This window comes from Humulus lupulus, chromosome X (genome assembly GCF_963169125.1).
Source record: "Humulus lupulus chromosome X, drHumLupu1.1, whole genome shotgun sequence".
Classification (NCBI taxonomy): Eukaryota; Viridiplantae; Streptophyta; class Magnoliopsida; order Rosales; family Cannabaceae; genus Humulus; species Humulus lupulus.
The window spans coordinates 156,654,946-156,727,034 of NC_084802.1; the positions used below are offsets into that span (position 1 = coordinate 156,654,946).

A 72,089-nucleotide genomic window follows, 5' to 3' on the forward strand; every position below is an offset into this window, starting at 1 on the left:
ACGTAATTAAATCAATTATTGCCCTCCTGGCACGCTAATCAAGGTCCTAAACCTTATTAGCAAATTCGGGATGCTACAACTATCCCCTCCTTACAAAAAATTCATCCTCGAAATTTATTCAAACCTTTCAGGATAATAATTCCATAACCCTGGCTATAAACCTAGAGCCAGGTTCTCCAACTTATCATTACTTGTAATACTAACACAAGAAGGGTAGTCTAAGTTTTATGTTTCTATCTCTTGTGTCCAGGGTTTTACCACCTTTCTTTTGTACAACAAGTTCCTCTGAACCTCCAGGACCTCTTTGCCCGATTAGGGGTAGTACTCACACCTCTCCCCTTAATATTGGCACCGATAATATCTCATGAACCTTTACCCACCCATGTTGGAGTAAGGCCAGATGTAGTCTCCCAGCCCAATCCTTATTAGGATCTTGCGGATCTATCCAAACCTAGGATCAAAATTTCTTCCTCCTTTCCCCAAACTCTTTTACCCAACTTAACCCACAATATTCGGTGAAGTACATAGTACTTAGTCTTGGAATCCCACGTTTCCGTACTCAAATTTGCGAACTCCACACCCTTTAGTAAGGTAAACACTCAATCCCTGAGCTATTCTTCCAAGTGAGCCACGTATAATTGTAATAGTTAATTCTAGGTTTCATCCACATGGGACTAAGTGGAGCTTGTCTCTGGCAATGAGCGCGTACATGTTCAGTTAATTTTCCACGAACCATAAACCTTGGCATGCTCTGATACCAAGTTGTAACACCCTACTTCGTTAGAGTCGTTACTAAGTGAGTTTGAAACGTGCTAATCACTCGCTAATTGAGGTTTTAGGTTAAAATCTGTTGTTAATTAAAATATAAACTTGTTTAAATAAGATTTCGGTGTGAAAAGTCAGTTGTTCATTTAGATCATGAAAAGAGTTACAATGAGATCCCAAAAAATATCATTTAAAAACATATTTACAACTCAAAAAGTTACTTTACAGTCGACCTAGGTGACAAAATCAATGTTCATGACCACCTCCACAAAATACCCCAGCTGTGGCGGCCAGATAGGCCAAACATGTACGCACCGCTCCATGCCCTCTAACTCATGGTTGTTTGGTCTTTTCCTTGCCCTTACCTGCACCACAGAGCACCCGTTAGCCGAGGCCCAGCAAGAGAACCTTAAAGCACAACATACTATAATTTATCCTGAAAAATAAACACTTAATTCAAGGCAATAAACCACGTATAAACTGTTATTAGAATATGCAATGGCACAATACCACAACAGCATCGCATCATAGCAATATTGTGGCACATAGGTACATCAACATAGCATCATAACAACATTTCAACACATAAGCACAATAGCATAACATCTTAGCAGTATAATATCACAACAGTTCAGTGTGTCAACAGTATATAACAAAGCAGCCAACAAGCTAAACACATAGCGGCCATGCCGTCACAAGTGCTTTTCCGAGCCCTAGGTTTGCGGTCTGCACTGAGAGGAGGACTTCAGCATCCTAGGAGGGTCTTGCCCTAATGGCTTGCACTCCACGTGCTCAACACCGTTCTCGGCCCCTTGCTGCTCCCGACTCTTGCCGATCCCGATTCTTGCCTCTCCCGGCTTCTGCCACTCCTGGCTCTTGCCTCCCCCGGATTTTGCCGCTCCCAGCTCTTGTCGATCAGTCACATTCACATATATGACATAGAAAACCATAAACAATACACACAGTACAATACACCACATAGCTCTACAGGTACAAACAGTTATCTTACATGTGTCCCAAGCTTCCTGAGCACCACAGTCCCGAGCACAGTCTCCTAACCCGAGCCTCGTTGAAAACTTAGTCACAAAGAATTAATAATAGCCATGCATCAAGTTATAATCCAATGAATAACTTCGGGATATAATTCTAATCTCCGAAACCTTGGATTCTATCAATCGGGGTGATAAAATCCACTCCAGCCCTAGCTTTTGGATTCCCGAACCAAGAACTAGCAAAAGGACTAAACATTGAGTTAGGGCCGCGACCTAGCCCCTTAAGCGTCGTGGCACACCCCAAAACAGAGGCACAAGGCCTCCCTGCTAGGAGACACGGGCCGCGGCATGCCCTGGGTAGGGCCGCGGTGCACCATAAGAACAGAGGCCTTCCCAGGCCTTCACACACAAACGAGTTGCGGCATGCCCAACATTGGGCCGCGCCTTGAACCCCCAAACCAAAAAACCTCCATTCTTCCTGAATTATCCTTAGACCGAAACATCAATTCCCACATTCAAACATCAATTGAACCCACAATTAAGCTTGGATTCCTCATCTACACATCCTAGGCATCACATCCACCTAAGAATAGCTCCCTAATCCTTACCCATACCATAAATCACATTCAAACATAGTTAATTAAATTTAACATGCTTGAGCTCTCAAGAAAACTAGTAGAATTCAACAGTTTAATTCAATTTAAAAGCTTACCTCTACACTTAGGTCAGATCCTGAACTGGTTCCCTAAGCTTAAAGCTTCCCAATCCTCAAGGAACTCAGACAAAATCTTCCAGCTAGTCCAAAGTTTTCAAACACCAAGAAAAGAAAGGAGAACCGAAGTTGAGAGATTCTAGAGAGCTTTTATTGTTTATCTTCTTCTGAATTCCAGCAATTTCCTAAGCTTCTAAGTGTATATCTCATTTGCTAAAAAGACCAATCTGCCCCTAAGCTTATCTTAAATCCTCAAGTAACCCTAAGGGTAATTTATTCATTTACCCACTCTTGTTAAGTTCCCAAGTATTCCTATAAATCCCCATTTAATCCCAACATAACCAAATGATTACCAAACTACTAGTCGTTACCCGATAATTCCCGATCACATATTATATCCCCAAAGTACCCCAGGCTCCTCCCGAGCCGGGCATTTAACCCCGTTGTGACATTCTAACTAAATTTCCACCTAGGATTGTCTCAGATTGCGCATCCCAGATATATCACCACTCGTACGTGGTAAAGATCACAATATTCACAAGTATTACATTTATTCCCTCAACGGGTTAAAATTATAATTATGCCCCTAGAAGCCATATGGGGCCCACATGCATAATTAATTCACATAAACATGCATTTCTGATCACATTATCATTAAATTCACATATTAACGTAATTAAATCAATTATTTCCCTCCCGGCACGCTAATCAAGGCCTTAAACCTTATTAGCAAATTCAGCAGAGCGGGCTTTGCCCTATGACTTGTAGCGGGCCGCGACTCAAAATGAGAAAAAAGGGGAAATGAAGGTTTAAAGATCGGGAACCAAACTGTTAAGGCTTGGGAATGATTCTACTACAAAGTTTAGTAGAATTCAAGGTCCCGGAGGCTAGATAAATTTTCCAAAGTTCCTATTTGGTTTAGGGCTTGATGGATGGTTTTAATGAATGCGTTGTGACTAGGTTTTCATCAAAGCTCGGACTAGGGGATCATGGTTGAGATTGCAGTAACCAATCAACTCAGGACATAGGTAAGAAAAATATTGTACCCATAGAGTACGACACGACCCTATTGTTTGTGTTACAGGTCATGGCACTATTGTTTATGTTTTATAGATGTGTGAATATCTTTGATTATTATGATGTGTTATGCATGTTGATGAGTGAACAATGAAGGCCAGGAACGACGAAGGCTAAGAACGAAAAGAAGCCGAGTACGGAAAGGGGCCAGGATTGGCATTGAGCACGCTTAGTGCAGGCCGCTAGGGCAAGACCCTCCAAGGGTGCTGTATCCTCCCGCTCGGTGAAGACCGCAAACCCAGGGCCTAGTAAAGCACCTGGGTCAGCATAAGCACTATGTGTTTAGTCTGTTGACTATTTTGCTGTTTATTATTGATTGATATATGTGTCAATTGTTATGCATGGTCCCCTTGAGAGGTGGTTTTTGATGTTATTATCATGCTTGATGTGTGGCGTCATAGATTGCAGGCATATTGCAGTAATGCATCGGCAGTCAATCACACTCCGCAATAATAGGGCCGAAGATGATAACGAGGGTCAGGACTCTCCACCTGCCCCACTGAATTGGCAATAGTTATTTGCCGAAAAGGAAGATATACTTCATATAACAGAAGATGAGCTTCGACAATTGAGGCAACAGGCCCCTCCTTGGGGTATTGGGTTACAAGTTCCACAGGCTGTGGCACCAGTGCTAGCCCAGCCAGCGATGGAAAATAGGTGGGAACCCTTGTACGAAATGTTCAGGAAGTAGCATCCTCCCACATTTGACGGTGGTCCAGACCCACTGTGGCCAGAGTAGTGGATGAACATGATTTCTTCCATCCTGGACTTCATGAGGGTGGAAGGGAATGAGAGAGTGGCCTGTGCTAACTATATGTTAAGAGAAGATGCCCGAATCTAGTGGGATGTTGTGTCCCAGAGGAGGAATGTGGCAATTATGACTTGGGAAGAATTCAGAAACATCTCCAACGAGAAATATTATAGTGTTGTAGTCTGAGCTGCAAAAGTTGACAAGGTCATTAATTTGACTTAGAATCGGATGACGGTTATAGAGTATGCTTTGAAGTTTGACTGGCTAGCGATGTTCGCACCGAACTTGGTGCCTACTGATATGGCATGGAGGGATCGGTTTGTGCGAGGATTGAACGTTATGACCGCCTGTGACGTCAAGATAACTCTGGATCTAGGAACTACCATCCATGCACAGGTAGTGGAGAAGTCCTTTATAGCTGAGGGGGCCAAGGATCAGATATGGAGAGAGGATGCCACTAGGCGCGATGCTCGGAGAACGGTACCTCCTTTTACTGCATCTAGTCAGGGTAGTGGCCCTAGTGAATAGAAGAGGAAGGCCCTAGATTCTTTTGTTCCTACTGGCTCAAATAGGAGGGCACATGATTCTTTCAGCGGCCGTCAGGGTGAGGGAGACAACTGGAGGAGTTTCCCAGTGTGTCCTCGATGTAGGCGACGACATCAGGGAGATTGCAAAATCAGAACCTGCTTTACTTGTGGGAGCATTAGTCATTTGAGGAACTACTAACCACAGGCCAGGAAAGAAGAATCGAAACTGAGCGACAACCTCACTCCTACCAGAGTATTTACCTTGATGCATATTGAGGCTGAGGCTAGCCCCTCGATCGTGACAGGTCAGATTTCTAGTGATGGTTCTTCATTTATTGCACTGATTGATTCTGGGGCTACTGATTCATTTTTTATTTTTTTTTGCTAGAGTGATAGATCAATTGTGTAGACATAGTTATTAGTATGCTAGGGGATTCAAGACTTTGTTGGCGATTAGGGAACTGAAGGCGAGTGCCTATGATTTCAACACTAAAGGCTAGAGACCCAATGGAAGAGGGTTGCATAGGATTCCTAGCGAGCATTGTGGATACTTCCAGAGTTGTTTTTGTTGGGCCGGGTTAGACCATATTAGTATGTGAATTTTCTGATGTGTTCCCAGCAAACTTGCCAGGGTTGCCAGCACACTGAGAGATCGAGTTCGTCATAGAGTTGGCGCCAAGGGCGGAGTCAGTATCTAGGACAACTTATAGGATGGCTCTGGCAGAGTTGAAGGAATTGAAGATTCAGTTGCAGGAGTAACTGGATTTGGGATTCATCAGACCGAAGGTTTTGCCGTGGGGTGCTCCAGTGTTGTTTGTTAAGAAGAAGGATGTGCACTAATTACAGAGAGTTAAACAAGTTGACCATTAAGAATAAGTACCCACTACCCATGATCGACGACTTGTTTGACCATTTACAAGGGAAGACAATGTTCTCCAAGATCGACCTTTGGTCAGGCTACATCCAGTTAAGGATTAAAGAGGAGGACATACCAAAGACCGCGTTTTGCGCAAGGTATGGACACTATGAATTCCTGGTCATGTCTTTTGGATTAACCAATGCCCCAGCAACCTTTATGGACTTGATGAATATGGTCTTCAAGGATTATCTAGACAAGTTTGTGATCTTATTCATTGATGACATACTGGTGCACTCTCAGTTAGAGGCAAAGCACGAGCAGCATCTTTTCCTAGTACTACAGCGGTTGAGAGAGCACAAGTTATATCCCGAGTTCAGCAACTGTGAGTTTTGGTTACCCCAAATAACATTTCTAGGCCATATTGTCTGTAAGCAGGGGATTCTGCTTTACCTAAGTAAGATTGAGGCAGTGAGGGATTAGCAAGGTACTATCGGCGGTTCGTTAAAGGATTCTCCATAATAGCGAGAGGTTAGGAGCTTCTTAGGATTAGCAAGATGCTATCGGTGGTTCGTTGAGAGATTCTCTAGAATAGCCATACCGTTGACTGAACTGACACATAAGAAGACTAAGTATGTGTGGACAGACAGGTGTGAGAATTGTTTCAACGATTTGAAGCGGCGACTGATCACTATTTCAGTACTGAGTCTACCGCCAGAAAATGAGAAGTTTGTAGTCTATTGCGATGCGTCTAGATAGGGTTTGGGGTGTGTATTGATGCAAGCTGGAAAGGTGATATCCTACACGTCGAGACAGTTGAAGGAGTATGAGCAGAGGTATCCCACTCATGATCTTGAATTGGCAGCGGTGGTATTTGCACTAAAGGTTTGGATGCATTATTTGTAAGGCGAGAAGTGTGAAATATACACCAACCATAAGAGTTTGAAGTACTTATTTACTCAGAAGGATGGGAATATGTGCCCGAGGCGCTGGCTGGAATTGGTAAAGGATTATGACTGTGACATTCTATACCATCCTAGGAAGGCCAATGTGGTTGTCCACGCATTAAATCGAAAGGGCCCAGGTTCATTTCGAGGCAGATATTGGATAGGTTAGCTAAAGATATGACTAGAGTAGGTATTGAATTGGTAGTTGGTCAGCTTGCCAACATTACTCTTCAGTCCATGCTCTTTGAGAGGATCAAGGAAGGACAGGGGGGATCCCTAGTTGAGGGAACATTTGTAGGGCATCTTAGCTAGAGCGACTAAGGAATTTTCTATTTCAGAGATGGGTTTACCGAGGCACAAAGTTCTAATTTGCATTCTGATTGATTCCAGTATTCAGAAAGAGATTCTAGATTCGGGTTCCTTACATTCGGGTACGACGAAGATGTACCAAGATTTGAGAACCTTGTATTGGAGGTCGGGAATGAAAAGGGAAGTGTTGGATTATGTGGCCAAGTATTTGACTTGCCAGCAGGTAAATGCTGAACATGAGAGGCCAATAGGTTTGCAGCAGCCTTTAGGGATTCTGGAGTGGAAATGGGAGGATATCACCATGGGCTTCGTGGTTGGATTACCAAAGATTGTGGGACAACGTGATTCAGTGTGGGTGATTGTATATAGGTACACCAAATCATCTTACTCATTGCCTGTTAAGACAACTTATATAGTGGAGCAGTATACTGAATTGTATGTGAAGGAAATTGAGCGACTACATGGGGCTCCGAGGTCGATAGTATCTAACAGGGACCCCACCTTCACCTCCAAGTTTTGGGAGAGCCTTCAAAAGGCTATGGGTACATAGTTGCAGTTTAGTATCGCCTATCATCCTCAGACGGATGGACAGTCTGAGAGGACGATTCAGACACTGGAGGATATGTTACAAGCCTGCGTGCTATATTTTGGGGGATCTTGGACTAAGTATCTTCCTTTGATTGAGTTTTCATACAATAACAATTATCAATTGATGATCGAAGTGGCTCCGTATGAGATGCTTTATGGGAAAAAGTGCAGATCACCCATCCATTGAGATGAGAAGGGTGAGAGGTGGCATTTAGGTCCTGAGGTTCTCCAGAGGACTAATGAGGTGATGGAGAAGATTAGAACTCAAATGCTTGCCTCCCAGAGTCAGCAAAAGAGTTATTCAGATTTGAGACGCAGGAGCATAGAGTTTCAAGTCGGCGATCACGTGTTTCTGAGAGTTTCTCCTTTGAGAAAGGTGAAACGATTTGGGGTGAGGGGCAAGTTGAGCCCTAGGTTTGTTGGCCCCTTTGACATTCTGGAATGGGTTGGAGAGGTAGCCTACAGATTGGCGATGCCTCCAGCTCTATCAGGGCTTCACAATGTATTTCATGTGTCCATGCTCCGGAAGTATGTATCAGATTCTACACACGTGTTGAGTTATGAGAACCTGGAGCTGGATCAAGATTTATCTTATGAAGAGAAGCCAATTCATATTCTCGAACAAAATGATAAATTCTTACAGAGTAAGACCATCACCTCAGTGAAAGTGCTATGGAGGAATAACAGAATGGAAGAGGCAACTTGGGAGCTTGAGATTGATATGCTGGATCGATATCCCGAGTTCTTCAGGTAAATTTCGAGGACAAAATTTTTGTAAGGAGGGGATAGTTGTAGCGTCCCAAATTTGCTAATAAGGCTTAGGGCCTTAATTAGTGTGCCGGGAGGGAAATAATTGATTTAATTATGTTAATATGTGAATTAAGTGATTATGTGATTAGAAATGCATGTTTACGTGAATTAAATATGAATGTGGGCCACATTTCGTTATTAGGGGCATATTTGTAATTTTGGCCCATTGAGGGCATAAATGTGATATATATTTGTATGTTGTGCTTGATACCACAAGAGTGTGGTGATATATTGGTAATGTGTTATCCAAGACGGTCCAAGGGAGCAGATTAGCTAAATAGTCATAATGGGGTAGAATACCTGGCTCAGGAGGAGCCTAGGGGTATTTTTTGGAACATGGATAGTGATCGGGAATTACAGGGTAATATGTGGTGATTTAACGTTGTTTAGATATATCGGGGAGTAAATGGGGATTTATTGGAACACTCTAGTATTTAGCAGGATGTTGCAATTGATGGGTTTTCCCTTGGTCACACTAGAGGATTTAGGATAGTCTTGAGGGCATTTTGGACTTTTCAGCTAGGGGATAAACTTAAACCTTAGGCAGATGAGACTCTAGAGTCACTTGGAAGGAAACAAAACTCTCTCTAAACTCTCAACATTCTCTCTCTCGGTTCTCTCTCCCTCTCTTTGGTGCTTGGAAGCTTGAAGAATTTTTTAGGACTTTAAGCTAAGGAATTGAAGGATTGGAGGCTTGAGGAGTTTGGGAGTTAGCTTAGGTCGAAATTATCACAGAGGTAAGAATTCAATGTTGAGTTTTCTACATTTTTGCTGTAATTTCTGGTATGATGGCCTAGGTTCAAGTTTTGTTGGATTTTTAGTGTTTGATGCTGTTAAGGAATTTTTTTATGGATTGTTATGATGCCTAGGCTGTGTGGAAAGGAAATATAGACTCAATTCTGGGTTTAGATGATGTTTTGGATGTGAATTATGGAGTTAGGCTCGGGGAAAACATTTACAAATGCATGGAATTTCTGGGTTTTGAGGCTAGAGTCGTGACCTTGTTCATCAGACGCCGCGGACTGTTAGAATGCAAAGGACAGGGGGCCTCAAAAATTTTCCCAAGCGCCACGTCCCATGTCCTTCAATAGAGAGGGCTTTGCCCTTTGACTTGTAGCGAGCCACGGCCCTAGGTGGTGGATCGCGACTCAAAATGGGAAAAAAAGGGAAATGAAGGTTTAAAGCTCGGGAACCCAAATGTTAAGGCTTAGGAAGGATTCTACTACTCGGTTTAATAGAACTCAAGGTCTCGGGGGCTAGATTAATATTCTGAAGTTCTTATTTAGTTTAGGGCTTGATGGATGGTTATTATGAATGTGTTGTGACTAGGTTTTCATCAAAGCTTGGACTAGGGTATCGTGCTTCGAATCGCGCTAACCAATCAGCTTGGGACACAGGTAAGAAAACTTTTGTACCTGTAGAGCAGGACATGGCCCTATTGTTTGTGTTATAGGGCGTGGCCCCATTGTTTTTGTTTCATATATATGTGAATATCTGTGATTATGATGCTGCAAAGGCAAGGAATGACGATGGCCGAGAACTGCGAAAGCCAAGAATAGGGAAGGCCGGGAATGGTGAAGGTCGAGAACGGCAAGAAGATAGGTATGGAAAGGGGCCAGGATTGGTGTTGAGCATGCTGAGTACAAGTTGGTAGGGCGAGACCCTCCAAGGGTGTTGTATCCACCCGTTAAGTGAAGATTGCGAACCCAGGGCTTAGTAAAGCAGTTGGGTCGGCGTAGGCCGCTATGTGTTTAGTCTGTTGACTGTTTTGCAGTTTATTGTGGATTGATATATGTGTAAATTCTTATGCATTGAGTTTTCTTGCTGGGTTTGACTCACGAGTACCCTATGGTGCAGGTAACGACAAAGGATTGGTCGACGAACCATGAGTATGGAGAGCGTGGAGCAATGGGTACATGTTTAGCCTACCTGGCTGTCACAGCTAGAGTTATTTTAGGAAATGTACTGTAATGAATTGCTTTGTCACTTAGGTCGACCGTATTTATATTTTTGAATTGTAATACATTTTCTAAACAATATTTTTGGGATCCCAAATGTATAACTTTTTATCATTTCAATGAATATCCAAATCTTTATCATTAATGTCGTTAAACAAGTTTTATTTCAATTTTGTCACACTTTTAACCTAAAACCTCGATTAGCGAGCTAATGACACATTTATAACTCACATGGTAACGACTCTAAGGTAGTATGGCATTACATAGGTGCTCTCCCTCTGACACCCTACGACGTCTCCTAGGGGAGACGTTGAAAGTCTACCACGTCTCCCCTTAGGGGACGTCATAGAACCACATATAATGACTCTTGTTTTAACTTCTCCTCTCATGGGAGACATTGTAGACTTTCAATGACTCCCATACGGGTCATAAAATCCCCATTTTGTTGTAGTGCATTAGTCAATTACATGCTGATGGGTGTTGTATGTCACATCAAATTTAAATATTTATTTTATCAACCACTTATACTAGCTACTTCAGTATAGCGATAAATAAGGGTCAAAACCTCGATGACTATGATCAAATTATTATTCAAAATAAGAACTAAACAAAAATTAGATAGGAGGTTTAGTTTTAAAAACTTAAAACATAAATATAAAATGTTGATTAAAGATTCAATAACTAAGGATAAAACAAATATTAAAGAAATAGTCAAGAATTACTCTCCACCTTCGACAATCGATCTATCAACAATGACAAATAATATTCTCGATTCCAAATTAAACTATTAACCCCGAATATAACACTTAAGCAGTCAATTATTGCAGTTTCCCGATTATAATTAATTAAAGCTGAGTGTTCTTAATTAATCCTTTTTACCAAGCTATAAACGCATTAAGCATGCGATCTGTTTAACCAAGTGAAAGGATTACACTCTATGGAAATAGGTTAATCTAGGCAACAAATTCATTAAGCATGTAATTCATTTAACCTACGTTCTATTTTTCATCACAACCAAGATACCCATCACAATACCCTAATTGCAATTTATCACTCCACTTAGAATCCTAAACTATTACGTGAATAGTAATCCTAAGATGATAGTAGAATAATGTGAAACCCTAATTAGTTGGCCACATAACAAGATCTAACAATATTCATAGCATTAAATTAGAAAAATATAAACAATTTACTATAAGGGAATAGAAGGAATAAAATTTATCAATGCATTCAAGATCTCATGTCCAGGGTTATTAAATAAACCTCAACTGCAAAGAAAACTACTCCATGATCACATTCATATTCACAAACATAAATATTCAATGAAAATAAAGGTGTTTTGAGAAGAAAGAAAAACTAGATTGAAGAATGTAGATGATGATGTCTTTTTCTCCTCCTCTGTTGCTCTAGCCTCTAAAATTCGCAATCCAAAGTTATTCTAAAAGTTAACCCTAATCCCCTTTATAGCCCATTAGAAATTACATTGAAAAATAAAAAATTTAAGAAAAATTATGTCACAGGCCACGACTAGTGATTCTTGGTGGCCATTGCCACAGGACTTTTCTGGCAAAAATACGCGCGCTGGCCACAGCCAGGCGTTTATGGTGGTTGCAGCCATTAGTCTTTGACTCCCAGGCTGCGATTAGCCGCGACCACAGGCCCTTTCAGCAAGCAACAATTTTGGCCTTTTCCACTCCAATCCCTTTTTCAGGAATAACATGCCCCAACACAATACCTTGTTTCCCTATAAAGTGACACTTCTCCCAATTCAATAGAAGATTAGTCTCAATACATCGTTTAAGATCTAGAGTTAAGTTGTGGAGGCACTTATCAAAAGAATCACCATAAACACTAAAATCATCCATGCACACTTCTATGATGTTCTCTATGTAATATGAGAAAATATTAACCATACATCGCTGAAAAGTGGCGGGAGCATTGCATAATCCAAATGGCATTCGACGAAAAGCAAAGGTGCCAAATGGGCATGTAAATGTGGTCTTCTCTTAGTCTTTAGGAGAAATAAAAATCTGATTATAACCTAAATAACCATCAAGAAAGCAGTAATAAGAGTGTCTCGATAATCTTTCAAGCATTTGATCTATAAATGGCAAAAGGAAGTGGTCTTTTTGAGTTGCTATGTTCAACTTTCTATAATCAATACAAACTCGCCATCCTGTTTGGACTCTAGTGGGCACTAACTCATCCTCATCATTTTTTACCACAATGATGCCTGATTTCTTAGGAACTACTTGAACTGGACTCACCCATTTGCTATCTGAAATAGGGTAAATCACACCCACATTTAAGAGCTTCAGTATCTCCTTTTTAACTACTTCCATCATAGGTGGATTTAACCTTTGCATAGATTCTCTAGAAGGCTTTGACCCCTCTTCAAGGAGAATATGTTGCATGCACATAGTTGGGCTTATTACCTAGATATCTTTTATGGTCCACCCTATGGTTGTTTTATATTCTTTCAGTATCCTTATCAAATGATCTTCTTGTACTTCGTTAATGTGTGTGGTGATAATGACCGGTAATGTCTCTTTCTCACCCAAGTAATTATATTTAAGATGCTCTAGTAGTGATTTTAATTCAAGCTTGGGTGGTGATTTAACAGATGGTTGAAGCTGTACAAGAGAAATAGGAAACTCTAAGAACGATACCTCTATAGAAACCTCTCCACCATTATTAAGTGCAGCCACTGTCTCCGTTACTTTAGTAGTGACATCCTATTTCTTCAAGTCTATTGGTTCCCTCAAAACAACATCTAACCCATCCTCTCCATGTAAATCAAGAATTCTTTGCCACAGTGAGTCCATAATATCAATTGAAGAAACTAAATGAACATCACTTGGATACCTCATAGCTTCAAAAATATTAAAACGAATCACTTCACCGTCAAACTCCATGGTCAAAGTACCCTCATGAACATCTATCTTGGTTCTAGTTATCTTTTAAAAATGGTGTTCCAATAAAACTGGTGTAGAGTATGGAAACCCACAGGAAGCACTAATTCATTTACTTTAACCAATACATCCTCTACTATGCCCCTTGGATAAGCATTAGAACGATCCACTAATTGAATGATCACCCCCGTTTCTTCAAGAGTTCCCAAATTAAAAGAAGTATAGATAGTGTAAGGCATTACATTGATTGGAGCACCCAAATCTAACTTACATCTTTCAATCCTTTTACTTCCAATAGTGCATAGAATAGTGAAGGTTCTAGGATCCTTACACTTTGGTGGTAGTTTCTTTTGAAGTACTGCCGAAACATTTTCCCCCACACTCACCTTTTCATTCCTTTTTAGCTTCCTCTTACTTGTGGATAGCTCCTTTAAAAACTTTGCATATCAAGGTACTTTTTTAATGGCATCAAGTAAGGGAATGTTTACCTAAACCTTACGAAAAGTCTCTAGTATTTCTTGTCCAGCTTCATCTTGCTTTGTCTTTCTCAGACGACTAAGAAATGGACGAGTAGTGACATAAGTGGGAATAGTTGGTTTAGGTTTTGGTGTTGTGGTTGGGGTTTCATCTTTGTCTTGTTGGGCGGATTGAGTAGGAGGCAATGTCACATCGTTTCAACTTGATGGAATAGTAGGTGGATCATAAGTCCTGCCATCTCTTAATGTGATGGTATTAGCATTTCCCCTTTGATTCCTAAGAGGTAGTGAAGATAACTTTCCTTGATTCTGTGGATCACTTTGACTTAATAAAGTGGCTATTTGACCCATAGTATTCTCTATAGTTTTCAGGGATGCTTGAGCGCTTTAAAGAATTACTTGAGTCTGCATATTGGAGGCCACTAGCGTTTTTAGCATATCTGCCATTGATGGATCGTGAGCTTATGAGATAGAGGGTTGTTGAGGCTGAGGTGCATACGATTGTTGAGGCCTTTGTTGGTAAGGAAACCCTGGTGATCTTGTAGGTATGGTTTGTTGTTGATTCCCATATCAAAGATTAGGATGTTCCTTCCACCCTTAATTATAAGTTATAGCATAAGGGTCATACCTTTTCCTAGGTTGCCCTGGGAACGCCCCCCCACACATTGTATTTACTTGCTCATTGATGTCCTCTTGAAGTGTGGGACATGCATCAGGAGGATGTCCCACCAACTGACATATGCCACAAGGTCTCACTTGCTGACCTAAAGCCATTTGTTTAACAATACTAGTAAACTACGCAAGCTACTACTCTACTTTAGAGTTTATCTCATTTACACCCAAACTAAACCCTCATGATGAACTCCAAACTATTGGAAATTGGCTTCCATATTAGAAATTAAACTCCTAGCTGCAGTAGGAGTCCACCAGTGCTCCCCCACTTGCTGCATCAATCATGCTCCTGTCCAATGGAAATAGTCCTTAATAAAAGGATTGGATCATCAGTTGTTCACTTATTTAGTGGTCGAGGAAGCTAGCACATATCCTCTTAAATCTTTCCCAATACTCATATAATGACACTCCAGTCTATTGGCGAATGCCACAGATTTCTTCCTTCTACTACCAACCTTGGACGCTGGGAAGTAGCTCTCCAAGAACAACATCTTCATTTTCTTCCAAGTATTAATAGTTCTAGGAGGAAGGTAATAGAGCCATTCATTTGCACCATCCTTCAAAGAAAATGGAAAGACTCTCAATTTTATCTTCTCTTCAGCTGCTAACGCTGGCTTCATACTAGAGCAGACTATGTGAAACTTTGTCAGAAGCTTATTCAGGACCTCTCCTGGTAGTCCATTGAAAGAGGGTAGTAAATGTATGAGGCTCTACTTTAAGCTCAAATCTCAGGTTTAAGGACTTCTAAACACTCCAAACTTGTCCCAAACTCCATTTTCTCAAGTCTTATAGTTGTACGTCAAATCCTAACCACAAAAATACATCAAATTCATCAATAATACCTTATAAAATATTTTATCGCTTAAAAATCAAAGACTCGTAAAAAACAACTACGAACACCTAAAAAACTAGAAATTAACATTTTCTAAATGTGAAAGGATAACAAATATAATATCCAAAATACCCTTATTACAAGCCATAGATGAAACCCCACACAGTTTTTATTAATCATACATCTCATTTTTAGAAACATTATTATCTAGGATTGTCCTATAGTTTTATGTGAATTTTTTTATTGAAACCTGCTTGTAAACTACTAAGTCTTAATATAGTTTAAAATTTGTAATTCACACTGATAGAAGTGTTTCATTATTAGGTCACGGCGCTTGAGGCGGTCAGAGAAAGAATCAGGGCATTCTACGTACGGAAAAGTGGAATTTCACATTAAAAACACAAACAACAATCTAAGTAATATGATGACGATTTTTAAAGGGGAACCCTAAGAAAAGACTGGAGGAAACACTCCGTGGAAGCAAAAGCTTGGAGACCAACTAGTTCTATCATTCTTTTTTCTTCTTCTTCTTCTTCTCTTACTTTTTCTTGTAGTGATGTTTATATTAAGTTTGATGGCATGAAATAATTTTCGTATTTAGGGTGTTAATGGATTCTCTTGAAACCTTGTGATGATTTAATGAGGTTTTTATGAATTCCCTTTCAATATTATGGATTATTTAACTTGTGTTTAATGCTTGATCACCATTTACATTAGTTGTATGATTTTAACCTGAGATATGGGAAGTGAAGGATAAATATGCTATAGTCAAATAATCATATATTTATATTGGACAATAATGCTTTATGAAAATGTGTAGTGTAGGGATTACATGTTTAATTCCTACAAAATGTTAGTTTACCACAGAGATGTAGGAGATTGCTGTTTACTGAGTTTTTCGGAAACGAATACAAACAAAATAATAAAAAGATAAGAACTGTAGAAGTGCGGAAGTATAAATAAACAAACAGGTTTTTTACGTGGTTCAGGCGTTAACGAGCCCTAGTCCACGAGTCGATGTTATTATACTTGTAGTGGATTACAGTGAACTGGCTGGTGTATAAGACCCTCACAAACTCACAATGTTTCTCTCGGGTTCTCTTGAAGAAGATGAAGCTAGAGAGATTTCAGCAGAGTTCTTGCTATGTAATCTTTTTGGCCGTCCCTTCTATCGTAAAATGAGGGGGTCTTTATAGCTAGGGTTTTGGATTAGGGTTTCACTCTGCCCCCCTGAGCCTTAATTACACCAGCTATAAATAGGGGATACAATTATCGTAGTCGCCTGGCTACCAGGCTCTATGTGGGTATATTTACATGAAAGTATGGGGAATGCACAAAGGCAGCTGTCTTTTCCAGGCTGTCAGCGGAACAGTAGGCGAAGTGGTACTTTTAGGCGTGCTGGGATGTGTGCGGCCTCGACCTGTCAGGCGTGTCAGGCGAGATCCTGTGTTAGGTGGAGATCATTCCAACTATGCCTCCTCCGTGACTCGGCCGCTTCGTCTTCTTTCGTACGAGGCACGGGACTGTATCCGCGAAGGTAGCTTGAAGAGCTTCTCCTGGAAGAACCTTCCCCGATGGATATCCCTTCGGGAGTCCGGGAGAATTGACGAGCTTCCGTGACCTTCGGTTGCTTGAAAGAGTAAGCTTGTCACTAAACGGGAGAGGCGAAGCCTTTCTGTCCATCCGCGAGCTCTGGTCACCTTTCGTGAAAGACTTTGATAATTCTGCTTCCCCGAGGCTATCCATCTAAACGCTATCTGGAAATTTGGATAACATTTACCCCCCAAGGTCACGGAGCTTTGAGAGGTCCGGGAGCTTGTACAGCCCATCCGGTATTCTGGTTCCTAGATTAGGCGAGGGGTCACCTCCTGCGTTCCTGGAAGGGTTCCTTTTTCCCGCCTGAGTGTTAGTATGAAAAAGAAAGGAAATTTCTTCTGTTTGAACTCAAGTACTCAAGTGTGGCAAAGGGCCACGCGTCATGGCTCTGTGACTAAGACGTGTGCGTGAGGCGACTGGCTGAGTATGCGTGCGTCAGGCATCTGAGTAGTGATTTGACGGTATTTAATGGTACACCGGGCCCGAGATGGTATAATGATGGGAAATAAATACTTTATTCCCATCCGAGGAGTCATAAATAGGACCGGCACTTCATCTCCAGCCGTCAGATCTGATGCATGCGGTATGGGAAGATCAGGACCGTCCATTTGTAGAATTCGAAAGTACTTCGTTCCTGCTATAAAAACGAGGGAAAGGACCTTTCTTCCTCTTTACGCTCTCAAATTCTCAAGCTTTCAGATTTTCAGATTCCCAAATCTTCGAACTCTCAAGCTTTCAAGCTTCCTTTCCTGCGAATTCGCCATTTCTTTTTGTAAGGAATCCTGAAACTTTTCTTTCGACTTGACCGTAGGTTTGTTCGCCGAAGCTCTAAGTCTGAATCGTTTCCTTGTCTTGGCAGCCTTTACTTCTCGTGTTCGTGCGGTGCAGTGATCCGGTTACTCCTTCAATCTTCAACTACCCGAACACCAGTAAGTATTTCTACTTTGCTCTTTCCTTCCAAACCTTAGATTGTTGGTAGTTGCTAGGGTTGAGTTTTCTGCCGGTGTCGTCTATATGCATGCGTGAATAGGGCTTTGATAGGCATGTGACTGATGTGAGTCAATAAGTAATCTCTTTGCATGCTTTGACGATTTGCGTTTGGAAAGTCGTTCCTCGTCTTGCTTGTGCTGTTCTGGTTTGCTGTTTTAGGGCATAAGCGTGAGCGCCTTTAGGGTGTCTTCCTCTGGAAAAACACTTCTCTTGGTGGGCTTAGGCTCGGAGTTTGAGTTTGGTTCCTTGCTGTCCTTCGGGTGGCATGGTGTCAACCCCTCGGCAAGCTCGGTGGGAGCCTCTCCAAGCAGTTTTTGGGGAGGGTCTCCCCGACGCCTTTGATACCGTTAGGGTATGACAAGGGTGCTGACTGCTTAGAGTGTTTTCTTCTTTGTTTCTTTTGTTCAGTGACGAACACCTCAAAGGAACAAATCATCGCTGCGGTAGAGGCTGAATCTGCCCAGGAGCAAGGTTCCCCTGTCGCTGGCGCAAAGGGGAAAGGAAAAACTAAAGTGGTCGCGGCTAGCCCCCCGACTATCAACAGTTCAATCTGTGAGATGGACTAGAAGCCAAACCTGTTCAGGAACTACGGCATGCTGGAGCTGTACTCCTCAGAGGCAGGCTTGAAGAACATCCCAGGCCTGATGTGGCACCATTTTTCGGTGCTGGGTGAGTCTGCTAATCAGAGTCACGAGGGTTTTGGTGCCTGGAGCTGGGCACACATAGTGTGTGGGGCGCATTTGCCCCTAAGAAGTTATTTTGCCAATTTCTGTGTGAAGGCGGGGATTGCCCCCTTCCAGTTGATTCCCCCCAGCTACAAGCTCCTAGCGGGGTGGTACATCTTTTGCAAGTCCCGGGACCTGGAGGCCCCTACCCCGGAGGAGGTGCTATACTTCTATGGGCTGAAGTCTCAACCCATGAGAGGTCATCCAGACAAGGTGGGGTTTTATAGGCTGGAGAGATATCCGGACGTGATGTGCCCCACATGTCATACCGCGAGGGTTCCAGATCTCCGGGAGTACTGGTTCCTGACGACTGGCTTCCCATTGAAGAGGGTGCTAGCTCTATCTTTGGACTTCAAAGTTCCTGGTAAGTGCTCCTTCCTCTCTTCTTTAACTTTGTTTCTTTAAGTTTGGTCTGCCTTCCGGGAGGATCTCTAACACTCGTGTTTGGATTTTGCAGAAGCCGTCCCGCGGACACCTCGCTGTGCGGAGATGATAAGGAGGTCAAACTTCTACGAGGGGCTCTCGGAGGAAGAGCTGAAGGTGGAAGGACTTGTGACCACCGAATCGTTGAGGGAGTATGGGCTACTCGCCTCTTTCCTAAATATTGAGCCAGTGAGTGGCAGGGGGCAAAGTCAGGTGTCAGCTGACGTCCGGGAGTAGATTGCCCTGGAGCTGTCCAAGGTGATCTACCAAGCGGCCCGGGACGAGAATAATTTATCTCCTAGTTGGGCGGAGAGGTTCCCCGCCCCCCAGCCGGAGGAAGAAGAGATCGAGGCTCGCCATGCCGCTGCTTACCCCAATGAAGGGACTCCGGGAGCTGGTACCTCCGGGAGAGGTAAGAGTAGTTTTCGATTGATCCACACCCCCAGCCTGTCTGAGGTTTCCCGGACTTCTCAGGCGGGGTTCGATCCCCGCTTCCTTAGGCTAGATCCGCGTAGGATACCCTTTGACAGATATTGCGATAGGGTAGATGAGCTCCTCGGGTGTTTGAGTGACGATAGTTTGCCAGAAGGTGTCACCATGGTTGACCCTTCTTCCCTCAGCATGTTATTCCCGGACTTCGAGGAGCACGGGAGCTTCCTGGAGCAGGAAGCGACGTTTTGTTTTGCTCGGGGAAGGCCATCCATGTTTCTCGTGCATGGTCGTCCCTTTCAAACTTTTCTCTTGCTTGTTTCTTGTTCCCCTCTGGTGGACTTGTTTGCGCTTTTATGTTGTTGCATGTTTTGTTTTCTGCTTATCTCTCTTCACATCGCTTGCCGGTTGGTTAACTTTGCTTCGTGCATTGCTTGCAGAACATCCCGAAGCAAAGATTTTGGGGAGAGTCACCTCACTTATCAAGAAGGCCGCCACCAGCCAAGACCCGTCCAAGGGGAAAGGATGAAAAGCCAGAGCTGGTAGGGGAGGTAAAGCTGCCACATCCAAGAAGACAGGTGGCGAGGCGCAAGTGTCTCCGGCGGTGGAGAGGTCTCCTGCCAAGGGGCCTTCCGAGACCATGGCGGCCTCGAGTAGTAGCAGCGACGGGGAAGGGCTTGTGTTCCCCGCGAAGACGACCGGGATGGGCAAGCGCCCCGGAGGAGAGGCTGAGGGCGACAAGAAGAAACGCCTCAGACATTCTTCTCCCGGAGGTGATGGAGACCTCCGGGCTGCGCGCAGTCCTCGCTAGACTACTGTCACCCAGCAGCAACCACAACAATAACAACAACAGCAACAGCAAAAGCAACCACCACCGTCGCAGCAGCAGCAAAAACAACAGCAAAATCAGCAGCAACAACAAAGGCAATTACCTCCGCCACCGCAGCAGCAAAAGCAACAGCAACAACAGCAGCAACAACAAAGGCAATCACCTCCGCCACCGCAGCAGGAAAAACAACAGCAACACCAGCAGCAACAACAAACCAGGGCAGTAGTGTCTTCCCTACCGTCCCTGATACCCCTTTTACCTCCTCCTCCAGTCCAAAGGGAGTCCACCCTTCCGGGGTCTCCTTCTTCTCTTCCACTTTCTCAACAAACAAGCCTTCCTCAGCCTGGCCTGAAGTTCCAATTTCCTCAGAAACCAACTCGTTTCTCCGCTGCCCTCCTGGAGGGTGTAAGACGGGCTGATAATTTTTTGAAGAGGCGGTTAGAGGCCGAGAAGGCTGTTACTCAGGGAAGGGCAGACAACCTGTCTGCCGTGAAGAGAGCTGAGCTGGCAGAAGGGGTGAGATCCCTTCACCCGGCTGGAGCGGTTCTGGATGACCCAGCCTTGGAGAAGAGGCTGGTGCCTAGACTCGGGCGTGCTTTGGCACCGTTCAGGGCGGAGATGATGGAAGACATGGCCTTGAGCTTGTGCGAGCTCAATTCTGAGAAATGGGCCATCAGTAGCAGTAAGGACCCGCTGTTTCTGACACATGCCGTAAAGCAGCAACTTACTGGGGTGAGCTATCAGTTACTGTGTTCTAGGGTCGTTGGTCTTAGTACATTTGGTTCTGCTTAACTTATTCTGCTGTTTTTCCTTGCAGGCCTCTCTTATCGCGGAACGCTCGTTCCGGGAGGTGGGTGCAGTTCTGGTTCAGCTGGAGGAGAGCCAGGCGGGTCGCCAGGCCTTGGAGGCGGAGAAGCAGAAACTGACCCAACAGGTCGAGGGCATGAAGGGGGAGGCTATGGAGAAGATTAGCCAGGCCCGGCGCACGGCCGAGGAAGAGGCGGATAAGAAATATCTTGCCAAATATCGAGAGTACCGGGCCAGCGCAGAGAATGAGTTCAAGCAGCGGTCGGATGACTTGAAGGCCGAAAACTCCAAGCTCCGGGAAGAGCTATCCCAAGCCAGGGAGGAGAAAGATACCTTGGAAGCCCGCTTGCAATCGAAAAATGATCTCCTCCTTAAGCGGCAAGAGGAATATGCCACTCTTTAGAATAGGCTTCACAAGGAGGAGCAGGATCATAAGAGGAGCAAGGATCTCGCGTCTATGCAGGAGTTGGGGCTTGCTGAGAAGGATAAAGAGATTGGAGCCTTGCAATTCACCGTCAGGGGACATGTAACCGAGAAGCAATCCTTGCTGGGTCACAATAAGGTGCAGCGCAAGGAGGTTGATTCCCTTAAGGGAGAGCGGGATGCATCCAAGATCGAGCTGGAAAAACTGAGGGCTCAATTGGCTGTCGCGGAGGCAAAGCTGGCGACCTCTGAGGCGGAGCGCTTGAAGGAGAAGGAAGATGCCGAGGTGGTGCTGAACAGAACGATTAGTCTATCCCACGAGGTCCTCATGCACCAACTTTGGAAAATAAACCCGGAGGTAGTAGGCTACCTGGGAGAGGACGCCGCCGCCATGAGGGAAAAGATACAGGCGTGGGATCAAAGCCCAGAGGTGTACGTCCAGACTTATAACATCGACGAGCCTGCTGGAGTCCCTGAGGCAGAAGATCCTGAAGAGGCGGGGACCTCTGAACTTGCCATTGATGACACTCCATCTTCCAATGAACTGACTCTGCCAGCCCCAGTTGAGACCGCTGTCTCCGAGCCCCCGGTCGTGGATGCCACTGCCACCCCCAGTGCTTGAAGGGGTCTTACCTTTTGTAAAAAATATTCTTTACTGATTATTATTTTTCATTTGTATTTTTCTTTGGGGCGAAGCTCCCTGTACTCTTTTCTCATTGCAGACATATTTGCCATAATTATAGCATTTTTCTTTCCTTTTCTGCCGAGTTCTTTGTTTAACTTTGCGTTTAGGGTAGGCTTTTATACGGTAGAAACTGCTGTAGGGGCGCATGAGGTTTTGGTTCCAACGGCCAGAACCTATGCATTTCCAATTTGAAGCTCCAACGGCTAATGTCTTTTCCCACGTAGTTTCTAGGTTACGAAGGTTTCTTGGTTCCAACGGCCAGACTCCTTTCACCGTATTTCAGCTTTCCTAAGGAAAATAGCTAATCCCAGGACTTGTAGTTATACCGTTTGCTGGGATTGCTAAGGTGTGCCGTTCCATGGTGCCGGAACGGGAGTTCTTTTGGTGAGCGTCGTTAGACTTAGGGTTAGATCTTTGCGAAGCAAAACTAACTGTCGTTGCGAACCTCATGGTGGCTGACTTCAGGGACCTGGCATGAAGCCCTGCGAGGCAAGGCTCGTTGCGGTCGGGGAAATTGCCACGCCCACCATGTGCGATCCCGGAGCAGGGGCTTTGCGAAGCAAGGCCTGCTGTAATTGGGGGATCGATCATATCTGCTCCTGGAGCTGAAGCTTGCGAAGCGAAGCTTGTAGTCGTCGAGGAGCTCACCATGCATTATTTTGTGAGATCCGGAGCTGAAGCCTGCGAAGCAAGGCTTATAACGGTCGCGGATCTTGCCATCTTTCGCCTTGCGGGACCCGGAGTTGGAGCTTGCAAAGCAAAGCTTGCAGTGGTCTAGGAGCTCACCATGCATTATTTTGTGAGATCCGGAGCTGAAGCCTGCGAAGCAAGGCTTACAACGGTCGCGGATCTTGCCATCTTTCGCCTTGCGGGACCCAGAGCTGGAGCTTGCGAAGCAAAGCTTACAACGGTCGCGGATCTCGCTATTCATTACTTTATGAGACCTGGAGCTGAAACTTGCGAAGCAAAGCTTTACAGCGGTCACGGAGTATTCTGCGAAGGACTTGTCAGGGAGTTGGGGGTGTTTCGGCGCAGCTCTCTGAATGTGCCTCAACCCCCAGTCCTGTTCATCGCTGGGCTACACAGGAGATAATTTTCATGATGCATAATGGCAGACATTTGCATGGCAATTTTCACATAACCACATAAGGCACATATGACACGTAATGCATTTATGTTCATGGCAACAAATCAACTTAAGCTTAACAATTTAAAATTTTCAAACACAATGCTAACACATAAGTGGTGTTCTCTGTATGTTTTGTTCAAGGGGCGTATGGCTATGCCTTAGCCATGTATACCCCCCCAAGTGAGCGTGGGGTCCGGACGTCTCCGGACCGCGTGGTCACTTGTTAAAACGCAGCTTGGAACAAAGGGATAAAAAATGCAGTAAAAGCGGAGTGAATTTCTCCGTGTTTTATTAAATTAGCCTGTTAGGCATGCGTTTTACAGCTGGGAGGATTATCTCCATATTTTACATTTTGGCTACGTCTACCAAGGACTTCCGACTAGATAGTCCGGGGCCTACTGATAGTAACGGCGGAGGTGCTCTGCGTTCCAGGCGCGAGGGACTTTAGATCCATCGAGTCTCTTTAAATGATACGTCCCATGGCCCACTTTTTCTTGGACTTCATAGGGGCCTTCCCAGTTGGGTCCGAGGACTCCCACTCCCGGATCCTGCGTAGCAGGAAATACTCTCCGTAGGACAAGGTCCCCAACTTCGAATGTACGGCTCTTGACTCTTGTGTTGAAGTGTCGGGCTATCTTGCCTTGGTACATTTTTAGTTGGACCTGCGACTGCTCCCGGAGCTCTTCGATCATGTCCAGGGACTCCTGGAGAAGGGCGTGGTTCCGGGTAGGGTCGTAGGTGTCCTGCCTGTGAGAGGGGATCATAGATTCTACTGGGATGACGGCCTCGCAACCGAAGGTCATAGAATAAGGGGTGTGCCCCGTCGAAGTTCTCTCTGTCGTGCGATAGGCCCAAAGTACTCGCGGAAGCTCTTCCGGCCAGTGAGCCTTGCATGCTTGGAGTTTTTTCTTCAACGTGGTCTTTAAGATTTTGTTCACTGCTTCCACTTGCCCATTGGCTTGAGGTCTGGCGACTGCGGAAAAGCTTTTGATGATTCCATGCGAAGCACAGAAGTCCGTGAAATGCTCACTGTCAAATTGCTTTCCGTTGTCGAACACAATTTTTCGCGAAAGCCTGAAATGACACACTATATTCTTGATGACAAAGTCCAGTGCTTTCTTAGAGGTGACCGTGTTCATAGGTTCAGCTTCAGCCCATTTGGTGAGTAGTCTACCGCGACTATGGCATACTTCACTCCACCCTTCCCAGTTGGGAGGGAACCTACTAGGTCAATGCCCCAAACGGCGAACGGCCAGGGGCTGGTCATTAAGGTAATTTCTGTAGGCAGCGCACGCGGAACCTTGGCGTACCTCTGGCACTGCTCAAATTTTCTGACATAATCCACACAATCCTTCTTCATGGTGGGCCAGAAGTATCCTTGACGAAGGATCTTTTTGGAGAGCCTCAGACCGGAGGTATGGTCGCCACAGAAGCCTCCATGAATCTCATGGACGATGGTGCTGATTTTGGTTCCGGCAACGCACCTAAGGAAGGGTATGGACAACCCCCTGCAGTAAAGCTTTCCATCCATAACCACGTATCGGGGAGCTTGATATTGGAGCTTTCTTGCGTCAGCTTTATCAGTGGGGAGCTCTCCGGTGGTGAGAAATCTGAGGATGGGCCCTATCCAGGAATGGGAATGGTCGATGATGGCATTTACACTCCGTGTCTCGGTACTAGGCGCTTCTAAGTGCCCGATGGGCACTAGGCCATATTGTTCAATTTCCGGGTCTGTTGTAAGCTTGGCCAGTGTGTCCGCGAGTGAATTCTGGTCCCGGGGGACCTGGCGGATTTGGTGGCCTTTGAAATGCTGCAGGAGGCTGCGGGAGAGAGACACGTAGGCAGCCATTTTTTCGCCTTTCGTCTGGTATTCTCCGGATATTTGGTTTACCACAAGTTGGGAGTCGCTGTATACTTCGATTTCTTGGGCTCCGACTTCCCTGGCCAGTTGTAACCCAGCTAGCATGGCTTCGTGTTCTGCCTCGTTGTTGGATGCTGGGAACGCGAAACGGAGGCTCTCTGGAGCTGATGTCCTTGGGGAGAAATTAGGATAACCCCTGCTCCAGCTCCTTTTTCATTTGAGGCTCCGTCTACATAGATCTTCCATGTGGGAAGTTCCGGGACAGGATCTTCCGGGAGGTCATTCATTCCTGAGCATTCCACAATAAAGTCCGCTAGAGCTTGAACTTTTATGGAAACACGTGGCTGGTAGTGGATATCAAACTGGCTCAGTTCCATGGCCCATTTAAGTAATCTGCCAGAAGACTCGGGCTTCTGCAGGACTTGCCGGAGAGGGTGGTTGGTGAGTACTCTGATGGTGTGCGCCTGGAAATAGGGCCTTAGCTTTCGCGAATCAATTAGCAAGCAGAGGGAGAGTTTCTCGATCATTGAATATCTGGACTCGGCGTCCAGTAATCTCTTGCTCACGTAATACACAGGGAGCTGGAGACGGCCGTCTTCCCGGACGAGAGCGGCACTTACGGCATGCTTGGTTACAGCTAAGTACAAGAACAATGCCTCTCCTTCTATAGGTTTGGACAGTATGGGAGCTTGAGTTAGATGTTCCTTGAGGTTTTGGAAGGCTGCTTCGCATTCGGGGGTCCACTCGAACCTCTTGTTTCCTCGCAACACATTGAAGAAGGGGACACATTTGTCAGTGGCCTTAGATACGAAGCGGCTGAGAGCAGCTATCCTTCCCGTAACGCTTTGGACATCCTTATGCTTTCGGGGAGAAGGCATGTCTATGAACGCCTTAATTTTCTCAGGGTTGGCCTCCACTCCGCGGGAGCTGACAATGAAACCGAGGAACTTCCCAGACGAGACTCCGAAAGTACACTTTTTAGGATTCAGTTTCATTCCGTACTTTCGGATCACGGCGAAAGCTTCCTCAAGGTCGTCACTGTGGTCCTCGGAGGTCTTGGATTTTACCAACAAGTCATCTACATACACCTCCATGTTCCTCCCCAGCTGGTCCTTGAACATCCTATTAACTAGGCGCTGGTATGTCGCCCCAGCATTCTTCAAACCGAAAGGCATGACCACGTAACAGTAGACACCTTTGTCCGTGAGGAAGCTGGTGTGTTCCCGGTCCGCGACATGCATCTTGATCTGGTTGTACCCGGAGTACGCATCCATGAAGTATAAGAGTTCATACCCAGAAGTAGCGTCTACCATTTGATCGATTCGCGGAAGAGGGAAGCAGTCTTTTGGGTAGGCTTTGTTTAAGTCCGTGAAGTCAATACACATTCTCCGGGACCCATTGGGTTTCGGGACTAGAACCGGGTTGTCCAACCACACGGGATAGTGTGACTCCTGGACGAAAGCCTATGGACATCAGCTTGTCCACTTCAGCTTTGACTGCTTCGGCCCTCACTGGGTCTAACGGCCTCCTCTTTTGGCGAACCACGCCAACAAGTGTGACGAAACCCGACACCAAATATGGAACAGCCACCAAGAACACACGAGATTGGAATGGAACCGCGACCCAATGCTTAGCCAAGCACGAACCTTGGTATGAGGAAGACGCCACAAACGGGGATGGAATCCGTTTGATAAGTCAGGATGAACGCCACAAGGAATCTCCTTGATAAGTTCAAAAGTTTCTTCAAGAACTCAAGAAGAAATAAACTCACAATTTCATTCAACATAATCTGATTTTTCCAAATGTTTTCAAGGCCTTATATAGCCGAAAATTACATCAAGACAAGCCCCTTTGTCTTCCTAATGAAACCGAAAAATTAAGGACAGCCCCTTTGTCTTCCTAATGAAAACTGAAATTAAAGACAAGCCTTTTGTCTTCCTCATGAAAACCGAAATTAAAGACAAGCTTTTTGTCTTCCTAATGAAAACCGAAAATTAAAGACAAAAGGACTATTGGACTCACACAAGTCAAATGTTTGACTTATCACAAAATAAACAAAGACTAAATAAAAAACGTGATTAAAAATAAAAAGACTCATTACAGGAAGCTAAATATTGATCAAGCTCCTAAACTGGTGTCCTCATCATTCCTCCCCTCTTGACTTGGATCAACTGGAACTTGACTTGGATTTTTAGTCTTGGTGTCCTCATCAATACCCAGAAGTAGCGTCTACCATTTGATCGATTCGCGGAAGAGGGAAGCAGTCTTTTGGGCAGGCTTTGTTTAAGTCCGTGAAGTCAATACACATTCTCCAGGACCCATTGGGTTTCGGGACTAGAACCGGGTTGTCCAACCACACGGGATAGTGTGACTCCTGGAGAAAGCCTATGGACATCAGCTTGTCCACTTCAGCTTTGACTGCTTCGGCCCTCACTGGGTCTAACGGCCTCCTCTTTTGGCGAACTGGAGTTGCAGATGGGTCAATGTTGAGTGCGTGGCACGCAACATTAGGATTAATCCCTGTCATATCAGTGTGGCACCATGCCAGGATATCCTGATTATTCTTTACAGTGGCCACGATCTTTTCTCGAATGGCCGATGGAAGGTTTTTCCCCACCTGAATGACTTTGGTGGGATCTCCCGGGTTGAGGATCACCTCCTCGACTTCCTCCATCGGCTCTATCGCCCTCTCGACCCCCAATCTAGGGTCGAGTTCGTCAACATATGCCCCTTGGGGACCCCCAGTTTCTGGTAGATTCTCCGCCACAGGAGCGGCAACAGTCGCCTCCTGGACCGTGTAGACGGCTCGGACGGAGACGTTATAACAGCTTTGTGCACTTCGTTGGTCCCCTCTGAGGGTGCCGATACGCCCGTTGTCACATGGAAACTTCAAACATAAATGGCGTATCGAGGTTACTGCCCCAAAATCGATTAGTACCGGTCGGTCTAGGATGGCATTATACGCCGTGGGACAGTCGACCACCACGAATGTGCAGTGCCTGAAGGCACAAGCGTCGCTGTCTCCTCTGAGGGTGATTGGAAGTTGAATTTTGCCTAAGGGCATGAGTGCATCCACATTGAACCCCTGAAGCTGGATGGGGCATGGGGTCAGATCAGTCTCGGTTAATCCGATCGCGTGGAAGGCAGCTTTGAAGAGAATGTTTACGGAGCTTCCATTATCGACAAGGATCCGTGACACCTTCTTATTGGAAATCTGGGCTTCCACGACGAGGGGATCGTTGTGGGGGAAGTGCACATGTCGGGCGTCATCTTCAGTGAAGGTGATGGGAAGATCCATCATTCGGGGACGCTGAGCAGGTGACTGAACCAAGGCGCACATCTCCCCGGTGTGTTCTAACTCCCTCAAGTACCTTTTCTGGGAGTTGCGGGTGCTTCCGGCAAGGTGTGGTCCTCCGGAAATGGAGGCTACGTGTCCGTCAACAGATGGCGGAGCAAGGCCAGGCGGATATGGATTTCCGGGTCCGGGAGCCAACATGGCAATGGGTGCCGGAGAGGTCGGAGCAGGAAGCGCTGGGAACTGGGATCCAGGAGCTTGGGGGTGACTGGCTCCAGGAGCGCTAGCGGTCCCCCTCTGTCCCGGAGAGAACGCAGCTCCGTGAACTACTCCCTGTCCGGGATAGATTATGGGTATCCTCACCCATTGACCGAGGTGTCCCGCTCTTGCCAGGGACTCGATCTCATCCTTCAGTTGAAGGCACTCGTTTGTGGTGTGCCCCACGTCTCCGTGGAACTCACACCTTTTATTGGAGTCTCGCGGACGCCTTCCTCCGTGAGACACTTTCGGGGGCTTCCTGTAGTTGACCATATTACAGGTCGCTCGATAGACATTCTCTCGTGAGTCTATCAAACTGGTGTACTCCGTGAACTTGGGCTCATAGTCCTTCCGGGGTTTCTTTGAATGGTCCCCCCGGTTGGAGTTTCTTCCTCCTCGTTTATTCCGCGATTGGCTCAGATTTTGTTTTGGACCTTCCGCTTGTGGTTGCGACCGGCCGGGAGCGATACTACATCCGGTTTGTACAGCTCCGTACCCAGAAAAATGGGTTTGACTCGGTGTCTGAGCAGACGCGGGGCCCATACACGCTTGGAGTGAACTGGGCTCCTGGAAACGTGAGGGCTGGTGCGGGAGCTTGTGAAGCAAAGCTCGGCGCAGTCACGGAGGGCGTTGGAGCTGGGGGAACTCCAAAGGCCTGTTGGTAGGCGTCTTCAAGGTTGATGATTCCCTGAGCTTTCGACATGAATTCGGACAGAGTTTCTGCCCGTCTTCTTTGCATTTCCCCCCATAGCAAGGAACCGACGGTAAGCCCCGATTGAAGGGCGATCAGCTTCATATCATCGCTGACCTTGGTCTTAGCAGCAGCTTCCATCATTCTTTGAATGAAAGCTTTGAGGCTCTCATTGGGTAGTTGCTTGATGTTGGTTAAGGAACCAACCTCCATGTCGTGGTCCCGGGCAGCAATGAACTGCCTCCTGAACGCGGACTGTAGCTCCTTCCAACTGTGGATGGATCCGGGAGCTAATCTTTTCCACCAGTCCTCCGCGGACTTGGTAAGGGTGAGTGAGAAGCACATGCATTTGGCATCCTCACTGACGCACGCCACTTGCATCATCTTGTTGTATTTAGCTAGATGGGTGCGCGGGTCTGTCCTCCCCTCATATAATTCTATATGAGGCATTTTGAAGTTCTCCGGGAGGGGAGTTTCCGCGATTCTCCGAATACATCGTTCCGGGTCTTCCTCCTCAGAGTCTGACAGGGCCCCACTTTGCTTCCGGACCAGCTTGGTCAAGGCAGCTATCTGTTCCTCGAGCCTCTTTGTATCACTCTCCGGGAGGTCACGTCCCCGGATCTTGTCGTTGAGATGATTTCGCAGGTCATCTCCGCGAGGCCGGGCCTTTTCTCCTTTGGCCTTTTCATACTTGGCCTCCAACCTTCTTCTTAGGTCCACCGTGGACCAGCTATCCTCGAAGTGCGTGTCCGCAGCTCGACCGTCCTGGTTGACGGAATCACTGGGGCGGTTGTTCCTTCCCTTAGGCCTGGGTGCCTTAGCACCGGGCCCTTCAGGCACAGAGTGCACCCTTGGGGCTGAAGGACGTCTGGGCTTAGGAGCGCCAGAGACCTTCTGCGCGCGCGGGGGGCAGTTGGCCTGGTGATTCGCGCCTTTAGGAGGTGCGGGGTCGTTAGTGCGCACAGGTTCCCCAACTTTTTCTTTGCCCTTGTTAGGGGCGGCTTTGGATGGTCCAGCAACGGCTGGATCCGGCATGGTGGCATCAGCACCACCTAAAACAGAGGCGTCCTCGTCCGAGTTGCCTAGATCTCCAAGCTTGCCTCGGAGGCGCTCCATCATGCGCTGCATTTTTTCGGAGACGCGCTCCTGCTCAGCAAGCTTGGCCTTAGTGGCCACCAGTTCCTCGGCTACTTGGACCAGTTCTGGATCCTTCTCGTAGTAGTAGCCGTCTTTGTAGTAACCGTCTCGGACATACTCTTCTTCGCTTTCTAAGTATGTCGTATCTTCAGTACTGACCCGATCTTGGCGGGATGTCGGGTCTTCACCTTGGTAGTCCGAGGGTTCGTTTTGTACCGCATCTTCCAACATAGTATCGGGGTTGACCCTAGCATTTTTGTCAACCGCGGATTTTCTCGTAGTCACCATCTTTTCAGTACAGAGCGAATACAAAAAACGTACACAGAAAAAGAGCTGACTAACAACTCCCTACAGCTCTCAATGAAAGCACCAAAATGTTTACCGAGTTTTTCGGAAACGAATACAAACAAAATAATAAAAAGATAAGAACTGTAGAAGTGCGGAAGTATAAATAAACAAACAGGTTTTTTACGTGGTTCAGGCGTTAACGAGCCCTAGTCCACGAGTCGATGTTATTATACTTGTAGTGGATTACAGTGAACTGGCTGGTGTATAAGACCCTCACAAACTCACAATGTTTCTCTCGGGTTCTCTTGAAGAAGATGAAGCTAGAGAGATTTCAGCAGAGTTCTTGCTATGTAATCTTTTTGGCCGTCCCTTCTATCGTAAAATGAGGGGGTCTTTATAGCTAGGGTTTTGGATTAGGGTTTCACTCTGCCCCCCTGAGCCTTAATTACACCAGCCATAAATAGGGGATACAATTACCGTAGTCGCCTGGCTACCAGGCTCTATGTGGGTATATTTACATGAAAGTATGGGGAATGCACAAAGGCAGCTGTCTTTTCCAGGCTGTCAGCGGAACAGTAGGCGAAGTGGTACTTTTAGGCGTGCTGGGATGTGTGCGGCCTCGACCTGTCAGGCATGTTAGGCGGGATCCTGTGTCAGGTGGAGATCATTCCAACTATGCCTCCTCCGTGACTCGGTCGCTTGGTCTTCTTTCGTGCAAGGCACGGGACTGTATCCGCGAAGGTAGCCTGAAGAGCTTCTCCTGGAAGAACCTTCCCCGATGGATATCCCTTCGGGAGTCCGGGAGAATTGACGAGCTTCCGTGACCTTCGGTTGCTTGAAAGAGTAAGCTTGTCACTAAACGGGAGAGGCGAAGCCTTTCTGTCCATCCGCGAGCTCTGGTCACCTTTCGTGAAAGACTTTGATAATTCTGCTTCCCCGAGGCTATCCATCTAAACGCTATCCGGAAATTTGGATAACAATTGCTTATTGTAGAGAATTATAAGTCCTAGTAAGAGTATAATTTACAATTGTAATCTGCCATCACAATAAAGATAGGAATTCTTAAATTCACAATAGAGAGGCATAGGTTGATAGTTGATGAAGTTAATAACCCTAAAATTCTCACAACAATATTTTGGCGCCATTGTTGGGGACTATATTTTTAATATCAATATAGTTGATTTTTATTCTAAATTGGTTTTTCTTTTAGTACTCATTCGATTTGTGGCTAATATTGTGCTTTCATGAAATATTGTTATATGCGACGAAGTAGACAATAGGAATTGATATTGGTAGATTGTGAAATAGAAAGTACTTGTAGACAAAATCGAAAGATTAAGAGAAGGTTGGACTTTTCCATGGTTGGAATCAAGGGAATACATCAAACAATGGTGCTAATGTTAATAATGTTCCAAATGTAGTAGAGGTCCCAGTGGAACATGGACCAAGGACGCTTAGAGATTATGTGCTTCCTACGCTCATAGGAGTGCATTCATGGAGTAGACAACCCACTATTGCTGCGAATAATTTTGAGATCAAGCCGGCAATACTACAAATGGTAAATTCTACTATTCAGTTTTGGGGGGTTGCCTTCTGAAGATCCTAATTTGCACATAGCCAATTTCCTAGAGCTGTGTGCAACTTTTAAGATGAATGGGGTGAGTGATGATGCAATCAGACTGAGATTATTCCCATTTTCTGTAAGAGACATAGCGAAGAGTTGGCTAATTTCCCTGCAAGACAATTCTATCACAACATGGGAGAAGTTAGCCCAGAAGTTCCAAGAAAAGTTTTTCCCTTTAGCAAAAGCTGCAAAGTTTGGAGGGGACAGCAAAAGTCAGACGGAAGGGGAATCGTTGTATGATGCATGGGAGAGATTCAAAGAGTTGTTAAGGAAGTGCCCGCATCATGGTATAGAGAAGTGGATGCTGCTCCATGACTTTTATAAGGGGTTGAATGGTACTACTCGTACCATAATAGATGTTGTAGCAGGAGTTGCGTTCATGAGCAAAAGTGATAATGAAGCTTATGAATTGTTAGAGGAGATGGCGATGAACAACTACCAGTGGCCAACTGAGAGGAGACAACCAAAGAAGGTAGCTGGTATGATTGAATTGGATGTTATTCCCATGCCTACAACTCAAGAGGAAACTTTAATGAAACAATTACAACAGACCAATATCCCATCCCAAGCCATGCAAATACAGAATTTATGTGAGACATGTGGTAGTGCCCATCCACTAAATCAGTGCCCTGTCCTGTATATGAATAATATGCCCATGGAACAAGTGCAAGCCATAGGGAATTTCCAAAGGCAGAACAAAAACACCTTTACAATGTCATACAACCAAGGGTGGATGAATCACCTTAACTTCTCATGGACGAATAACCAAGCTACACATCAGCCTTTCCCGCAAGATCAACAATAGTTCCCACCTCCACATCCACAACCAGAACATTCTTTCCAACAACCTCCTCTTGGATTCTATGAACCACAGGCTAGACCCTCACAACAACAACCTTTAATGAAGCAGCTTGAATAACACTTTGATGTATTGAATCAATTTATGATTTAGACAAGGGAATCTTTCAGGAGTTTGGAGACTCAGATTGGTAAGTTGGCCACTTTAATGACAAACCTTGCTCAAGGGAACTTACCGAGCACTATTGAAGTAAAAGCTAAAGAGCAATGCAATGCAATATCTTTGAGAAGTGGTAAGGAGTTAAAAGAGCCAAAATTGGTTGATGAAAAGAATGGTAAAGTACAAGATGAGGTTACTAAGAACCTTGAGGAGAAGCAACCCGAAATAAGAATTAATCACCATATCAAGATTCCATATCCGCAAAGGCTTCGAAATAATAAGCTTGACTAAAAAATTTCTAAATTTCTAGATATATTTTGAAAGCTACACATCAATATCCCATTTGCTAATGCACTTGAACGGATGCCATGCTATGTTAAATTTATGAAGGAGATCCTATCAAAGAAAAGGAAACTGAAGGATTATGAGAGCACTTACTGAGGAGTGCAGCACAATAATTCAAAAGAAGTTACCTCCCAAGCTCAAGGATCCGGGTAGTTTCAACATTCCTTGTACTAAAGGGAATGTGGTTTTTGACAGAGCACTGTGTGATTTAGGGGAAAGTGTGAATTTAGTGCTTCTATCTATTCATCGAAAACTAAAATTGGGAGACGCTAAGCCAACAACTGTAATGCTTCAGATGATAGATCGCTCAGTCAAATACCCTCGAGGAGTGATTGAGGAGGTTCTAGTAAAGGTGGACAAATTCATTTTCCCTGGGGATTTCATTATTCTTGATATGGAGGAGGATGGAAACATCCCAATCATTTTTGGAAGACCATTCTTGGCTACTGGGAGATCATTAATCGATGTGCAAAAAGGAGAATTACAATTGCAAGTGCAAAAAGAGGAAGTGACATATAAGGTGTTTGCAGCATCTGAAATTCCTACTTGATGTAGAGTTGATGCAGTGGATGTTGATAGGAGTCCTACACGTATGAAAAATAAGAAGGTAAAAACTCAAAGGGGTACTCGTTTTATTCATTATGGAAAGATGAAAGATGAGGATGTCAGGATTCTTTATTTTCTCAATTTTAAAAATCAAGGCTCTTCATTGGTGTTTAATGTGCGGAATAATTCAATTGGTGGATTAGACCTTAGTTAATTTTGAAGAGAAGGTTCAACGTCAGGCGAAATGAAGTTAACGACAGCGCCATTAGGAGACATCTCAATCTTTTTCTTATGTTGTTTATGTTTGGAAAAAATTTCTATGCTTAGTTTTAGTTTTTTTTTATAATTTTAGCCTATAATTTGTCAATTTCGAATTGTGGAAATCGTGAAAACTTGAAAAACATACAAAAATACACAGGTACCGATTTGGAACCGCGATGCCTCCCTATTAGAGCCATGACTCTTGAGAAGTCATAGGTCGAGGAATTTACGGAGAGATCCAGTCACTGTGGGACCACAGTATAGAGACGCAGCGTGCCTACCCAGAAGAAAAAAAACCACATAATGATGTGGTGCGTGTTTTGGTAAGTCTTCTTCTTCTCTGTCTCTTTTTGTGTCACTTTGGGTCGATGTGTCAATTATGTTTGGGGGAGTTGAGAGTTTGTTTTGTTTTAGTTGTTTATAGTTTTTTTAGTTGTTTATAGTTATGAATCAAGTCTTTTTTGAAGTCGATGATACTTATAACCATGTGATGTGAGCATTGTTATTAGAATTATGTGAAGTCGTGTGCTTGGTGAAACTAATTTAGTGATTAGCTTTGATCTGAGTTTTAATTGCCGTGAAAGCCTTAATTAATAAATTTCTTACAATCCTTTAATTTATGCATGTTAAATGTGTTTGTGGATTTGTGGATTGAGATTTGAAAATAGTCTAGAACTTCCATAGTTTGTTGATTGAGCTGAAATTGGAATGATGCATGCTTAGGAAGATGATTTAGGAAATTCTTTGGAATGGTTTAGCCTTTCAAGCCTACACCTTAATGTATTAAATCCCTAGTTAACCAATTTTGAGCCTAACATGATTCTTTTGTTGTTTGACACTTATTTTGAGCCTAATTGAAACTTTGTTATTTATCTCTCCTTTTGCTATACCATGAGTGTATGAAAAGTGACTGGGGGATAGTTTATAATGGAGTTTATATTTGGAAATTTGTGTCAATGGATGAATAAAAATTAAGAGAAGAAAAAAAAAATATTGAAAATGAACTACACTCCAAATAATAATATAAAGAAATAAGTTTGGGGGAGTGTAGTATCATTAGAAAAAAGACAAACAAAGAGATGAATTTTGGGAAAGTTGGGGATTGTTTGTGGGTTTTAAGTTGGGAAAGATTGGTTTGTTTGAGTTGTATTCTTATGGTATATTTGAGCCTAAATAACTTTTTATTTACCTACCTGAGCCTTTCGTTATATGCTTAAAAAGTCATTTTGATTCTTATGCATGTGTTGTCATATTAGGGAAGATTGATGAATTATGCAAGCATATGAAATACTTGGTTTTTATGGAATGATTTGGAAGAATTGACATGTATATGGTATTGTGATTGTACGCTTTTTATTGGTTAAGGCTTATTGGTGTGTGAAAGATTGAAGTTGATTATTGAATTGATTTTACTAAAATCCTTGATGAAATGTAGTTGAAAATTCTAAACTTGTATTGCATAGTGTTTTTGAGGTTGAGGCTTGTTAAGTTATAACTTGATTCATGTTTGTGATTAGTTTGTTTTAGAAAGTGTCAATAAGTTTTACTCGAGGACGAGTAAAAGTTAAGTTTGGGGGAGTTTGATAGAGTAGTTTTTATAGTGTTTTAGAGAGTTGTTTCAGGGAATTTTTGAGCTTATTTAGTTTTGTTTGTGCAGTATGACAATTTTGTTGCCTATGTTCGATAATATTTCAGGATTTATGGAAAAATTGATAAATGAACGTAATTGGCCTAAAAAAGATGTGATTTGGTGAAAAACTGGCATTTGAGTCAAGGCGCTGAGCATTAGAGCCACGACGCTGCGATTAGACAGAGACGACAAATCATGAAAACTCGAGGGTTGTGGCGCTACCTTTGAGAGTTGCGACACTATTGATTGGTGAATTAGAGATGTGACACATCTTTATTAGAGTCGCGACGCTTGTTGAGGCAGAGGCAAGACAGATTTCAATTCTTGGGCACGAGCCACGGTGATTCATTGTTTGGTCACGACGCTTGAGGCTGTCAGAGGAAGGGTGAGGGAATTTTATGCAGGAGAAAAAGTGCAATTTCACATTAAAAGCACAAATAACTATGTAGGTAATTTGATGAAAATTTAAGGGAACCCTAAGAAGATACTGAAAGAAACACACTGTGGAGGCAAAAGCTTGGTGTAATGCCCTGGATAGCCAGGACCGCTACACTGTGTACTTATAAAAGTGCAAGACTTGCTAATCAAGTCATTAGTTTAAAAACGTGCCACTAAACATGTATGACCTAGGGTTAAAAAGGGTTTTGGTCTCAAAAGATTCATTTCATATAAATAAGCGGTTATATACACGGGATCCCAAAAGAAACAGAGTTTAAAAGTTGGATTACAGACTTCCAAAATAATACAGACAACTGTTAGCCATACTAAGGAAAAATGGACAATCTCTGGGTCTCGCGTCCCTGTCTAAACCTCAACCGTGGCAGCTGAGCAGCTGTCCATGTACATTCTGTTCGCAGAGCTCTCCTAATCAAGTTTGCCCTTGCCTTTACCTACACCACGTAGCACCCGTGAGCCAAGGCCCAGCAAGAAAACATGATGTGCAACACAAGCACTAATAACAGATAATAAACTCACTAAGCATGAACCCTCATCATACAATCCACATTAATCATTCAACATATATTCAGAAACATGGATGCAATCAAACACTTATAACATTCATATCACATAAAAATCAGGGCCGAAAACTTAGGCCGCACCCTTTGTTTATCCCACTGACTCCGGCCCGCTTAAATCGAGCTCAGTGCATATTAAGTTGTCCTCGGCTACCAGTGGCCAAGTCGCGCCCTGTGCGCTAGTGTAACCCTTGGCACCCTTAGGCTGTTGGTTCACTAAATAGCTTGCATGGCATAATACCATCTTTTCAAGCATACATGATAGGGAACCCTTAGTCCCATTACATATATTCAACCAGGTGCAGTTTTCTTGCATTTAATCTTTGCGGTTACTGATTACGAGCAACACTCCTCAAGCACGATCCGTTCCCCAGCCTAAGCTTTTATCACCTAGTCACAACCAAGGTATAGGATTCCATTAATATTCAAGTAAGGGTTTCCGAATACAAAACTAACTTCCAGGAATCCGAATGCCACCAAGCACAATGGTGAAATCGATCCCAAGCATTCTAGACCACATTCCCATGCCTAAGATCCCCAAATGTTCAAGTGTGCACCCAAGGGCTGCAGCCCTTGAAGCTTAGCCGCGGCCCTGCCCTCAAAACAAAACCAAGGGAAAGCTTGAAAGAAGACATGCGCCGCAGCCCTTGCTTTGGGTGCCGCGGTGCTCACCCCTGGTCGAGCCCTCCTGGCTCATCTTCATCCTAGGGCTGCAGCGCTCTAGAACAGAGCCGCGACCCTTCCCTTCGTGCCCAGAAAACCCACCATTTCCAACATCTAAACCTCATACAAAGCCATCCCAAAGCTCCCCAATTTAAAACCAATTAATCCAAACACCTTTAGAATGACTTAAACAACATAATTCAACAGAAAAACCCAGCCTAACACACACTAAAATCTCTTTTCAATTTCTGAAACTCAAGAACTTCAAAACACTAAAACCAACCATACAAACTTAGATTAAAACCTCCAAATCATGAATTGAGACTTACCTCTTCTGCTGAACCACTTCTCCAAGCCAAATCCAAGCTAATTTTCCAAGCTTCCTTCCATAATTCTACCCTTAAACATCAAAACCACAATTACCTCAATACCCAACCAAAACCGAGAATTTCTAACCACAGAAAAGGAAATTCAGTGCTTACCTTAGTCCTGATTAAGTTCTTGATTGATTCTTGAGCTAAGCCTCTAAATCACTCCTAAATTCCTCTGAGTTCCCAGCTCAAATTCCAGCAAATTCCCTTGTTTACTTCTTATGTTTTCCTTGAGAGAGAATAGAGAGACAAGGCTAAGAATAAAGGTCGGTTTAATTTTCTGTCTACTGTTTTCTATTTCTTTAGCCTAATCTTATCCCATTAAGTCAATCCCGAGGCTCGAGGTGCCGGAAACGTCCCCGAGGGCAAAACGGTAAAATTCCCCAATATTCCCGCCTAGACTTCCTAACCTCATATATATCTCCGTATATTTATTTTCATAACCCGATAGTCTAAATAACTACCCGACACCTAAAATACCCCTGACTTATCCAAAGTCAACTGTTAAGCCCTGTTGTGACTTTTCCCCGCTATCTAGCCCTAGGATTGCCTCGACTCGTGCTCTGCAAGCCTACCCACATAATAATGTGGTTCTCACAAATACCGTATATACATATCACATTAATAATAATATAATCATACAAGCATTATTAATCATATAATTATGCATTTAAATCAATATATTCATGCAAACCATATTTAACCCAATTATGCCCTCCCGCACACTAATCAAGGCCCTTAAGCCTCATTAGCGAATTTTGGGTGGTTACAACTATCCCTTCCTAATGAGAATTTCATCCTCAAAATTTACCTGAATAGCTCGGGATACAGATCCTGCATCACTGTCTCTAACTCTCAGGTCGCTTCCTCGACCTTACTATTTCTCCACAACACTTTCACTAACGAAATTTTCTTATTCCGTAAGACTTTGTCCTTCCGATCCAAAATCTGAACTGGTCGCTCCTCATAGGACAAGTCTGTCTGGAACTCTAAGTCCGCATACTTTAGCACATGTGTTGTATCAGAAACATACTTCCGCAACATGGAGACATGGAAAACATTATGGACTCCCGATAGTGACGGTGGCAAGGCCAGCCTATTAGCCACCTGTCCAATCCTCTCTAGGATCTCAAAAGGTCCAACAAATCGAGGGCTCTGCTTGCCTTCACTCCAAACCTCCTCACTCCTCTCAGTGGAGAAACTCACAGAAACACGTGGTCCCCAACTTGGAACTCCACGTTCTTATGCTTAGGATCAACGTAGCTTTTCTGTCTACTCTGCGAAGCAAGCATTCTTGCTCAAATCTTCTCAATAGCCTCATTGGTCTTCTGAACCATGTCTGGTCCCAAGTACCTCCTCTCACCCATCTCATCCCAATGTATGGGTGATCTACATTTTCTCCCATATAACATCTCATAAGGGGCCACCCCAATCGTGGACTGATAGCTGTTGTTATACGAGAATTCAATCAACGGTAAATACTTACTCCAAGACCCCTCAAAATCAATCACACATGCTCTAAGCATGTCCTCTAACACCTGAATCGTCCTCTCAGACTATCCATTAGTCTGAGGATGAAAAGCTATGCTATACTTCAGCTGAGTCTCCATGGCCCTCTGCAGAGCTCCCCAAAACTTGGAGGTAAATATAGGGTCTCAATCAGATACGATAGACTTTGGAACCCCATGGAGACGAACTATCTCCCTCACATATAACTCTGCATACTGTTCCACTGTATAGGTCGACCTCACTGGTAGAAAATGATCTGACTTGGTGTATCTATCCACTATCACCCACACCGAGTCATGAAGTCCAGCTGTCCTGGGTAATCCTCCCACGAAATTCATCGTAATGTCCTCCCACTTGCACTCTGGGATACCCAAAGGCTAAAGCAATCCCCCTGGTCGCTAATGCTCAGCCTTAACCTGCTGACATATCAAACATCTAGACACATACTCTACCACATCCTTCTTCATCCCGGGCCACCAATATAATGTCCGTAGATCCTGATACATCTTCGTGGTACCCGGATGAAGTGAGTATGGCGTAGTGTGAGACTCATCCAGTATCTCTCGTCGAACCCCCTCATCTTCCGGAACACAAATCCGTCCCTGATATCGAAGCAAACCTGTCTCAAAAATAGAATAATCCTTAGTTGTCCCTGCTAAGACATGCTGCCCAACTTCCTACAACTGCGCATCCACTAACTAACCCTCCTTAACCCATTCTAACAGGGTTGACTGCAAAGTAATATTAGCTAACTGGCCTACCACCAGTTCTGTCTTTGCCCCAGCCATCTCATCAGCTAATTCTCTCGAGACCTGGGTGGAACTATACAACTGTCCTGGGCCCCTTTGGCTCAATGCATCTGCCACCACATTGGCTTTCCAAGGGTGGTAAAGGATGTCACAATCATAATCCTTAACCAGCTCCAACCAACGTCTTTGCCTCATGTTCAGATCCTTCTGGGTAAAGAAATACTTCAAACTCTTATGGTCAATGTATATCTCGCACTTCTCCCCATACAAATAATGATGCCACACCTTCATTGCGAATACCACTTCTGCTAGTTCCAAGTCATGAGTCGGATACCGCTGCTCATACTCCTTCAGCTGCCGAGATGCATAGGCTATATCTTTCTCATTCTGCGTCAACACACAGCCTAAACCCATCCTCGATGCATCACAATAGACCACAAACTTTCCTTCCTCCGAAGGAAGACTCAACACGGGTGCAGAAATAAGTCATCGCTTCAACTCTTGAAAGCTATTCTCACACTTCTCTGACCAGACAAACTTCTGATTCTTTCTTGTCAACTCTGTCATCGGTGAAGAAATCTTTGAGAACCCCTCTACGAACCGTCTGCAATAACCGGCCAACCCAAGGAAACTTCGCACCACCGAGGCGTTCCTTGGCCTCGGTCAATCCCTTACTGCTTCTACCTTGGACGGATCCACCTTAATCCTTTCTGCCCCAATTATATACCCAAGAAAAGTCACCTCTGGCAACCAAAACTCACATTTCTTAAACTTAGCGTACAACTGATGCTCCCTTAACCTCTGTAGAACCTGTCGGAGATGCTGCTCATGATCTGCCTCTGAACTGGAGTAAACCAAGATGTCGTCGATGAAGACAATGACGAACTGATCCAAGAAGTCCCTGAACACCCTGTTCATCAAATCCATAGAAGCTTATGGGGCATTCTTCAGACCAAAAGACATGACCAAGAACTCATAATGCCCATACCGCATCCGAAAAGCCGTCTTCGGTATATCCTCATCTTTGATCCTCAACTGGTGATAACCAGATCGAAGATCAATCTTTGAGAACACCATCTTTTCCTGCACCTGATCAAACAAATTGTCAATCCTTGGTAGAGGGTACTTATTCTTAATAGTCAACTTGTTCAATTCTCTATAATCTATACACATCCTCAAAGTCCTGTCCTTCTTAACAAACAACACTGGAGCGCCCCATGGAGAATAACTAGATCTGATGAAACCCAAATCCAGAAGTTCTTGCAACTGTATCTTCAACTCTTTCAGTTTTGCTTGTGCCATTCTGTACGGTGTTCTAGATACTGGTTCTGTCCCCGGTGCTAACTCAATCTCAAATTGAATCTCCCTGCGCGGCGGCAACCTTGGTAGATCCTCAGGAAATACGTCTAAGAATTCACACACCAATCTAGTCTCTCCTGGCCCTGCCGGCATAACCCTGATAGTATCCACCACACTAGCCAGAAAGCCTATACATCCACCCTGCAACAAGTCTCTGGCTCTCAACGCTGAAATCATGGGTACGCGGGGTCCACATACCGCACCCACAAAAACAAAAAGGTCCTCGCCCTCAGGCTCAAAAGTAACCTTCTTCTTCCTGCAGTCAATCATAGCCCCATATCTAACCAACCAGTCCATCCCCAGAATCATATCAAAATCCTCCATATCTAACTCAATCTGATCCACTGAAAGTTCCCTACTATCAACCCTCACTGCCAGTGCCCTAATCCATCTCCTAGAAACTACCAGTTCCCCTGTAGGCAATAAAGTCCCAAACCCTTCAGTCCGATACTCACTAGGTCTACACAGTCTATCAATCACTCTACTAGAAACAAAGGAATGTGTAGCACCAAAATCAATAAATACTGTAAAAGGAAAGCCAATGCTAGAAAGCTGACCTATCACCACCAAGGGACTAGCCTCGGCTTCTGCCTGAGTCAAGGTGAATAATCGAGCTGGAGTCAAGCTATCCACCTTCCCTGCTTCACCTTTCTTCACCTTTGGGCAGTCTTTCCTGAGATGCCCTACCGCTCCACACACAAAGCATGCCTTGGCCCAACACTCACCCAGATGGCATCTTCTACACCTCGGGCACTCCAGATAGGTCTGCCATGCCTCACCACCACCCTGACGGCCACCCTTATCCCTCCTATCAGGACCAGCAACAGTCAAAGTGTCAGGAGCCTTTCTCTTGAAGTTACTGGGGCCTCTGCCCCTACCTGTCCCTGAATAAGGAGGCACCGCTCTGCGGCCCTCACGTCTCACCGCACTTTCCCTCCATATCTTGTTCTCCGCTTCCTCAGCTGTAAGAGCCTTCTCAACAACTTGGGCATAAGTTGGTTCTCCAGGTACCGTTGTGATCCTGACATCCCGGGCTATGATAGCATTAAGCCCTCTGATAAATCGATCTTGCCTAGCAACATTAGTAGGCACAAGATCTAGTGCAAACTTCGCAAGCCTATCAAATTTTAGGGCATATTCAGTAACAGTCATATTGCTCTACACAAGACTCACGAACTCATTGACCTTTGCTGCTCTGACAGCAACATTGTAGTACTTCTAACTGAACAAGTCTCTAAAACCTTCCCAACTCAAGGTAGTAACATCCCTGGTCTGCGATGCCACTTCCCACCTGATGCGGGCATCCTCCCTCAACATATAAGTGGCACAGGCCACTCTATCATGCCCCTCTATCCTCATGAAATCCATAATTCTAGTAATCATAGTTAGCCATTGCTCGGATTTCAGTGGATCCGGTCCACCCTCAAAGATTGGGGGTTTCTACTTCCTGAACCGCTCATATAACGGTTCCCATCTGTTACCAACCTCCCCTGACTGCACAACTGGTACCACTGCAGGTGGTGCAATAGGGGCAACACTCCCTGATGGAGCCTGCTATCGCAGAATACAGATCTGCTCATCCTGACTTTGTAATCGAGCATGCATATCTGCCATTAGCTGCTGCCAGTTCTCAGGGACTGGCGGAGGAATCTGGCCCTAGTCATCACCCCCGGTCCCGGACCTAGTGCCAGCTAGTCGTGTAGACTTTCTTGGACGCATAGCTATCCAAGTCAATCTGCAAATAATGACTCGACAGTCAGACCATGATGACAGGGAAAAAAGTTTTCCAAGATCCACCAATAGAACATAACCAATCACAAACAATCAACATATAAGCATCCATCCTCATGCACTAGCTGCTAATAAGCACGCCTCTAATCTCATTACTCAATAGCTATAAAACAGGCATTCATCCATGCACAATATACAATTAATCATCCATATATTCATTTACATGCACGGCAATGCTAATAAACATGCCCCAATATTCTCACCCAACAGTCAAGGGCAAGGCCCTATCAGTATCTCATGCTTCCTATTAATCCAATAAACAACAGCATTCATAACTCATTTCAGGCACATAAGCACATAAACACATATACACATTACCGAACCCTGATTTGAGTTTGTCTCTAGCAACGAATGTACATGTCCAGCCTGTCTTCAGGAACCCTTAAACCTAGGACGCTTTGATACCAAGTTGTAATGCCCTGGATAGCTAGGACCGCTACACTGTGTACTTATAAAAGTGCAAGACTAGCTAATCAAGTCATTAGTTTAAAAACGTGCCACTAAACATGTATGATCTAGGGTTAAAAAGTGTTTTGGTCTCAAAAGTTTCATTTCATATAAAGAAGCGGTTATATACACGGGATCCCAAAAGAAACAGAGTTTAAAAGTTGGATTACAAACTTCCAAAATAATACAAACAACTGTAAGCCATACTAAAGCAAAATGGACAATCTCTGGGTCTCGCGTCCCTGTCTAAACCTCAACCGTGGCAGTTGAGCAGCTGGCCATGTACATTCTGCTCGTAGAGCTCTCCTAATCAAGGCTGATCAAGTTTGCCCTTGCCTTTACATGCACCCGGGAGCCAAGGCCCAGAAAGAAAACATGATGTGCAACACAAGCACTAATAACAGATAATAAACTCACTAAGCATGAACCCTCATCATACAATCCACATTAATCATTCAGCATATATTCAAAAACATGGATGCAATCAAACACTTATAACATTCATATCATATAATAATCAGGGCCGACAACTTAGGCCGCACCCTCTATTTATCCCACTGAATCTGGCCCACTTAAACCGAGCTCAGTGCATATTAAGCTGTCCGAGGTTACCAGTGGCCAAGTCACGTCCTGTGCGCTAGTGTAACCCTTGGCACCCTTAGGCCGTTGGTTCACTAAATAGCTTGCATGGCATAATACCATCTTTGCAAGCATACATGATAGGGAACCCTTAGTCCCATTACATATATTCAACCAGGTGCAGTTTTCTTGCATTTAATCTTTGCGGTTACCGATTACGAGCAACGCTCCTCAAGCACGATCTGTTCCCGAGCCTAAACTTTTATCACCTAGTCACAACCAAGGTATAGAGTTCCATTAATATTCAAGTAAGGGTTTCTGAATACAAAACTAACTTCCGGGAATCCGAATGCCACCAAGCACGATGGTGAAATCGATCCCGAGCATTCTATACCACATTCCCATGCCTAAGATCCCCAAATGTTCAAGTGTGCACCCAAGGGTTGCGACCCTTGAAGCTTAGCCGCGGCCCTGCCCTCAAAACAGAACCAAGGGCAAGCCTGAAAGAAGACATGTGTCGCGGCCCTTGCTTTGGGTGCCGCGGCGCTCACCCCTGGCCGAGCCCTCCTGGCTCATCTTCATCCTAGGGACGCAGCGCTCTAGAACAGAGCTGCGACCCTTCCCTTCGTGCCCAGAAAACCCACCATTTCCAACATCTAAACCTCATCCAAAGCCATCCCAAAGCTCCCCAATTTAAATCCAATTAATCCAAACACCTTTAGAATGACTTAAACAACATAATTCAACAGAAAAATCCAGCCTAACACACACTAAAATCTCTTTTCAATTTCTAAAACTCAAGAACTTCAAAACACTAAAACCAACCATACAAACTTAGATTAAAACCTCCAAATCACGAATTGAGACTTACCTCTTCTGCTGAACCACTTCTCCAAGCCAAATCCAAGCTAATTTCCCAAGCTTTCTTCCATAATTCTACCCTTAAACATCAAAACCACAATTACCTCAATACCCAGCCAAAACCCATAATTTTTAACCACAAAAAAGGAAATTCAGTTCTTACCTTAGTCCTGATTAAGTTCTTGATTGATTCTTGAGCTAAGCCTCTAAATCACTCCTAAATTCCTCTGAGTTCCCAGCTCAAATTCCAGCAAATTCCCTTGTTTACTTCTTATGTTTTCCTTGAGAGAGAATAGAGAGACAAGGCTAAGAATAAAGGTCGGTTTAATTTTCTGTCTACTGTTTTCTATTTCTTTAGCCTAATCTTATTCCATTAAGTCAATCCCGAGGCTCGGGGTGTCAGAAACGTCCCCGACGGCAAAACAGTAAAATTCCCCAATATTCCCGCCTAGACTTCCTAACCTCAAATATATCTCCGTATATTTATTTTCCAACCCGATAGTCTAAATAACTACCCGACACCTAAAATACCCCTGACTTATCCAAAGTCAACTGTTAAGCCCTGTTGTGACTTTTCCCCGCTATCTAGCCCTAGGATCACCTCGAGTCGTGCTTTGCAAGCCTACCCACATAATAATGTTGTTCTCACGAATACCATATATACATGTCACATTAATACCAATATAATCATACAAGCATTATTAATCATATAATTATGCATTTAAATCAATATATTCATGCAAACCATATTTAACCCAATTATGCCCTCCTGACACACTAATCAAGGCCCTTGAGCCTCATTAGCGAATTTGGGGTCGTTACACTTGGAGCCAACTAGTTCTATCATTCTTTTTCTTCTTCTTCTTTAAATTTCTCTTTTAGTGATTTTTATATTTAGTTTGATGGATTTGATTATGTTTAGATTGCACTAATTTTCTTATTTAGTTTGTTAATAGATTCTCTTGAAACCTTAGGATGATTTAATGAAGTTTTCATGAATTCCCTATCAATATTGTAAATTTTTTGACTTGTGTTTAATGTTTGTGAATGCTTGATCACATTTTACATGATTTATTTTGACCAGAGATATGAGAAGTGAAGGATAAATATGCTATTGTCAAATAATCATAGATTTATATTGGACTAGAGCACTTGTATGATTTGTGTAGCTTAGGGATTACGTGTTTAATGCCTACAATATGTTAGTTTAGCACAAAGATGTAAGAGATTGATTATTGTAGAGAATTATAAGTCCTAGTAAGAAAATAATTTACAATTGTAATCCGCTATCCCAATAGAGATAGGAATTCTTAAATTCACATGAGAGAGGTATAGGTTGATAGTTGATGAAGTTAATAACCCTAATTCTTGTTCCATTGAATTAATATTTAGTATTGAGTTCTCTATTGTTCTATTTTGTTGTTTTATTGTTTTATTCCTTTAGTTTTATAAATGCGAAATTCATTATTCGTCAATCAATTATAATTAAAGATTAAATTTTGGTAGTTAATAACAGTCTTCGTGGGAACGATACTTGATTTATCACTTTATTTCTAGATCTCTACAGTTATCCTTTGTGTTCCCACAAAGGGTGGAAAGTTTATGGTGTATTGGGACACGTCTAAGAACGGCTTAGGTTGTGTGTTGATGCAGAATGGGATGGTGGTAGCCAATGCTTCAAGGCAGCTTAAGGACTATGAGAAACGGTATCCCACCCATGATCTTAATTTAGTCGCAGTGGTGTTCGAACTGAAAAAATGGAGACATCATCTTTGTGGGGATAAGTGTAAAATTTACACTTATCATAAAAGTCTGCAGTACTTCTTCACTCAGAAATAGCTGAATATGAGGCAACGAAGGTGGTTAGAATTAGTAAAAGGCCATGATTGTGAAATTCTATACCACCAAGGCAAGGGAAATGTGGTGGTCGATGCATTGAATAGGCGAGGATGGGGGAGTTTCTCAACTCTAAGCACGATAGAGACACCTTTGCAGAAAGAGATTAAAAATGTCGATATTGATTTCGTAACAGGAGGCCTAGTGAACCTCACTCTATAATCCTCCCTATTGGAAAAAATTATAGAAAGGCAGAAAGTGGATGAAGCCCTAATGAAGCAAGAGGCTTTGGTATAGAAAAGTGGTAGCGACGACTTCACTGTGTCTATGGTAGATTTGCTTTGATATAAGGATAGCATCTGTGTACCTAACAATGATGAGATTAAGGAAAGTATTATGAAGGAGGTGCATACAACACCCTATTCCTTACATCCAGAGTCGACAAAGATGTACCTTAAGACATTGTATTGGTGGCTTGGAATGAAGAAAGATGTTGCTGGGTTTGTCGCCAGATGCTTGACATGTCAGCAAGTCAAGGCAGAGCACCAAAGGCCAGCAGGGATACTTCAGTAACTTTATGTTCCCGAATGAAAGTGGGAAGACATAGAAATGGATTTTGTGGTAGGGTTACCTAGGACAACAAAACAACTTGATTATGCTTGGGTAATAGTGGATAGACTCACTAAATCCGCCCATTTCCTACCGATTAAGACCACCTACTCAGCGGATCAGTATGCAGAGTTGTAAGTGAGCGAGATAGTGAGACTTCATGGGGTTCCAAAGTCAATTATTTCTGATCGAGGTTCAATATTCACATCGAAATTTTGGAAGGGAATACAAAAAGCTATCTGTACAATGTAATGCCCCGAATTCTCCGATGTGGTTTAATGGCAAGATTAGTAGGCCGGGAGGGCCATAACTTTTTAATTATGCCATTAAATGATAATATGATGTTATATGCATGCATGTGGGTCCACATTTGAATATTATGATATTTTGATAATTTGGCCCCGTTAAGGGTATATTTGTATATTTGGGTGCGTAATGTGATTTGTGAATGAGATTCCATTATTATTGAGATATATTTGAGCTATTTGGCATGAGATGGTCCTATATAATGGATTAGCAGTTTTGTCATAACGGGGTCAATTATTGGGTAATAGGAATGTTATTTGATGATAAATTGGGAGTATTTGAGATCAGGATGGAATTCTGGAAGTTTTGACTATAATGTCCCCGGAGTGTTTTTGGGACCCCAACCACTAGGTTTTATTTGAGGTTACTTAAGCTTGAAGTAGCTTGTCAGATAGAACGTACGTTAGAAAATCTCTCGTTCTCTTCCCGTAGTTCATTTTTACCGTTCGAAGCCTTTTTGAAGATATCTTGAGTTCTAGGAGTCAGAATCAAGCGAGGATCGAGGCATAGCGATCCTAGGAAAGATTAGAAGCTTCTTGACCGAAGGATTTGACAAGAAACAACCTAATCGAAGGTAATCTAAGTTTAAAGTTTTGAGTTTTTAGAGTTTCTATGCTTTGAATTGGACTTTGTGAATTGTTGAGTTTTTTTTTTTGTTTAAACCTTGGGTTTTGATGGTTTTGGACCATTGGGAAGCTTGGGAACTTTGATTTGTTGATTTGGTAATGTTTAGGCATGATTTTGGAGGCTTTGGGATGTTGGAGGACGAGTTTGGGCATGTTCTGGGTTGGGCACCGCGGCCCTAGCTCGAAGAAGCAGGTGGGGGAAATTGCTCTTGCTGGGCACCGCGGCCCTTGTTTCAGAGGTGGCTGGGGGCCGCAGCCCCAGGTGCCAAGACCGCAGCCCTTGAGCAGGGTTGAGCCCGTTTGTGTGTTTTGACCCCGGGAACATAGTTTTAGGCCTCGGGATTGTTCCTACTACTTGGATTATTTTGGATTAATGTTCCGGAGGCTAGATATTGGTTTAGGAACCTATGTTGATCATTTTTATTGATGAGGTCCCGTGTTTGTTTATGACTAGGTGACCACTAAAGGACTAAAAGTTGATCGTTCTCAAGGGTTGTTTCTTTATTCATTCTAGCTCGAATCTGAGGTAAGAAAACTGCACCCTATGTATATATGACATGCGTGATTGTTATTAAGGAATGTTGATTGATAAATGTGGACATGGATTGCATATTAAATGCTAGCGAATATTGTTTATCTGTATATGGCACTGACTAGTCAAGGATACTGACCTAAGAGTCAGAAACGGCATAAGCGTCCTGAACGCATGGCCGAATGAAGATTAGATCTAATCGATATCAGCATTGAATGGCTCTAAGGCATTAATGCTGGGCTGACCCTAAGGTCGATGAAACTTATAAGCGCTTGGCTAGTCTAAGACTAGTTACTCAGAGCCAGAGCCTAAGGCCCCGGTGACTGCTTGTCACATGGCTAGGGAACGATGTTCCAGGGTTATGACTCTATGTTCATGAGGAAGGTTATGTTGGTGACCAGTCACCATGCACCTATCCTGTTTAAGCTAATGAAAGGTTCACTTACCTGTTAAGCCCCGGTGACCCTATCGTCACAAGGCTGAAGGGAGTTATTCCTTATTTAGTGACTATTGCTATTGTCCCTATCTGTTTTGGACTGATAGTCCTGAATGATTATTATGATCATTGTTGATATTATATCATGCTATATTGTGTTTTCTTGCAGGGCCTCGGCTCATGGGTGCTATGTGGTGCAGGTAAAGGGAAAGGAAAGCTCACCTAGCCTTGAGTGGAGAGCTTAGGTGGTGATGTGTACATATGCGGCCGCTTGACCACCACGGCCAAGGAGTTCTCAGAGGGACTAGGGGGTTTACCCTATTTTTTTGCTTAGGTCGGCGGGTTTGTAAATTTGAAACAGTAATGACCATTTTGTACTATAAACAACTTGTAAATGTTTTGAGTAGCTCATGAGTAGTTTATATACTTAATGAAATATATCCTTTCCTTTTTATTGGTTTTCCACCTTAACCTGTTAATAACACTTAGAGCACATTTTTAACCAAAGGACTCGGCTAGCAAGTCAAATTTCCGGTTCACCGTTCACCGTAACTTGTTCTGGGGTAACCAGGGCATTTCATACAAGGTTAAAGTTTAGTACTGCTTTTCATCCCCAACTGATGGGCAGTGTGTGAGGACTATTCAGATTCTAGAGGATATGTTGAGATGTTGTGCATTGGAATTTTCACAATCCTGGAGTCTATATCTACCACTGATGGAGTTCTCCTATAACAATAGCTACCAGTCCATTATTGGGATGGCTCCCTACGAGATTCTTTATGGGCGCAAGTGTACATCTCCCTTGGACTAGGATGAGGTTGGGGAGAAGCAAATATTAGGCCCCGAGGCAATTAGGGAAGCCAACAAGGCAATCGAGAAAATTAACCAAAGGATGCTTACCGCTCAAAGTAGGTAAAAGAGCTAGGCCAACCTTAAGAGAAGGGACATCGAGTTTTCAGTAGTTGAGTTTGTGTTCTTGAGAGTCTTTCCAATGAAAGGTGTTATGCGTTTTGGGAAGAAAGGGAACTTGAGCCCAAGATTTATAGGTCCATTAGAGATTTTGGACAGAGTAGGGAAAGTTGCGTACCATTTAACACTGCCCCCAGCACTAATCGAAATACATAATGTCTTTAATATCTCGATGATGCGTAAGTAACTGTCCGAGCCCTCTCATGTTCTTAGTTATGAGCCGTTACAGCTGAAGCATGACCTAAGTTACGTTGAACAACCAAAGCGTATCATTGTAAAGGGAATTAAGGAACTGAGATCCAAAATGATTCCATTAGTTAAGGTCCTGTGGAAGAATAGTACAGAAAGAGAAGCAACATGGGAGCTGGAGGAAGACATGAGAGAAAGATACCCTGAGTTATTTTGATAAGAAATAATTTTGGGATGTAATTCCTTTTAAGGAGGGTATATTGTAGCACACAATTTTTTTTTTTAGTTTCATTGATTTTGTGCTTTAATTTTTTTATTAATTTTTAAGTGTTAGGAAATTATTTTTAATTGTTTGAATTGCTTGGTAGAAATTATGTGAATTTATTTTTGTTAATTTTTTATCTAATTCTTTTTAATGTAAGTGAATGTGTTTTGGTTGTATGCACCAAGGTGCATGGTTAGTAGAAATGCACCTTAGCAATTGTGTGTATGCATGTGCATTAAAAATATGGAAGAAATAAAGAGAGAATGTTGTAGAAGGCTTGTGTTCACACAAGAAAGAAGTGAGAAACAAATGGTAAGAAGGGATAGAGTTGTCATTTTTGAATTCCCGTAACCCTGGACCCAGCCTCAGTAAAATATTCATAACTTGAGCTGTATATATTCGATTTAGACAACATTAATATTGTTAGAAAACTAATTAAATTATCCACAATTTTTGTGAAATATAAGTTTTCCTAAAACTCAACGAATAAGGGTCAAATTTGAGTCTGAAGTGGCAGGACCCTAGAATTACGAAAATTAAACTTTTCCTGATTAGTGTGGTGTGCCAATGAAGGAAAGAGAGAAGTTAGTGTGCTGTAAATCGTCAAATGGATTTGATTGGGTGAGTATAATTATTAATTGATTTTATGTTTTATTTAGGGAAAATGATAATTACCTTTTTCTAAGCTAGGCTTTGGTGATTAGGGCCTTTAAATAGAAAATAAGAAAAAAGCTTGAAGGCTCATTTGGGTCTTGTGGCTGCTGTAACCTAGAGAGAAAAAGGAGAAAAGAGAAGAAAAGAAGAAGGAAAGAAGAAGGGAAGAGGAGGCTTCGAATCCCCTAAGGTATGAGTTTGGGTTTCTGATTTCATTTTCCCTCCTCTTCTTGTTTCTAAGTTTGGTAAAATTCATGGTGATGCTAGGATTTAATCTCACAAGAGCATAGGGAGGTGTTGGCTTAGGGTTTCGGCCTACAAGGGTAAGTTTATTCTTTAGTCCCTTGTGTTGCTTGATATGAGATTTTTGTTTGGTTTGTCTAATTTTTTGGTGATGATGATAAGGTGTTGGAGGCTAGCAATTAAGAGGGCGACCATAGTTATTTGTGGGTTTTGATTTCTATAAAAGGAGGTAATGGAGATTCTAGTGCCCATAAATGTTACATGATGTGTTGTTGTGTTCTTTTGATTTGAGTGGTTTTCTTGGAAAAAGCATGTTGATTTGTAATATTGGTTTTGGGTTATGAATACCTGTTGTGGATACTCTTGTCCTTGTAAATGAATCCATAATTTTGATGGAAATATGTTGAAGAGTACATTTGTGTTATATGGTTTGAGTTTCGGCCAAGGGATAGAGTTTTGGTCTATTTTCATTCTTCTCTTTTGTTATTTACTTTCTTGATGTATATAAGAGCATGAAGGGGAACATGAATATTGATTAGGTTTAAGTAGTTCTTTAAAGGATTTGCTATGAAGTGTATATGGCCTAGGCGTGTGGGCTCTATGGTTTTATGTGTTTGAGTATGCTTGGGCCTGTGGTGTATATAGGTGTTGACGTTGTTTTTCATCAACTTGAGAACATAAGAGCATGGATTCAAGAATAGAGATATAATCAAATAAATAACACCATATTTTATAGTGGTTCGGCCTCAAAAAGATGACCTACGTCCACTTAGTCACTTTTATTAATATTTAAGCTTGAAGAACCATAGTTTCCGGCGAACTTGCATCGACGATTCTTCTATAGTCCTCCTTCACTTTACATTACATAAGGACTTTGTATACAAGAATGATCATTTGGCATTATCAATTGCCTCCTCCATATTTCTATCCCATCTCCTCTAATTTATAGTGAGGATTTTAGGGTTACAATTAGATCATGGGCTTAGGTTATTGGGTCTTGGCCCACAAATAACACATTACAACAAAAATATAGTAATATTTGGATAAATTACAACTCTGTACTCCATTGTTAACTCTGTTAGCGTGGATGTTCTATGTTGAACGAATAGGATCCTTTGCCTTGTGCAAACTGAGGTGAAATAACTTGTCTTGTGCAAACAGAGGGGTAGGAATGCAGCTACGCGACAAAATCCCTTTTGTTAGTGCTTGGTAGTATGCTTTCTACTCCGTGAGAATAGGAACCAATTTGCACTGCATGAGAACAGGAACCATTTTGCACTGTGTGAGAACAGGAAGGAAAATGTTCCGTTCATAATCCCTTCATAATTGCTATTTTTTTAGATGTCATAAATGTCCAAAAAATGGGTATAACATTTGCCCCCCAAGTTAGTTTTCGTGCTTTGCACAATTCTGGCTTAGTTACCTAAACAATTTCCCCATTCACTTTTGGTTATACACTTACATGACATTTAAATAAAATATCCTTTTCACGATTACTTCTCTAATCGTTCCAAAGGCATTTTATTTGACATCAACTTGTTGGGCTTGTATTATGTTGCACTCCTCAAATGGGTTATAGGCCAAATATTTTGCAAGAATTTCAGGCCCAAAATTTGCAAACCCTAAGCGCAAAGACTTATTGTTCTCTTAGGGAGTGAACCGAGGATGCAAGACCCACCTTCCACCAACCCCATGCCCAAAGGACAACGCAGCTTAAGCACTTCCTTTAGCTAGCTGGAGTAACACCGACATGGCCAGAGGGGAAGGAGTGTTACTGGAGAGGGAGGAACGCTACCAACCCCTTCTCCTCCTTCATGCCTCTGTTTATTTTATTATCTCAACTTGTCGGAATAAAACTTGCAGTAATCTCTCTGAATTTTGCTTGACTTAATTGGCATAAAAAATCACAGCTTGGGGTCGTAACTTTGGGGCTTATCCTATTCTTCTAACAAACCAGGTATACCAAATATATTTATTTGTCAACTTGAACTCTTGCTGAAACAATCCTAAGTAGAAATGGGTCTTGGTTTCCTTTCATTTTTGTTTACTTCCCATAGATGCACATGCTTGTGCTCTTAGCTTACTATATACGAATGAACGAACGAACATGGATTTCTTTTTATATGAAAATCAAACGAACAACCCTTGTTCTTATTTCTGAATATACTATTAACCCTTTGCACATGAGCAAAGAAATAAAAAAAAAATCCCTTTATATATACTCTGGGTTATTGTTTCTGTATATGTGAATAAACCTTTTCATATTGGCTTCTAAATGAACAGAAGTATAGCCTATTAATTTATGATGTACACGAACAAAAGTATTGCCTATAAGAGAACATATTTTTTCCTTTAATATGTACTTAAACACACAAACAGAACCTTATGCGCGTTAGTAGAAGAACATATCCTTATCCACGATCATCATCCCAAGAATGATTATGAGAGAACAAGTTAGTTGTCTACTAACCTTATGTGTATTTCATTTGCTTCTTTCCTTTTTCATTTCCATGTGTAGGAATAAAGATGATTAACCATCTCCCATTTATTCGAATGAGTTGATGCCATTAGAGTAGAGACTTCAAATTCTTACTCGTTTCTAGGCACACAATCGAACAATTAGTTTCTGTTCATTCCCCTCATAAGCAAGCCCCTTTTCTTCGATTATGTTCTCATCTGGTATACGTATATAAGCCTGGCGTGAACAAGAACCTAATTAACTCCACATTTCCTTAGGCGAATAGGTACTCATAACCCATCTAATTTGTGGCTTGTTCGCCAAATCATTGATCGATTCGAATAGAGTGATGCAAACGAACAAAGCTCTATGATTCACATCATTTACCTTTTATTCACACCATTTATGGTATAGGCAGACAAATAAGCTTTTCCTCCAAAGATGTAGGTGAATAGGTTGCATCATTGAACATGCGAACAACTTCACCTAAGTCTTGGTCCAATCCACCTTTCATGAATTAAAACGAGCAGGTACTCCTCTTGCCAATGAGTGCAAGCACGCACTCAGCAATCGCTACTCAGTTACTTGAACAAACATCACACGCCTTTTCCTTAAGTATAATTTTCTAGTGCCATGTAAACAGAATGCTTAATCAACACATAATCGAACATGTTGCTTGAACTAACCCATTAAACGAACAAGTTGCTTGAACTAACCCATTAAACGAACAGGTTGCTTGAACTACTTTTATGAGCAAGTTTCCTTGTTCTTCCCAAGTATAGATTCTTCTACAACCTAGCTTATTCATGTGTTTTAGTACCTTTTCAGTTCTGTTCATCCTATACGTACACTTATGGGCGAACATGCCTCATATTGTGTATGTGCGAACGAAATCTTACTCTTTCCTCTCCTTTTCAGGTACTGGGTTTTGCTTGGTCTTTGAGGAGTCTGGTTCCTTTTATAATGTGGTTAGGCCTCATTCTTTGAAGTGTATAGGGATCTATTCATCCCTATTTTCTTCTGATCTAGGACCAACTCCATGCCTCCCAAGAAATCAAGAGCATTAAGGAAGAGGAAAAAAGTTGACTATACCGAAAAAGAGCTTGGAGAAATCTTTAGCTCGGATGGTTTTGTGACACTAAGATCCGTCTTTTCTACAAGTGACTTGTCCCATTTAATAGATAAGTATGGACTTATTGGTGAACTCGGTCTTAGAGTCCATATTAATGATGAGCAAGCAGGCTCCCCACCAGACGGGTATACCTCTTGAAGTCCCATGCATTGCCAAGTAGGGGCCTTCCTTCCACTTCATTCATACTTTATGGAAATATGCGACTATTTTGGAATAGTCCCATTCCAACTAATGCCAAATAGCTAGGTACTACTGCGTATTCTATATAGAGTGTTAGATTGGCGTCCCCCTAATGCTTTGGAGGTTCACTTCTTGTTCAATCTCAAGTCCAACCATGTATCGGGTTATGAAGGATTTTACAACTTGTGAAGCTATTCTGGTGGGGAAGTCCTTAGGAGTGGCTTTTCCAACCCTGGTCGCTACTTTAGTGTAACACCCTACTATCTTAGAGCCGTTACTAAGTGAGTTTTACGAAGAATTGTGCAATTAACTCGCTAACCGAGGTTTTTAAAAAAAAAGTGTGACTAAGCAAAAGTTAAGGCTGTAATCTTTAGAAAATGCTTTACTTCGTTGAAAACTTCAAGTATCTATCATTTGGGATCCCAAAATAAAGTTTCCAAAATATTTACAAGTTAAAATAAGTTTACAGCTCATTGACTATCAAAATAAAGGTTAATACAGCCATTTAGAAAATTCCCCCAACCAAAGCAGTCGAGCAGGCCAAACATGTACGCGCCGCTTCGTGCTCTCCATACTCATGGCTGGCTGACTATATCTTTGCCCTTACCTGCAACACAGAGCACCCGTGAGCCGAAGCCCAGCAAGAAAACTCAAAAAACACATATCATATGCATATTATATAATCAATCTATCAGATAATCCAAGTAGTCCATTAGACTAAACAAACACTCCACGTGCTAAGTGTTACTCCCGGCCCCGCTGCCGTTCACGGCTCCCTTGCCGTTCTCGGCTCATTTGCCGTTCTCGGCACCTTTGCCGTTCTCGACTCATTTGCCGTTCTCGGCACCTTTGCTGTTCTCGGCTCATTTGCCATTCTCGGCTCCCTTGCCGTTCTCGGCTCATTTGCCGTTCTCGGCACCTTTGCCGTTCTCGAATCATTTTCCATTCTCGGCTCCCTTGCCGTTCTCGGCTCATTTGCCGTTCTCCGCACCTTTGCCATTCTCGCTACTATAATCACATATAGTATAATTCAAATAACATTCAAACATATAACAATTCAATCAAAACTATACCATAATCATGTAATACAATTTAGGGCCGTGCCCTGCATTAACACTATGGGTCCATGCCCTGTCCTACGGGTGCTACAGTTTTCCTACCTGTATCTCGAGCTTCACAGTGCACTAAAGTCACGAGCACAGTCCTCTAACACGAGCCTCTCCGAAACCCTAGTCACAACACATATAAAACACTCTTTAATACTAACCAATTCCAAAACCACTTTCTGGGACCAATCCCACACTCTCGGGACCTCCAAATTCCTAAAACAATGCATCGGAAACATCCCCCGAGGCCCCGGAACAAATGCCCAAAATTGCATAATTTCCCATCCTAAAAATAGTCTAGCACCGCGGAACTACCCGTGAGGGCCGCGGCGCCCAGAGAAGTCAGAAAGTTCCCCTGACTAGAAACAGCCTCGCGCCGCAGCGCCCAAGAACAGGGCCGCGGGGCTCCTTCGCGAACCCAGAAATCTGGGTTTTTCCTCTGCATTTCCCCGAGCCAATACCCCTCCAAATCATCCCAAACAAATACTTAAACCCCAAGATCAATTTAAAACCTCAAATGAACCACCTAACAACCCATAAACACTAGCATCAAGATCAAACACACAATCACACCCAAAAATCCACCCTTTGATTTCTAATTTCAGCAAACTCAACAAAGACTTGAAAACTTAACACATGCTTCAATTTCTCAAACCAAAACAGAAACAAGCCTTAAATTTACATAGAATTCTTACCTCAAGTGGAGAATCCACCCTTTAAGCTTCTTTGATTCTTCTCCTAATTCCCACTTCAGCCCCTTCTACTCTTCTTCTTCTTCTTCTTGCTCTAGCTTTTCATCTAGCTTTTCTTCTCTCTATTTTTTTTTTAACAAAGCCATAATATGACTAAGCCTAAACCGTGTACCCCAATATCCCAGCTGAAATTTGTCTAAACCCCCTGCCAAATGACCATTTTACCCCTCCTAATAATCCTTTCCTAACTAAACCTTCAAGGGCACTCTAGTCCTTTCACTTCTATTTCAATTCTACCATTTTCCATCTAAACTTGTTACTCACAGCAGTTACAAATGGTTACCCAGGTTTCTCAATCACCAATAACTATAACCACTAGTTCTTTACTCAACCATGAAATTCCCAAAGTACCCCCCTAGGCTCCTCCCGAGCTGGGTATAAAAATCCCATTGTGACCTTTTAAGTTAACTAGCTCTCTAGGACCGTCTCGGCACGTGCATCACAATAATAACACCACACTCACGTGGTACAAATCACATAATACAATTATCACATTTATGCCCTCAGCGGGCTAAAATTACCAATTTACCCCTATCATACAAACGGGGTCCACATGCATATTTATTTCACCTAAACATGCATACTAACCACATATTCATTAAATTCACATAAATTAATGCAGTATAACAATTATTGCCCTCCAGGCACACTAATCAAGGCTCCAAGCCTTTTTAGCAAATTAGGTCGTTACAACTATCCCCTTCTCATAAAAATTTCGTCCTCGAAATTTACCCAAACACATCAGTCAGTAAACCCGCATCTCTGACCATAATTTCCAAGGTCCACCACCTTTACTTTATTTCTCGACGACACTCTAACAAGAGTAACAATCTTATCCCACGAGATCTTGTCTAATAGCCATACTTTCGTTAGCTCCTTACTTGCACCGTAACCCTGCTGAAGCTTCAGGGTCTGCTTAGATTGCAATAATCACCTCAATGTCTTATTCCTGATTCCATATACCCACTAGTCATCAACCTACTAGGGTGAGATCAATTTATAGGCCCCTGGCCTAACCCTTGGTACAATTTCAGAACTTATGTTGAATTAGGAGTCAGAACTCCCCTTTCTTTCTCTGAACACCATACTAATCCTCGTCTGCCATTACTTAGAGAGATACAAATCTCTCAACCTGGAACTTTATTTTCCCAAAATTTAACAGTTTACTAGTTCTTTTATTCTTCTAGATAGGCAGACACTCCTGCCTTAAGAATTCCAACAACCTCTTTGGCTTTCTCTCTGAACCAATGCCAAACTGAAGTATCTCACTATCTTTCACCTCTTACCATGTCCTATGTCGTGTTACCTTAACAAGACACCAGTATTGTCACCATGACTAACTCATCAAGGATTGCATGTCTCTAAATATCTCAAGTACTCGCATACTCAACGCTTAACTCCTTAAGATATCTGATAAGCTTTCAGACTGCTATTGCACTTGCAATCAACTGATAATTCCAGATTCCCACTCTGTTCTCTTTTTTCTCTAGTTCCTTTCCAAAATTTAGAATACTATAGGGTCTCAGTTCAGTACCATCGACGTTCTGCCCTGATACCAGTTCACCTGAACCAACTACCTTAACTCAATCAGCTGAGTTAAAACTTTTCATGTCCAAACACCTTGCTAAAGGTCTAATGTGGTCTATTCCTACGATAGACCACCACATCACTTAACACCTCAGTGTCCAAAAGAAAACACTAAATTCTATCACCCGCTCAACCCTCCCGGTACAACGTACCCTAGGAGGTGGAATGATATCCATTCAGAATTCTCATTCATATGCCAAATTCTAATTGGATCCTTCATTCGATCCTGGTATCCTAACTTGTACCACCTTGACAGGGTTTTTCCCTGTTTCAACCAAAGCCAACATTTTGGATTCCATAGCTCAGTGATACTCACCAGTTTATCATTACATATTAATGCTATGCCAATCTCAGTCATTGCCTTGTCCACTCCATTACAATCTATGGCGTTATTCCTTGACTGACACACGCCTCCCAGTTAGGAGTTCTGCCTCCAATTAAATTTCCCCTCGTACAATCGAGGATTTCAAACACCGATCACCTCATCTGTTACTTTTTACTAAATCTGGGTCTCAACGTTATCTTTCTTACTAATACCCAACACTCAAGTACCTTATGCTATGCATAACTGTCAACTTAACGTTCCAAGTATATGACCCATGTTCCATTCTTTCACCTCCCGCAAGGTTCGATCCATCCTTGCGTCAATTCAAGCCTGGGCGTGCCCAACCTGTGATGCACCCCCACAGCTCCATATCCTCATCATGGATTAGGTCCTTTAGGCTATCCCTCTATACTTAACTATAACACACCCATATATCTCCATCACCAGGTACCAATCAACTCTTACCTTATCTCCTGAACTCCGATTTAACACCATTCATTCTGTCTTACTTCAAGTTTTACTGTTCATCCCGTCTCTGATGTAGTTGTCTGTGGAGATACTTATGTGATAGATGACGCGCTTACCAGTCCTGTTATGCTTTCTATTCTTCAGACATTCTTCATTAGCTTCTTTGTGGCTTCAGATCAAATCTTCTTATACCTATCCTTTCTTCTTATAGCTCTAGTCTGAGTTCTCCTAACGAAACCCAAACTGATACTTCGTAGAACCTTACCTGTGACCCTGCCTCCTGGGTACTAACGTCTTCAGCATAATAATCATTTGCTCTCCATTTCCGTTTAGGAGAAATCCACATATACTGCTCGTGAACTTGAAGGGGACTTTCCTATACCATTCTTGTATTCTCCACTTAAAGAACTTACCTATGTCGCTGTAGCTTGAACCAATCTAGAATCTTTGTTACCAACTCCTCACACCTTACTCAGTACAAAATAAAAATTCCTAAAATGTCTCTTTCCTTGATTTCCAGCTGTTAATAACCAGGTCATAGATCAACTCCTGGAGACATTGTCCCATCTTGTACCCAACATGAAACTTTTTAATCTTAACCGACGATGCTAACAATCCCTGCATTATAATGCTCTGGCTACTCCAATGGTCAAATTTCTTCGATTGCTTCAATAATTCTTTCTATCAACCAATACCATCTTTCTCAACATTCCTGATACCAATCCTATCTGTAGTCCGATCTTGAAGTACCCCTAATCTTTCCTTATATACCCATATAATTTTCCCATTGGTCAACTCAGTTTCCATTCAGTCTCATTAACATACTCCAGATGATATCCTCTACAATCCATGGTTATCTCTTAACTCATTAACTCTCTCACTATGACTCATGTTGAAGCTTCCTTAAGACGAACTCTGTTGTTATCACTATGAACTTATTGATTACTTGTATCCTAATTCATCTGCCAGAAGTTTCTAATTCCTCCTCAATAAATATTACTATCTTCAGCCTCTCGTATAGTACCCTTGAGGCAAACTCTCTATGTCTAACTCCCTCTCAGAACATTCTCAACATCGAGTTCTTCCAGTTCGTTACATGACCAACGCATAAACCATTCAGTTAAATACTCATCCTCGAGGAATCAGCCTCGAACTTCGAATATAGCGAGGCATTCTAGTTTTCCGTTCCCTCACCATGGGAAATCCATCCTAACATATCGAATCATTTCATATAGAAGTCGTGCCCTCACCCAACATCTTCTCAGGTGGCACCCTCTCCCTCATGTGCATACCAAATAACCTCCCTGGTTCCTGTCACCATCTGGATAACTACCTTTTCAATCAGGCTTCTTTCCAATCACAAATTAGGTGCCCTAGCACTGTCTGGGGTCCTTCTACCTCAAAAATTGAGAATCTGTCCTTGCTAAATTCTATCAATAGAAGCACTATCTTTCACATCCCTTGCTCTGCAGCATTCATGCTCTTTACATCATTCATCATTCTTCGAACCACATGGCCCTCTCCTCTGTCCCCATATAGATGATGAGTACATACATTGGAGCGGCCCAAATACTTTGGACTATTCCAGAGTTTAAATCCTTAAATGGGTCATCGTCATTTCCAACTGCATCCGTCCGTATCAATTTCCCGAAATGAATTACCCAATTCACAAAGCCCATAAATTTACATTGTTGCTACTTTATCATTCCAAACTAAGCTTATTAGACCCCCCATTCTCCATAGTTCAGATCATGTCTTTATAACCTCTTCTATCAATTCATCATCTGAGTTCTTTCCAGCCCATCATGCCAATGCCTCGACCCACGTGCCATTTCCAGGCATTCCTCAAGCGCAATACCTAACACAACCCATTAGTCATAGTCTCTCATCCTCTTATAACTAAGGGTGGAATTAACTTTGCCCATCCACTGATAAATTCTTTGTCAACCCAAACTTTCCTCAAAACCAGAGGATAACACCCTTTAAGCCTTTCATATAATACCCTTATCTGTCCATACCCTCACAATAAACCGATTTTGGTAACCTTACTGTTAAAGCACACAAAGCAGCTATTTTCCCAGAGAAGTCCGCTGCTCTTCTGTTCCATCTCAACTATTAAACTCCACAGCTTACTCACACACTAGTGACCAACTGTTGCTGCTTTTCAGGGATAAATGGAGATCTCTAACTCCAACTATTATCTAGAATCCCCCCTTCAACACAATGTCAAGTCCACTTAACCATACTAGGAACAACCAATTTGAGTTCACCTATCACTACTGACCAAACTCCTCAGCCCTGTGGTTCACACTCTGAACCAATCCACAACTAGATCCAAATAACCACAGTTATCATGCACACATAAAGCATATTAGGCCAAATCCACAATGCCATACATTTAGCTACCAAATTTTTATCACAACTAAGTATACTCACATTTCATCATGCCTCTTACAAGCCAATAAACAGATATTACATATGGATTTAATTTAGACAATTAACCACATACACTCAATATGCAGACCATTATCCCAATATTCATCCACCTGCCATAATAATGTTATTCAGCACGCTTTAATCTCAACATGCAATAGTCAAGGGCCAAGCCCTAACAGTATCTCATGCATATGTCAACTCATTCATCATACTCCATATAAATAAGCAGGCATACAGGGCATTCAAATATATGTTCAAGCATATCAATCATTCATACCAACCAACCCAGAGTCGAGCATGACACTAATAGCGAGCGTACATGTTCGGTCGATTTCCAGAACCAATAAACCTTGGCTCGCTCTGATACCAAGTTGTAACGCCCTACTACCTTACATCCGTTACTAAGTGAGTTTTACGAAGAATTGTGCAATTAACTTGCTAACTGAGGTTTTTAAAACAAAAGTGTGACTAAACAAAAGTTAAGGCTGTAATCTTTTGAAAATGCTTTACTTCGTTGAAAACTTCAAGTATCTATCATTTGGGATCCCAAAATAAGGTTTCCAAAATATTTACAAGTTAAAATAAGTTTACAGCTCATTGACTATCAAAATACAGGTTAATACAGCCATTTAGAAATTGCCCCCAACCAAAGCAGTCGGGCAGGCCAAACATGTACGCGCCGCTTCGTGCTCTCCATACTCATGGCTGGTTGACTATATCTTTGCCCTTACCTGCAATACAAAGCACCCGTGAGCCGAAGCCCAGCAAGAAAACTCAAAAAACACATATCATATGCATATTATATAATCAATCTATCAGATAATCCAAGTAGTCCATTAGACTAAACAAACACTCCACGTGCTAAGTGTTACTCCCGGCCCCGCTGCCGTTCGCGGCTCCCTTGCCGTTCTTGGCACCTTTGCCGTACTTGGCTCATTTTCCCTTCTCGGCACCTTTGCCATTCTCGGCTCATTTTCCATTCTCGGCTCCCTTGCCGTTCTCAGCAAATTTGCTGTTCTCGGTACCTTTGCCGTTCTCGGCTCATTTGCCATTCTTGGCTCCCTTGCCGTTCTCGTCTCATTTGCCGTTCTCGGCACCTTTCCCATTCTCGCTACTATAATCACATATAGTATAATTCAAATAACATTCAAACATATAATAATTCAATGAAAACTTTACCATAATCATGTAATACAATTTAGGGTCGTGCCCTGCATTAACACTATGAGTCCATGCCCTGTCCTATGGGTGCTACAGTTTTCTTACCTGTATCCCGAGCTTCACAGTTCACCAAAGTCACGAGCACGGTCCTCTAGCACGAGCCTCTCCAAAACCCTAGTCACAACACATATAAAACACTCTTTAATACTAACCAATTCCAAAACCACTTTCTGGGACCAATCCCGCACTCTCGGGACCTCCAAATTCCTAAAACAATGCATCGGAAACATCCCCTGAGCCCCCGGAACAAATGCCCAAAATTGCAAAATTTCCCATCCTGAAAATAGCCTAGCGCTGCGGCGCTACCCGTGAGGGCCGCGGCGTCCAGAGAAGTCAGAAAGTTCCCCTGACTGGAAACAGCCTCGCGCCGCAGCGCCCAAGAACAGGGCTGCGGCGCTCCTTCGCGAACCCAGAAATCTGGGTTTTTCCTCTGCATTTCCCCGAGCCAATACCTCTCCAAATCATCCCAAACAAATACTTAAACCCCCAAGATCAATTTAAAACCTCAAATGAACCACCTAACAACCCATAAACACTAGCATCAAGATCAAACACACAATCACACCCAAAAATCCACCCTTTGATTTCTAATTTCAGCAAACTCAACAAAGACTTGAAAACTTAACTCGTGCTTCAATTTCTCAAACCAAAACAGAAACAAGCCTTAAATTTACATAGAATTCTTACCTCAAGTGGAGAATCCACCCTTTAAGTTTCTTTGATTCTTCTCCTAATTCCCACTTCAACCCCTTCTACTCTTCTTCTTCTTCTTCTTCTTCTTCTTGCCCTAGCTTTTCATCTAGCTTTTCTTCTCTCTATTTTTTTTTTAACAAAACCATAATATGACTAAGCCTAAACCGTGTACCCCAATATCCCAGCTGAAATTTTTCTAAACCCCCTGCCAAATGACCATTTTACCCCTCCTAATAATCCTTTCCTAACTAAACCTTCAAGGGCACTCTAGTCCTTTCACTTCTATTTCAATTCTACCATTTTCCATCTAAACTTGTTACTCACAACAGTTACAAATGGTTACCCAGGTTACTCAATCACCAATAACTATAACCACTAGTTCTCAACTCAACCATGAAATTCCCAAAGTACCCCCCTAGGCTCCTCCCGAGCTAGGTATAAAAATCCCGTTGTGACCTTTTAAGTTAACTAGCTCTCTAGGACCGTCTCGGCACGTGCATCACAATAATAACACCATACTCAAGTGGTACAAATCACATAATACAATTATCACATTTATGCCCTCAGCGGGCTAAAATTACCAATTTACCCCTATCATACAAGCGGGGTCCACATGCATATTTATTTCACCTAAACATGCATACTAACCACATATTCATTAAATTCACATAAATTAATGCAGTATAAAAATTATTGCCCTCCAGGCACACTAATCAAGGCTCCAAGCCTTATTAGCAAATTAGGTCGTTACATTTAGTCAATACTTTTTTACCAATGCCCTCCAGTCCAAGCATAGTTCATTCTGTGATATTGGTAAGTATCTGATTGTTTCCCTTTCAATAGTTTTATGTTCGCTTCCTTCACATTAAACTTATTCTGCTCACCTAACTTGTTGTTTTAGGTCATTATAGGTGACCTACTCCAACCTCTAAGATGTGAGAGCATCTTTCTCAATTATGTCAATTGGGTAGCAAGTATAGGAATGCATCCTTCCTTATCAATGATGAAAATTTATGATTGGTCGGTCTACTCGAACCACACCAATCATTATATCATCTATCACTGCCTCCAGAGTTTGACTACGTTTCCTTTTCTAAGGTTCGAGAGTCTATACGCGAGAGGCGATCAGAAGAGGTTTTAGTTGTTCGCGACGAGCCTGAGTCAGTTCACTTTGAAGTTTATTCTGCTTGCTCTTCCCCAAGTAGTCTTTGTTCTAGGTTGCCCAACTGTTCAGAGTTTAACTTATCGTAAGTGCCTCTCCCTTCTGAAACTTTTAGTGATGTGGGTGGCCTTGGTCTATCCCCTAGAAATGAGGAGCTATTCCTCCCTCATTGGTTAAATGAATACTTTCCAGAGGAAACTTGTACTGACAGTCCTTTTGGTATATTATTTTTTCTTGACCGCATTATGACATATATATTATTTGCATCTTATCTGACCATTTTTCTCTTGGCTGGAGACATGAATTCTCGAGCTTTGTTCGGTGGCCCTGAGGTTGTAGGTACAAGGGCCAAAAAGAGGAGAAAACAATTAGCGAATAAGAATAAGGGGATGCTCGCAGAGTCTTCTTCTGTTCATTCAGGCCAGAGTCGTCTTCCAGCTAGGGTTATACCGCCAGCCCTTTCGAAGACTGCTAGTGTGGTACCCATGACCCAGTCCTTATCTCCTATATTACCTTCTCATGTTCAAATGGTGGTGCCTAGATTTGAAGAGGTCATCTAGAGTGACCAGATACGGAAAGAATGGTCTTTCTCTGGAGTTTGCGTCCCCAATGAGATGGTTCACCATTCTATTTCCAACACTCTTCAGATATGGTTCCTCTCTTATTATCGTACTTGTTATCTTTCCACTTGACTTTTTGTATTGATCTATTTGTATCCTTCGCAGACAATGATCACCTTGAACAACCTATCTGAATCTATCGAGCAGTTGAAGAAGGATAAGGAAGAATCATGTCGTGCCCTCATGTCTGAGATAGACACTGTTCGTGGTGAGAGGAACAGTTGTAAGACTGAGCTCAAGCAACTCAAAAGTTCTTCTTATACCAAGATCAATCAACTAAAGGCTGATATTGACCATCTTCAGAAGTCTCATGCTGTTGAGGTTGAGCAACTTAAAGCTGATGCGGAAGCTGATCGTCTTCAAGCCCTTGAAGAAGGAGAGATCCTAAATAACATGTTTTTTCAGGTCTGGAAACACAGCTGCAGTAATGATTTAACATTTCTGAATGGCAGAGAGAAGTCCCTACTAGAGACTTGTGAACAGAGACTTGTTGATGAAGAAAACTCCTATGTTCGTACCTCCTTAGCCAAGTTGGGGAATGGTAATGTTTCAAGGCCTGAAGATCTCACTACCCGCGCTTCTACTGAACCCTTAGCTGCCTCAGGAGACCAGACCCTTGAGTCAGAGTCCTAATAGCTTGGTTTCTAGTGCGCCTTATGTTGGAGTATTTTGTACTTGAATACCCATGGCTCTGTGTTTTCTTTTGTGGTTTATACTTGCATGTCAATGAACAAACCATTTTGCCCTTTGTTCTTAGTGCGAACAGATTAGTCGCCTTAAGTGCTTATTATGAACAGACTAGTTCGCCTTTTGTGAATGGTACGAACAACTTGTGTATTTTTATATCTTCTTTCTCTTTTCATAGCTTGAGTTTGTCTCACCCTTAGGTACAGGCGAGTAGACACAATTTCGTCTTTGTGGGTAGAACGAACATAACACTTTTTTGGAAAATTTGCAGAAAGTTTCTTATCTTGTGTCTTCTTACATCCCATATGCCCCCCAAGTGATTGAGGAGTCTCGGTCATTGGTCACTTGATAGAAAAATTCATTTTTTTGTCACCATAGGCTAACAGAATCATTCTATTTGTTTCACATATATAAACATAGTCGAACACGCTATGCTATGCGAACAAGTCACTAAAGGTTATTCCTCAAATTGGTAGGCAACCAAAATTGGAGGTTGTCCTTTAATAGTGATCGAACACAGTTTAAAAGTTGTCCTCTTTCCTAACAACGATTAAGTTCTGAGGTTATCTTTCAAACTAGCATAAATTGAAGTTATCCTTGATCAAAGTTCAAGGTTATCTTCTTTTCTGAAAATGCTTCCCAATTTGCGCATCACTCGGTTCCAACCTGGCTCAACCAAGTTTTAAATGTTTGCTTAATACCTACCTGTTAGTATTCAGGCCTTATTCCTAGTTTGGACAAGGATTTTATAACTTTGATTTTTCATGTTGGTTTATTAAGTTCTATTTGGAATCATCTTTGACAATCCGAGCTAAAGTTCCAGCTCGATTTTTATTTCCAATTTTCACTTTTATACTAACTTGAATTTTTCAAAGCTTGACTGCGTTATTTAAACTTTCAAGTGCGTCTATTTGTTTGTTTATTGTCACAATCATTGTGTATACTTATTTAAACATATAAGTACGATGAGCTTATAACTGCTTGAAACTTATACCGCTTTATTCGTAGAAGCATGATAGGTTAGAATATTACTCAAAATTTTGTTGCACAAAAAATTTGTAATATTTTTTCTTTTATGCTCGGTCATCTCTATCCTTTAAACTTTTTCCAAAAGTTCAAGACAACTTTTTTATAAAAGATGTATAGTTTTTTTTCCGAGCTTGTGGTGTGGTTATAGCCAACACCTATATGCCCCCCAAGTACCAAGTTACAAGTCTTGGATTACTTTCTCCTTGGGTTCGGGCTGGTTTTGTAGTGAGAAATTCAAAGTTATCCTCTTTCGAGGTTATCTTCTTTTCTAATAATGATCAGAATTCAAAGTTGTCCTCCTTCCTGATTAATCCAAAATCGAGATTATCTTCCTTTCTGATAACGATCAGAATTCAAAGTTGTCCTCTTTCATGATTAATCTGAATTCGAGGTTATCTTCTTTCTTGATCACGATCACTTTATAAAGCAATAATTAACAGTGATTCCTCTAAGAAGAATCTTTGTTCATACCCTTAGCAGATTTGGTTACATTGGGTAGGTGACCAGAATACCCCTTAAGGCATGTTTTCAGTGTTGGGCAAACAGGCTCATCTTTGGGTTGTTGTGGTCATGACTTCGAGGTGAGCCTAAATTCTTGCTCCTTGCTCCAACCTACATGGGTGAGAACAATTAGTGTTCTGTTCGTGAAGTCTCATTAATCTAGTTATTTCTTGCTTAGCGATAGTAACTTTTCCTCATCCTCGAGTATGCTCTCAAGGTTGCGAGGTTGAAACTATTTTGCAAAAAATTCCAACTGTATCGCTTTATGAATATCGTTGGTTAATCTAGAATTCCAACTTTATCCTTATATCGATTTATTTTAGTTGGTTAATCCAGATTCGCTACATAGTCAAGCTCGTCAGGCTCATCCTATTTGCTCCACGTGTTAGCATCATGTACAAGTTATTTGAATATAACTTATAAGCTCGAAAGTTATCTTGATAATGTGTATCTCTAAGCTCGAAAACTCATCATCAAATATCACATGCTTTTCCTTGGAATGTCTTCGATATATCCTATTCGCCCCATGTGTGGATGCATGGGTGAACATGTTTCATTCAAGGATCAAACAAATAGGCAAAACTTTGAGATGTCTCCAACTCTTTTCTGACCTCGAACTTGTTCGAGCATAATCTTTGTGTGCGTAAATCTTCGGTCGAACCATCCAAAGGTGACCTCGAAATGGTTCAAGCATAATCTTTCCAGATGCGCTCCCTTATTGTTGTTCGCCCCTTGTAAGAATACAAGGGCGAACATGTTTCATTAAAGGGTTATGTCAAGTTGTCCCTTGTGTGTACAAGCAGGGTTTTGTAGTGACCTTGAAATGGTCTCGAGCCTTATACTTCGAGCTCAGTTCCCTTATGGTCGCGCAACATGAGTTTTTAATGAACGAATAGGACCTCGATATCCAAGTCATCTCGAATAAACCAAGAAATCGCTAGTCTGATCACTGTCTCAAAAATAAGTACGGTTGATCATAAAAATTTATGTTGTAGTTTCAGCTAGGGTGATTACTGTCTCAGAGATGAACTCTGTCCCCAACTTGGTTGCAAACAGTGGCTTAGCTTAGAGACGAACTCTTTTTATGGCTCGAATGACTTTTGTGGAGTAATAACTTGCTCGGGTGTGTGTACCGGATACTGTTTACATAGCTTGCACAGAGGGGTGATTGGCTCAAGGGATACATATAAGTGATTTCGAAGCTCTGTTCACTCCTAACAGTTTTAAAGGCTTATAAGTGAGCTGATAGACCCTTTTTTCCATGAGAGTGCGAATTCAACCTCGGGTGTTATGAAGCTTATGAATTAATGTCCTTGATAGCTCGTATTCGTCATCTTGGAATTGCCTGTGATATAGGGTGAACATAATTATTTTACAAGGGCATGAGAACATGATTATCTTAGGCACGAGAATAAGAGTCTCTTGAGCGTGAGAACAGAGCTCTCTTAACAGCTTGGAAGAATTTTAAACATATCTTTACATTCCTGTTCGCCTAGTATAGGCTACAATGGGCGAACAACTTCTGGCATGTTATTCCAATCCTTCTGTGGTTGCTCTTGCCCTTAATAAAGACATAGAAGTAAGTAAAATTCCACACACTAGCCTTGCAAGGTTTCCGAGCCCTCCTAACTTCATGTTCATCTAGTATAGAACAATATGGGAGAACATGTTTCCTTTTTCGGATAGCTTGGATTACTTACTCCTTGTTCACCTTTGGAATGTATGCATGAGTGCACAGCTATTTTTCGAGGATTTATGGTTTATACTCATAGGCAATCAGGTTGCACCTTCTATTCTTCTGTGCTGTATACAAGTGAATGAACAAAAGATCTTTTCTAGGTTTTCAAGCTTTGTTGTGGTATCCATCGTTCCATAAATGCATAAATGAAAATAGGGTTACAAGCAATGGTTTTATCACTGTTCATAACTTGAACAAGTAGCCGCCATAAGTTGATCTATCCTTGAGTCGCTGTGATTTCTCCACCTTTAACTCGGAATCACTGGATTTTTAATTTCAACATTGTGCCCTAATTTGGACGCAATTAAGTGAAATTATTTTTTCACATAGATCTGTGATTTGTCTCAACGAATATGGTGTTCTCTTACAACTTGCAATCGCTACGCAGATGGCCTAACTGATCTAGCCCTTGACGACGTATGGAGTCTTCTGGGGATGATTTAATCAAAGTCTTTATTCATAGACTTCGTTAGATTGAACCTCTTTATCTTGAATTTGCTCTGTCAATGAAAGCATCAAACTGTTGACGCTGTTTTTCGTCAACTTGAGAACATAAGAGCATGGATTCAAGAATAAAGTATAATCAAATAAATAACACCATATTTTATAGTGGTTCGGCCCCAAAAAGATGACCTACATCCACTTAGTCACTTTTATTAATATTTATGCTTGAAGAACCATAGTTTCCGGTGAACTTGCATCGCCGGTTCTTCTATAGTCCTCCTTCACTTTACATTACATAAGGACTTTGTATACAAGAATGATCATTCGGCATTATCAATTGTCTCCTCCCTATTTCTATCCCATCTCCTCTTATTTATAGTGAGGAGTTTAGGGTTACAATTAGATCATGAGCTTAGGTTATTGGGTCTTGGCCCGCAAATAATACATTACAACAGAAATACAGTTATATTTTGATAAATAACAACTTTGTACTCCCTTGCTAACTCTGTTATTGTGTGTTGAATGAACATGATCCTTTGCCTTGTGCGAACAGGGGTGAAATAATGTGTCTTGTGCGATAAGAGGTTGAGGAATGCAGCAACGTGACCAAATCCCTTCTGTTAGCACTTGGTAGTCTCCTTTGTACTTTGTGATAATAGGAACCAATTTGCAATGCATGAGAACAGGAACCATTTTGCATTGTGTGAGAACAGGAACCATTTTGCACTGTGTGAGAACAGGGAAGGCAAAATGTTCCATTCAAAATCCCTTCATAATTGCTATATTTTTAAATGTCATAAATGTCTAAAAAATGGGCATAACAATAGGCAAGCATGAATATAAATTTTTGGTCATGCATGAAGTATGTGGGATCTTATGGTTATGTTTTCATGGTTGTTTTAAATCTAATGGTTTGTGTAACAAGAATGCAAGAATGCTAATAGACACATGCTGGGGCTTAAGTTTGGTTTGCCCTATGTTATGATAATGGTGTCATGTAAAAATGCAAAAGAAATATGAGATGTTGATCCTGAGGGTTTCGGCATAGGGTCATATTTGATGTTTCATTTTTTTTTTTATTAAATTGCATGCTAAATGTAATAGTGTGGTGTACAAGTGTAGGAGAATGTTAGGGTAAATTGTTAAATGGATAAAAACATTTTATGACCATTGTTAAAACATTATTTGGTGATTTTGTGCTTGTTTTTTTTATTTTGTGATTGTAATGGTAAAATAATGTTTTGAAATGCACTTATGACTCTTCAAAGTGGTAATTGATTTTATGAAAATAAAAAGACATAATATTTCACATGTGAACGGTGTTTTTATCAAATTAAATACATGCAGATTTTTTGTATATTTTTATGAAAGAAAATAGAGTTTTAATTCAAGTATGTGATTTTAATTAAATAAAATAGTTCTTGGA

The 72,089-nt window shown here is 42.5% G+C and overlaps 2 protein-coding genes and 1 pseudogene across 2 annotated transcripts; 1 reads left to right on the forward strand and 2 right to left on the reverse strand.

The window, feature by feature from the left end:
- Positions 1–11,956: 11,956 nt before the first annotated feature.
- Positions 11,957–12,712, reverse strand: LOC133806392 (uncharacterized). The gene is made up of 2 exons (XM_062244501.1): positions 12,334–12,712; positions 11,957–12,177 (listed from the first exon to the last, which is right to left on the reverse strand). The coding sequence occupies exons 1-2, from the start codon at positions 12,710–12,712 to the stop codon at positions 11,957–11,959; spliced, it is 600 nt and encodes a 199-aa protein (XP_062100485.1).
- A 19,871-nt stretch (positions 12,713–32,583) lies between these two features.
- LOC133807927 (small nucleolar RNA R71) lies at positions 32,584–32,665 on the reverse strand (annotated as a pseudogene).
- A 1,091-nt stretch (positions 32,666–33,756) lies between these two features.
- LOC133806393 (uncharacterized) lies at positions 33,757–34,227 on the forward strand. The gene has a single exon (XM_062244502.1). The coding sequence runs from the start codon at positions 33,757–33,759 to the stop codon at positions 34,225–34,227; it is 471 nt and encodes a 156-aa protein (XP_062100486.1).
- Positions 34,228–72,089: the final 37,862 nt, after the last annotated feature.

Bases quoted from the DNA above. Each gene is read 5' to 3' on its own strand.
- LOC133806392 (XM_062244501.1), bottom strand. From the start codon at position 12,712: ATGTGCATGCAACATATTCTCCTTGAAGAGGGGTCAAAGCCTTCTAGA. The intron at 12,178-12,333 runs GTTATAATCAGA...CATATTACATAG, and splicing joins CTTTCTTGATGGTTATTTAG to AGAACATCATAGAAGTGTGC.
- LOC133806393 (XM_062244502.1), top strand. From the start codon at position 33,757: ATGAGAGCACTTACTGAGGAGTGCAGCACAATAATTCAAAAGAAGTTA.